At 42.2% G+C, this 70,338-nt stretch overlaps 4 protein-coding genes across 6 annotated transcripts; 3 read left to right on the top strand and 1 right to left on the bottom strand.

The window, feature by feature from the left end:
• The first annotated feature begins 8,322 nt into the window (after positions 1-8,322).
• On the top strand, positions 8,323-20,093 carry LOC110988447 (uncharacterized). Of its 3 annotated transcripts, none has more exons than XM_087146831.1 (8): positions 8,323-8,542; positions 12,887-13,037; positions 13,453-13,733; positions 13,930-14,055; positions 14,263-14,437; positions 14,796-14,952; positions 15,755-16,208; positions 17,632-20,093. In XM_087146831.1, the coding sequence occupies exons 2-8, from the start codon at positions 12,892-12,894 to the stop codon at positions 17,865-17,867; spliced, it is 1,575 nt and encodes a 524-aa protein (XP_087002957.1). In that variant the 5' UTR covers positions 8,323-8,542; positions 12,887-12,891; the 3' UTR covers positions 17,868-20,093. The 3 variants fall into 3 exon arrangements, with proteins under 3 accessions (XP_087002957.1, XP_022107634.2, XP_087002958.1); XM_022251942.2 differs by lacking the exon at positions 8,323-8,542 and adding an exon at positions 10,089-11,049; XM_087146832.1 differs by lacking the exon at positions 8,323-8,542 and adding an exon at positions 11,411-12,123.
• Positions 20,094-32,656: 12,563 nt separating this feature from the next.
• On the top strand, positions 32,657-41,697 carry LOC110988450 (uncharacterized). The gene is made up of 5 exons (XM_022251946.2): positions 32,657-35,923; positions 36,482-37,166; positions 37,550-37,666; positions 38,626-38,816; positions 39,768-41,697. Exons 1-5 carry the CDS (start codon positions 35,501-35,503, stop codon positions 39,933-39,935), a joined length of 1,584 nt encoding a protein of 527 aa, XP_022107638.2. The 5' UTR covers positions 32,657-35,500; the 3' UTR covers positions 39,936-41,697.
• Positions 41,698-44,148: 2,451 nt separating this feature from the next.
• LOC110988452 (uncharacterized) lies at positions 44,149-46,903 on the top strand. The gene is made up of 2 exons (XM_022251949.2): positions 44,149-45,789; positions 46,318-46,903. Exons 1-2 carry the CDS (start codon positions 44,514-44,516, stop codon positions 46,506-46,508), a joined length of 1,467 nt encoding a protein of 488 aa, XP_022107641.2. The 5' UTR covers positions 44,149-44,513; the 3' UTR covers positions 46,509-46,903.
• Positions 46,904-60,482: 13,579 nt separating this feature from the next.
• On the bottom strand, positions 60,483-62,360 carry LOC110988213 (uncharacterized). Its single transcript, XM_022251533.2, has 2 exons — positions 61,838-62,360; positions 60,483-61,314 (listed from the first exon to the last, which is right to left on the bottom strand). The coding sequence occupies exons 1-2, from the start codon at positions 62,316-62,318 to the stop codon at positions 61,046-61,048; spliced, it is 750 nt and encodes a 249-aa protein (XP_022107225.2). The 5' UTR covers positions 62,319-62,360; the 3' UTR covers positions 60,483-61,045.
• Positions 62,361-70,338: the final 7,978 nt, after the last annotated feature.

Here is a 70,338-nt window from a genome sequence, read left to right as displayed (position 1 = left end):
AACGTTTTGAAATGCACCTATGTGTTTCAGATGACCTCATTTCTAAATTAAGGTTTTCTATTTTAACAAATTGCGCTTTGATTTGTGATACTGACGAAATATAGACAGTGGGTTCTCTTAATTTACCTCATTGCCGACAGATTCAGTTCTGAATGAACGCAGAAAATTCACGTCCATTCCACCTTGATGCAGCATTTTTTGGTCATAATTCTGATCACAGTGCTACGGAGCCCTTTCACATTTCTTGGATTTGTGATATTTTGCTGTCACAGAATACATTTTCTTTGATGACTAATCGCTTAGCGGTTAATCAACGAGTAAGCCTTGCCTAGAATTGTTTTCAGAGAGACACTTTTAGGTTCACCATTGAAAAGAAAATTATTGAAGCAGAAGGCCTTCCGCAATTGACGTCCTGTTGTTCGGAAAGGTGTGAGCACTTTTAATGTTCAAACAAGTACACATTGCTGTATACTTAACCTAAAAGGATATCTCTTAGTTCGTAAGTATTTAAAAAGTGGAAAATTTGTTCATCTAAGAAAAACGCATCGCATGGCCCCATTTTTCTTTGCGACAGCTGCTTTCTCGTCAATGCACGCGATTGTCGTCTCGTGACTTTCGCCTAAAGCAGATATATGGCAATCGGTTTGCCGCTCAACGTGTTTGTTCGCGTCGTCGCCCGCCGACTACTATCAAAACTTTTATGCAGTGTTGCTCGTCGAATTTTTGTCTGAGGCTTCCAGATACGTTTACTGCAGTGCATCCTTCAATTGAGTTTGTCTGTATGTGCAACCCATATACGTTTACTGCAGTGCATCCTTCAATTGAGTTTGTGTGTATTTGTAAGCCACAGCCAGTAATTCGTATGGCTGACACCACAGCTGTTGTTGGACGTGTCACACTCGATATCACTAAACGGTGGCATTAGCACCCATGTGCAGACGTGTAGACAAAACGATATTAAAAATACCATCTGGTACAAATAATGCCATATAACTGCCTGCCCGATTGAGGTGGTGTGATTTAGTCATTTTGGGTCTGTGTTGCATTGTGAGATTGTGTGCTATTTCCGCTGCTCTCCCTAATGCAGCCCAATTTCCTCGAGACGCAACCAGCACTTCCTATAGTTTTTTTATCTCCCCCTTTTTTTAAGGGGGGGGGGGTGCAGCCAGTGGCCGGCAGTGGGGAGGGGGCAGTGGCATAATGGGCAGAGAGGCTTCATGGATCGGTCTATTAATGTAGCTGATGCTTGATACACTTTCAAAAAATATGTTGCGCCAAGGTGGGTTTTCTGATGTGTCAGTAAATACCGAGAATCTTTGGAACAGACGCACTCTGTGACTGTACAGTGACTTTTAGAATTGTAACAAACCCTAAACAAGTTTTGTAAATATATAATGTTCCCCTGTAACATGAATTAACATATTACATGTATTTACATATTGTCTTTGGTGCACAAAACCACTTTCATAAAAGCTGGTTTCGCCATTTTTCTCGTGTTTCCGTCTATTGCGAGTAATAGGTTACTGATTTTGGGGAGATAGAGTAAGTCATCTTGCGTGCCATAAATAATTACTGCTAAAACAAATATGTTTTTAACCTTCCATCCTGCCACCTGAGACTAAATTTGAAAGAAAAAACCATGCACGTCATTTGCAAGCTGCGTGCCATCATTATATTAGTCCAGTGGCAACTGGGATCATACTGCGTCTATTTGGTAGGGAAATGTCATCACCAACAAAAAAAGCATAGGTAGTCTCCATGGACCTTGTCAACAGGCTTCCTCAACCTCGTCAAAAAGTCTTCATGTGAAGACAGCTGCACAGCGTCGGCAACCTTTTTAAGCCAAGTGAAACAGGGACGGTACGGCCGCAGGGCCTCCTCCAGATGGCAGGACGTTGACCAAGATGGAATTGGATAGTCGCGTCGAGGGCAAGACAAGCAGGAGCCGGGGCTTGGAGGCGCGGGACATGACTGAACAAAGCGTGTCGCCTCCCTGCAACGTCCGAAACGATGTTACCGAGCCCCGTGCGCTGAGATATGGTGGCATTTAAAATGAAGTCAAACCACTGGACGCCAAGTATTCGACGCCTGGCACTGCATATGGAAGGCCTGGACATGCTGTTGATCTCTTTTTCTCAGTGTCCAGGTTTCGGACCCATAGAGGAGGGCAGAAAGCACACATGTTCAATAACACTTTAACTTGACGGGGAGGCTGGCTTAGCTTTTCCAAAGACCTAATTTCTTCTCTAATTGGCCCATTATTTGCTTGCAATGTCAATTCTGCGTAGGACATCGGTAGTGCACAGACCTGAGGTGGTGGTAGTGCTTCCCAGGTAGCAGAAGGACTCAACAGGATCTATGACATCGTGGTGGCCAAGGGAAACTGGGACAGGTGAAGGTCCACCTGGGGACTAAACCTTGGTCTTTGCCCAAGAGGGTTTAAGTCCGATGTAACTAGCTTCTCGTTCAAAGGTTGCAAGATGTCCCCCCCCCATCTGTCTGGGGACTGCTGTGATCTCTGCAGGGAAACAAGTAGTGGACGAATTCTAGCCAGCAGAATAAGCGCAAACACCTTGCCAGGAATCGAAAGCAAGGTGATGGGGCGGTAACTACTGCAGGCCGTCCCTGAACCTTTCCCTTTATGGAAGGATAGAATTATACCATCCTTTCAGTCTGCCGGAGCCATACCTGTTGACCACACGTTGGAAAAGATCGTGTGAAGAGCTCTGCTTCTGGGCACCTCAGCAGATTTCAAATTCTCATAGAAAATGCCATCTCCTGCTGCAGGGCCCGACTTCAACTTTTGGATAGCAGCCCGCACTTCACTCAACGATGGAAGGTCGCAGTCCAGGTCAGAGAATACACCTTCAGAGGATGTGGTTGAAAGTGGTCTGGGAGAAGCAGCTGGGAAGTTTAGCGACTGGCAGAAATGGTCTTTGCAGCAGGACAGCATTTCTTCCGACGAGTTGCAAGGAGAGCCAGCTGCTCTGGAAACTGAGGAAGGAGCTGAATGCTGGCCAACTCCGCGCAGGCACTTCACTACTTTGAGGCGGGGCGGAGATTATTTTGTCTAATGCCACCTTCGGCCTCAGAGACAGTGGAGTCATACCATCCGTTCAGGTCTTGTTTTGCCTTGGCTTTGTATATCTCCGCCAGACAAAGACTCTGGGCTTGGTTGGAGCTTAGACTGGCAGCTCGTTTCTGCTCAATGATTTCAAGGGTGCTGTCAGTAAGCCAGGGGCGACGCCGGGAACGACGGGCAGGCACAACCTTCTCAGCGGCACCAAGAATAGTACCACGGAAAGCAGCCCAGGAGTCTTCAGCAGAGTCGGGCAGGTCGCCAAGAGCATCAAAGCGGTTACAAACCTCAACAGAGTAGTTGGTTGTCACCAAGGAGTCTGTTTAAAGAAGATGGTGGTCTGAGCTGCGATCGGTGTTGGCAGAGGCCTCAGCACCGCGATAAACCCGGTAAGACTTCAGGCAGCTCCGATCGTTGACCCGTATATGTGGTCAAGCTCTTTGGCTGTGTGACTATCATTGGATATTCAGATGAGTCTGTAGATGTTCTTCCGCTTGAAACGTGAGCCTGAGATGGCTAGGTGGTGAGTAAGACAGAAGGAAATCATGCGAATGGAGTTATCATTTACTGTACCGTGGCCGTAGTTTCCAACACCATCTTCAAAGCCAGACCTGTTGGAACCTGAAACCGCATTAAAGTCACCGAGTACAAACAACTTGTCAGGGGGAGGAACAGAGGAGACGCATTGGGAAAGCTAACCATAAAAGGAAACCTTGTCTGAGTCGCAGGCAACCTCAGTGGGAGCATACACAACGATGAAGGTGCTAGCCCCAAGCTGGCGCTTGAGTCTGACAGACAGCAAACGTTCGGAAATGGCCTGCCAAGACAATATGCTGCAACTGGTTCTCTTACTGAGAAAAAGGCTACACCATCGGTGTGACCGGATCCACCGGAAAAATTAATGTAGTTGTGACCTACACTCATGATGCCTTTACCCGAAATACAGGTCTGGGTGAGCCCGGCAATCGAAATGCCGAGTCTACACAGTTCCTTTAAAAAGAATCTCAGGGAATTCAATCCAGCATGAGTCAGAACGAGAACATTCCAGGTGGCATGTCGAAAATTGAGGCAGGCTCCGGCACGAGTCCTAGTCGATGAACGACCTTCCTGAGGGCTTTGAGTCGTCCACGTCATAGATGCTGAAGCAGCAGGGACAGGTGAACGGCTACCGGTAGAAGCAGGGGCTTGAACCCTGGTGCTAGTATTCACTCGATCCATAGGGAGAAGAGGTATACCCACCAAATACTACATATCTTTCGGAAGGGACATGGTAGCACTGTAGGGCAGCCACACAATCTGTGACAGGCATGGTACCTCCTCCTCATCTGGCACACACCGCAGCTCATCCGCTGGTGCAAGTTGAGGTACTGCTGCTACCCACTACCAAGGAGGATTGCCAAGCAGGCTAACTGGCTCCACCTGGCCGGGTTTGAAATCAGAGTTTTCCTTGTCCTAGGCAGACTACTAATCAAGGTTAACGAGCTCTGCCTACCCGGAGCACCTGGTTATAGCGCCAGGAACTCGCTGACACCCTCTGCCATTCTGTGGAAACGGGAGATGGCACTAGATGCCAGGCGTTCGGATTTGATTAGTAGAAGCTATTCTAGAGACGCTGTGCTATGATATGGGACATTTCAATGGAAATGGAGCTGCTCGATTTTCCATCCCACCCCAGCACATCCTAATCCTTTCATATCCCTAATCCTTCCATCTTCGGTGCGCAGAAATAGGAGGATCGAGGATACATTTACGTTATGTGCATGCCTTTTGAATGCAGAAAGTGGAAATGGGACTCTAGGCCAAAGCAAAAGGAATAAGAAAATGAAAAAGTAGTGCTCACCAATGTGAAGAGCCACATTTTCAATCCTGTTGGGTCTTCGTCAGGGCTTGGAATGTTGGTTTAAACGCAAAGACGTCGTCAAGTGTGTGTGTTGGTATGTTGAAATGCCGTGCCACCGGATATCCCGGTATTAAGTAACTGCAGATATTACGAATCTGTCGGCCAGTCGACGTTTAGTTTTCCTGATGTAGTGGACGTTGCACCGTGAGCAGGAGAGGCACTATATCGTATTGGTTGAAATACAAGAGTAGCTACCTCTGTGGTGTGATACTTCCCCTGGGCCGACGATAAGAGGGGGGGGTGTAGGTAGCTGTAGGTGGTACAGTGAGGACGATTGCAGGGGTGGTTCCAGGATTGGAGGTACGTGCGACTGAGTGGAGGGTGCAGCTAACAAGCATATTCCCGAGGGAGCGGCCACTGCGGAATGCCAAAAGTGGCTCAGATCGGAAGGTGTGGGAGGTCATGGGCCAGCTGGGAGTTTGTTGGCGAGCCTATGGACAATACTGCTAACCTGTTTGTTAAAGGGGTGGTAAGTCAGTACCAACGGCACTCGGCATCGGTTCCACTTAGGTGACAGTGTATTGCTTCGTCACGGGTCTTCCTGGCCACCCTCCACCCTGGCCTACTTCTTCGGGGTAGCCCCTTCTGAAGAAAAATAGGGTCATCTCCATGGATCAGCGGTGGAATTCCACCGGGAAGATTAAAGCGCGTGAAACAACGCGCACTCACGTTATTCCTACGGCACTTTCAGGTTGTAGATGGCGTCACACCTCGGTACTCAGTAGCATCGATCTCCATTATGATGGGGATCAATGCTCAGTAGTCACAACTACGCCTCATATATATTGTAGTGCGTCAGTGGCCGGTTTCGCCTCGCATCCGGGAAGTGGAACCGATACTAGTCTGGTTCCCTTACCAAATATTCTCTGAGGGTATTTTTTACCAAATCATTGGATTTCTGCGCGCGAGTTCATTAATATTTCGTGATCCCACAGGGTTTTTACAATAATACACACCACAATCAAAAGGGATCACAGAGATCTTTCTGTAAATCACGAATTTGGGACTGGTAGTTTCCACTTCGGGGTATTTCTTTCACAAAAAGCCACATGTGGGCGTATTTTGGCTACATTCAGAGCTGAGCGCATAGATTTTCTATTTGGGGGTATCTTCAGGGATAGGCGAATAAAAAAAATCACGTGGCTAACCCCAATAAAATTGCAATGAAAAGTGAACTTCTGGCCAAAATCTAGAAATTTCTAGTGCGTAACTGGAGGCCAACCTCTTCCCGAGAGTCTACAGGCGGCGCTATTTCGGTCTGATTTTGCACTGTCTTCTATGGGCGTGCATTTGTTGTAGTGCAAATCTGACGAACTTTGATATATCTGAGTTCAGGTATCACCCACGAATATAAATAGATCATGACACAACAAGTCAAGGGTCACATGGAAAGTCCTGCGTGGATCCTATGTTTAGATGAACGGGCAGACCATGAATGTTGGCGGTTACTTTAATATGAAAGAAACTCCAAACGTGGGTAGGAAGGGAGCAACATTGTTTTGCACGTGGGTAACAAAATAAAAAAAATCTCATTGTGTGTACGGACACGGCCAAAAATAACCGAATGTCAGCGTTACGCCTATCCAAATGTGGACGGGATGAGTTCGGAATATTTGGCTATTTTCAGAAACGAGAGGAATAGTCGGAATCATGGGGTCTTGCACCCAGACTAAACCCATACGCACCCGGGTGACGTCATCCCGGTGAGGTTTTCTTTTTTGGTAGCAACAAAATCCCTCTTGAAACCGCCTCGTAGACATTGTGTATGTGGCATACAGTATACAGAACTGATCTATCTCATCTACCGTAGTTCTTGTCAAACACCCGAAACTTTGCTGCTCAGAAACAAATTGTGATGCCTGTGATGCCCTTAAATTGTTATTTTGTCAATTTGCTCATGGGTAATTTTATGAGATATAGTAAAACAAACACGGAATGGTTTATATACAGAAGTAGTTGGAATTAAGTCTTGTCCCTCGGTGTAGGTCAGCTAGACACACGTGTATGTTTACGTGAATGCATTGCACTACGTACAAGTGTACTTGTTAAACCACGGTCATAGATAATGAATTTTGATTGGTCGCGAATTGATCACGTGATATGCATCAGGCACACACGTATCTTTTTCCATCAACGGCAAGGGCGATGTTTCGGGCAACAAAAAAAATCTTGGATAACGCTGATCTTTCACACAGTTGATGTATCGTGTCCGCTGCGTTGTGATTGTGTAACCTTGAGTACGAGAATGGATAGCCGCGCTGGTAATATGCGTTAATTATTGTTGGAGATGTGTGGTCTGGATACCAGATCCGATGATTCCGACTATTCCTGTCCAATGAAGGGTCCAGTATCACTCAGGGTTAACGTGACTAAAACCGAAAGAATTCCTCCAGTTTACGAAAATGGGCGAAATAGTCGGAACTGGTCTCGTCTATATTCGTAGAGCACCGTTGATGGTCGGGTATTTCCGGCCATGTCTTCACGCATGAGATACATTTTTCTGTTGCTTGTTGCATACATGTTACTCCCTTTCTATGCATTTTTTTGAGTTGCTCGCATACTTTCAAAGTAACTTCTAACTCGAACAACCTGTATGTACATCTAAACACACGATTTACCCAGGGCATTCCTTGTGACCCTCGACATGTTGCACCATGATCTATTTATATCTGTAGACCTTGGACCGGTCCCTGTCCCTATTATAGGGACCGGTAGGGCTGCATAATTAACTTAAGCGATTATCCCTGAATGCATAATTATTAAAAAAAAATTTCTGACTGAGGCCAATAGCGATGCTTTTAACATGAATTACGTTCCCGCAGTAAGGCGAATAACACACAAAAACCTAATCCTTAATTGCTCATCTTCTGTTGATTACAGTGACTCGGTGGCATTTTTTTTTTCAATGCATATGATCGATTTATTATTTTATGGTTATCAGAGGTTATTTTGTATAACAAATTATGGTCAAGTCATTTTCGATAACGAAGAAGAAAAGGCAAAATATTCTATCAACTCCTGCTTGATTTGTGCATCGAGTGGGCTTCGTTTCCTCATTTACTTAAAACCGGCTGGAATCTGCGGGTTTCATCACCCGCTACCGGTCCCTAATTTCGGAGGACGTCCGTAAGACGAGTGGAACAGGAACGGGACGGGAACCAGTCTAACCGAACCTAAGATTTTATCAGGGTGCATTCCACCAAATGGTCAACATGGCTTTCTGCTCCGCCTCGGGTACCCTTTGTCCCTCGGCTTCACCGCGGGTGCCCTTTGACCGTTAGTGTAGCCAAAGCCATCACGGAGCCCTAGCGTTTTATATCAGGAAGCAATAATTGTTAACAAGTACGTTATCTCTTGGTTATTACACGGTAACTGTCCTTGAGGTCAGATAATCTCCCTCGATAAAAAAGCGCCGACGCTGCCTTTGACCGTATACCATACTTGGACAAGGCTAGGAATCTGCCACAGCAGAGAATCTCATGTTTAGGCACCGTTTACTACTTGGCTTCCCCTCACTATAGTACGTAGTTGTTCTGAGAGTGTCTATGCGGTACAGTATTGTGGTGAGTTCATTTCATTCGTTTATTTGTCGCTTTTGCATCGACATTTTCTACAATAATTCATCGTAAATCAACAATTTTTCGAACTACATAATTATTAACATCAGAGTGCATATCCATCAAGTCAAGTGATGTATTGTATGTATTAACAAAAGTAAGGATGTTTCATTTCTATTCCACATATAGGCTGTACACAATACGTTTTCCCGGCTATTTTGGATAACATTTGTCATTGAAATTCACAGATTTGTGGTTTTGGATCAAGGAATTTGTCCGGGGGCCAGGTGCACCTACTTTAGATATTTGTCATTAGTTTCCCGATTTCTTTACCTTTTTTGTCTCGGTGACCCCCCCCCTGCACCTACACACCGTCAACAATTACTCCGTCGAAATCAAACCATAACCACGCGTTATTTTACAGTGAGGAGCGTTCGACGACTTCGGCTCGTCTACGCCGAACCGTGTCATTCAGAAAAAAACGTTTTGCTTTTGCTTGTCTGATCATCTGATGACAAGTTTGTTCGATTTCGTAAGACTTCGTTGTGACATCCCAACAACTGGAACGATTTTTAGTCCTATATAAAGATAATTTCCCACCGTTATCCTTTTCTTCACTTGCCTGCCTTGAGTGCTTTCTTTGATTCTTTCCAATTAATATTCTGGAAAAGACGCCAGTCTCTTTCTGGGTGCACTAGCAGAAAACAAAATTAATAAGGATAATCGATTTTATTATACACATTGCCTATTTTTGTACTCTTGTCATTTGCTTCATTTTGACTTTAAGGGGGCTTAATGTTTTGGTGGAGTGCACAAAGAAAGGCTTTAGGTACACACCTTACAGAAGTGTTAAAGATTGATACAAGACAAAATTGATCTTTAAACTGTCCCGTTCAGCAACGCCTTTGCCGAAGCTAAGTTGTAATAACGAATTTTCCCGACGGTGTATTGACAATTTGTACAGTGTTGACCCCGACCTTGCACGACGTAGCCAGTGAATGATGTCGTGTGTGAATTGTAGTTAGAAGAGACAGCACACTAAACACCAGTTCTTAAATGTTAACCCCTTCGCTACTGAGGACTGCTACCACCGCACCGTTGTGCTTAACGAGCAGCAACACATTGAAATGAAGAACACAAATACTGTACAAAGGAGTGGGAGTAATGAACACACACATAAAACTTGCCACAATGCAAATTGACTGAAAGACAAGGTTTGGTGAGGAAGAGATAATCTCTCCTCGGCACGTATGTGTGTTCGTCGGTTGGATTATTTCTAATAACAAGTTGACTTCCATGATGGGAAATTAAATGTTGCACGTGCATCAAGTCACGAAAGACCTGTGGTGCCATCAAATATACATGTGCAAAAAGTGGAGGGTACACTGTAAAAACAACGCTTAGAGTTTAACACTTTTTGTACCCATTTTTCCACACGTTTAACCCATGACATGTTTATTAAAATGTGTTTAGGAATGTGTTTAAACGCTACACGCTTTTCTGTTGTACATGTTTAGCTGTTAGAATCCGCTTAGCATTTCAACACATTCTTCAACGCATAACACTAAACATGCCGAACTTTATAAACGTGCCAAAACAGTGGGTTCAAAAATGTGTTGAGAAATGTGTTAAAACTCTTAAGGGTTGTTTTTACAGGGTAGGTTTTAGAGGTTCGTTAGCTTTCAAAGTGCGGTTTTTACAAGCTTTATTTTCTCGGAAGTTCGTGTTACGAGATATGAAAACGAACCTGAGAAAATACATTTCTCATAACAACAAACTCTACTGTTAGAAACATTGTATATTAACACTCGACTCCGGAGAGAGGGTTTGTGACATTGAATCCCGACTTTTAAAAAATGGAATAATTTTTTTAACGAATCTTTAAATCTTCAAACACTGTTTTTTGAAATTAAATATTTTATGTGATTTCTTTTATCAAATTAGTTGATTTGAAATACATAGGCCTATTTTCAAGTTGGTTTTATATTTAATGAAAAAATACATCTTGAAAATAATGAAAAGGAAATGGTCAAAACGGCAACAAACACAGGACTGGGGCACGAGAAAAAATTCTGTCAATCCCCCCTCCGTGCCGCCTGCCAAAATCCTGTTTCTGCCCCTGTATCCTGTAATAATAAACTTTGAAACAATATAGTTCACTCTTTTTTGCAAATGTATACATTATGGCACTAGTGGGCTTTCGTACCAAGCCAATTCTGCAGGGCAACTAAATTTGGAAAGGCAATTCTTGACGTTTTTTCAACGCCGGGTTCCTATGTTGAACAAACTGTTACCGAATAGGCCTATCAGCTGTGGAACAAGAGAACTGCCCTGCATGATGGCTACCACGCAAAGCCTCCATTACTGCAATGTCGCCCCCGCGCGGCTGCCAATCAATACATTCTGTTGGCACGCCTACCACCTGTGCTTTTCAAATATCTGTGGAGTAGTTACGTTGCACGTCAACTGGATCAAGGATTTGGCCGAAGGGGTTGAGCTCTCCGTAGGGAAGGGTAATGCGCATTTTTGTTCTATTATATCTTTCGAATATCCGCAAGCGAGTCTTTATATATAGTTCTAATCGACCTAATTCTCCAACAAGAGTGTGTTTTATGAGAAGGGCGCTTCACTGAACAACGATTTACCTAAAGAGCCAGGCTAGCTAAGCACTGTACATACAAATAGTACACCTTTGAAATTGACGGGAAATTTGTTTTCACAGCCGTGTGACATTGTATGGGTATAGTTTCGAGTAAACTGCTTTACATCGATTGGAGAAATGGTGACGTCACCTCCAGCCTGAGCCCATTGTGAGTTTACGAGGAAGTGGAATGAATCTGGTACACCGAGTTATGTGCAATGCACATTAATATAACAAATTTGGAATGCCATAGATTGAAGACATTGTTGCTATATACCTCATGATTTTGGGCAAGCTTTTGCATAGCGGCCGCCATCTCTGGAATGGACTGGTTCCTTTGTGCCCTTTTTATCCATTGAAAAACAGTGTATTGGTGCAAGGCATCTCTATGTAAATAAGCAAAAGCTTGCCCCCAAATCACAAGGTGTAGCAACAGTGTCTCTAGTATGGAGAATTCAAACTGAAGTAGCGAAATTCATTTGCCACAGATATAGACCCCTGGTGGAAATGCTCTCTCCTTTTTCCTGAAATAGGATGTACAGGTCTGTGGTCACTTTCAACAGCTTTGTTTCTGCCAAGTTTGGGTTTAGATAATGTTTAATTCAGAAAAATGTCGATGATGCATATTGCAAGGTTTTCTGCTAAATGTGTTATGAAAATGGCTTTATCCGCCGGCTGAAAAAATCACCTACCGCAGACGCGTGACCCACATGCAGCATGGCAACGGCACCCCAGGTTTACATACGGAGGACTGATAAACAAACTGTTATGAAGGTCACAATCAACGCTGTGAGAAAATTCTTATGCTTAAGGCCTTATTCAATCCCAACGGATGCGCTCGAGTGGAAATGAGCCCACTTTTATTGTGAGTGTTGGAGAATGTTGCGCGCAGGTGCATCTGCATTCCGATTAACCAACGTTTGAACATAATTGGCATGGGCATAGTGTAAGTATTTTGTTTGATATGACGAAATCCGTCATACTGTTTTGTGGTGCAGTGTTGAACATTGTTGGTAAAGACAGACAGTAAGTTCCTTCCCCATAATTCCACCAAATTTTCGTCATGGCAAAATACGCGTGGATGAGCTTCAGAAGCTTTAGAGAAACAAAATTTCCATCTTAAGAAAAAATCCGAAAATGGTTACCCCCTGCTATCTTGAAATGGTCATGTGATGAATGAGCATAATTCCAGTCTTAGCGTAGGTCATATAACGTGATAATCGTGCACATAAGTGAATGGAGCGTACTCTTTTTGTGGGGGATATAGGTGCATGCAAAGATATGCCTATAAGTGCCATTTTTTCCCCCTAAAATTAGCTACAATATCCAGGTTAACGTGAACTGTAAGACAACTTAAAAAGACGATATGAACTTTGCCTCCTCGGTCCGTACCAGTGCAAAAAAATGTTAAGTCCTGGGCCTATACGCCCAGAGCAGGAGCACCCCCTCCTAGACTGAAAAGGTCGGAAGTGTTCATTTTGTTGGTAGCAATGCGACTGCAACGCTTGCGTTTAATAGTCGTGTATATGAACCAGCAATGCGCAGTTACTACTAAAGGAGCCCCCGTTGCTAATAAAATTGCACCCTCTCTTGGTCCAGCTCGGAGGCTATTGACTACTTCGAATGTAACGCTTTAGTGAGAAAAAATCGGGTCTTTTCCCCTTTCCAATCATACCTTCAGTCTTTCTCTCTCTCTGTCTACCTCCAAGGAACAATGCGTTGGGCACATCCGTCGACATTCGTGGTGCTTGCCATGGGATTTTGCATGGGCCTTGTGCCGTCCACTTTGCTTTGGGGTTCGGTCAACTTTCTCTACGGCCGGGGGACAAGGAGTGGTACAGTGTCACAACACTCTCTTCAGTGAGTACTGTTCAACTTGTCTCTCTGTGTGTCTGGCAGAAAGTTTAAGTGGAGTGATGCTTCCATGGCGTTACGAAAAAATGGAGGGTAGGTGGGTGGCTCGCTGGGTGGTTTGGTGGGTGTCTTGGCAGCTTGCTGGGTGGATATCGGGGGGGGGGAGTAGAACCCACTATGCTCCCCATGCGGACACTACCATGGGCGCACGCTATGAAAAAAATACAACCTAGCCACGTTTTATACCGAAATGACACGCATTGGTCATCTGATGCTGCCTTTTCAAGCATGCAAGTGACCACGCGAGTATCTCCCTGAACCCTTTTACTAGAATGCTTTTGAAGTCAGAGGCGCCCAGGCCCTCAGAGATCAAGACCGAGCCACGTTTGACTGATGGTACACCTGATTCGATTTACCGTAGACATGCAGTCGAGCAAGCTTTACCGCTGAGAGGCTCTCAGTCTTCGGGCAGGGCTAAGGACGACCCGGAGTCGGGCCAATCCTCGTCACGGTTACCTAAAAAAGTCCTGCTTGACTGCGGGGCTAACGTGGCATCCACCGTGCTGTTGTTCAGGGAGACCTACCCCGGGGGACGGGATTTCACCATTCACTCGTTCGAAATTGACGACCGACTGTCGCCGTACTTCAGCCCATACGACAAACACCATCTACACTGTCCTGTCGGTGTAGCGGGCAAAGATGGTATGTAAAATTTATAATGAAAGCTCGAGTATTCTTTTTTTTTTTCTTTTTGCTTCAGTGTAGGGTAAAACCGTGTGATGGCGACATAATTCTTTCGCCTATCATTTGAGCCATGTTCAACTGGTTTGTTTTTCTCAGTCTTTGGGGCTGTGGGCCTCCGTGCCAGTTCACTTCCACCCATTTGTTCCTCGCATAGGTAACATGACGGCCTTCTCGGAGACGGTTTGGGGACCGCACAAAGGTTTGAACCACGGACGAGACATGCAGTGGGGAGGAGGATCCCTCTTCGTATCCGAAAAGGAGCTAAAAGATGAAGCAAAAGGTGTGCCTAACACGGAAAACTGTTTGAAATTTACATCGATTGTTTGCCTTCATGTTTTGTGACGGGCAGGCCTTTAGCCTTTTTCTTTCTTTTATTCTGTTCTATTTATACATTGGAACAAAAATCTACATTAATTTCTCTGTCGTTTCTCATATTTTTGTTGTATAAAAAGTTATTTAATCATCACAACTCTGCCCCCCTTGCTAGGTGGTGTTCGGAAGCTGTCCTACCGACAAACAATTCCCGTGGTAGACCTGTCAAAATGGATCACGAACACCTTTTCGGTAAATGATTACATTATCCTGAAACTGGACGTTGAGGGCGCTGAGTTCGACATCCTACGGAAGATGATAGACGACAACGCATTCGCCTACATCGACAAGTATGAAATGAATCCAATATCCCAGACCACCCACTGGACTTATGAGCCTGCAAAGGGATTGACTTCGGTGCTGAAATTTATTTCAAGGAGCTGTCGCTGCTGTTAAGAAAATACAGGCTGCAACTATATATTCTGTGTTGTACTATCCTTAAGATGACCCGAGACTGAATTATTCGACATCTGAACTGTAACTTTCGTACATTCACATTTAAATTGAGGAATGCACCAATGTTCTAAAGTTGAAAAAATTGTTTACTAACGACTGAATTTATCCCTGTGTATTTGCTTTCGTTTGTTTTGTTTTTGTTTATTATTTATTTATTTATTTATTTATTTATTTATTTATTGGTTTTGGTAGATATTACGGTGAATACCATGATGGCCAACCAACGGGCTGGTCAAAGGAAGGCAAAAATAAGATTCGCTCTGACATCAGGAAGGCAGGCTTCACCATGATCAAATGGGTTGGGGAGACTAGAACATACGATGACATAGAAAAAGTGAACCCCGTCAAGGTATGGACCATCCCAGCCAAGGTTTTCAAGGGTTCGTGACAAGTACTGGGCAGTCTATTCTTTATGTAATTATTTTTACCTTTCCTATTATTTATAAAAGCTGTTCGGTATCCCTGGATTGGGGCATGGCGAATTTCCAGCTCCTGTCCATTAGTTCAACCACACGAACATGTCTTGAGACTAGGTGTGGTATGATAGGGCTAACGTTCCCTGGTAGCTGACATCTCCCAATATGCATGGTTACTTACTTGACCAACGGCCATATCTGAACGCTGCAGTCGGCTAACGTACAAGATGGTGGTGTGATTCGATACCCCTTTGATTACATGTTGAAAAGTGCATTTCTGTAAGACATCCCAATCTTTTCCTGCCAAATAAAGACAACAAATGGTGTGACGTCATTTCAGGAAGATATTTTCCATTTCAATTTTTCCAGTCTAAATATTAAGCAAAGCAACTGATGTGCCCTCTGGCCAATTTATATGAATGCCACACACTGTACTAAAACAATAGTCCATCACCAAATAAAATGAAACAGTAAAATATCACGAATTCTTTCAAAACTGTAACTTTTATAGCTTCAACCTTGAGATATCTGCAGAAAACGACGTCACACTTTTGCCCCTAAGCACAGTTCTTGCTGATATGAAAACCCCAGTAAGTTATTACAATTGGTGCAATTAAGAGTTTACATTGCCTGAGAAAGCCCCCTAGTAAGCTGACAAGGTCCTCCGACTCTTCTCCTTATTTAAAGTGCCAACATCCAGTGCAATATATTTTGGGGTAATCATTCTTTTTTTAGGCTCCACCAGACACCCCTGGAAGACCGGGCGAGATCTACTCAAATTGTCAGAGCGGTTCAGTAGCCGTCACTGTTGCCGTTGGCATGAACTTCAAGCGAGCGCACCGGGTAGTCGCCACTCTATTGGCCCACAAACCCTTAGTTCCCACCACGCTGTTTGTCTACGGGGACTTCGTGCAGGTCTTCCCTGAGACGGTCAAGTCCTGGGCCAAGCACTTCAACATCGGCATACGGGAGGACGGCCACAATCCCCCGGGACACTTGGAGCTGATGCCCGGTCATTGGGTCCGTATGGGTCTGATCAGCAGCATCTTGCGTCTGGAGGAGATTGGGATCACTGCTTCTTACTATCTGCCGACGGTAGAGAAAGACATTGGTGTCACAATCAAAACGATGGCAGAAGCTAGGGGCCTGAGGATAATTAGACCTGCTGTAGAATTTCCTGCCCCAATCGGTAAGTTAAAGAACGACAAACAACGTCTGGGTAGCAGAAAGCAAACCAACATTGACTTGCATTATGCACAGCTATGTGCATTTCAAACATGCAATTAGATGAGGCACCATGGGACACTGTCTTCTCCTGGGGGACATGCCCCCTATGGTCAGTCCCTTTGTAACGATTTGATCATTTGTTAACTTTGTGCAACGAAGTTTTAAAAACAAGAAGGTTTAACAGGATTGGCAAGTTGCTACGGGCATTTCCGTATGAACAGTGTCATATACACCTCGGTCTTCACAGTCTATAATTGCTATCTCGGTCTCACAGGGCAAGGTTTTGTGTTTCCCTCGTTCCTTTTACGATCTGCCGTGACCTAAGCACCTACACGTCCAGTTCTGAGGACCTGTTTTACAACGACAGATTGACCAAGACTGAGGACTAGCGAACTCCTCTGTTCCCCTTTTGTGATAATTGTATTCCAAGAGAGGCACCTGTTGTTGTTGTTTTAAAAATTGGCTCTTTTCGCCAATAACTGTACGTTTATTCATACACTTTATTAATCAGCATCACATTACGGAGTGAAGAAGAAGGTTCAGTTTAAGAGGCAGGAGGAAACCAGACTACCGGGTGAAAACCTGCGAGAGCGAGTATGGACTGGAAACCAAATGCACTTAAAGCTTGGGCCAAGCCTGGACTCGAACCCGGGCCTCATTGGTGCAAAGCGAGGAAAGAACCACTACGCTAACCCGCTCCCCCCTTGGGAGGCACCTTGCTATCCTTGAACATTTTATACAGTTAGTGGTAATTACATCATCGAAGAAAACACGTGTTCTCTTTTATGCCGCAAATTCTTTTCCAAGCCCGACTGACTCGACTGAGGTGTTCATCCTCTGGATCCCGGTGGTATGAGCCACGGACGTGTATAATAAAATCTGGACTTGCAATGCCCTTAATCAGCTTATAGAGTCATTGAATCCACTAGCGGCCATTTTACCGAGCCGAATACAAAGCTTTCCTGGCAATGCCACCCTTGTTCTTCCTGACGTCAACAGAAGGGAGCCCACCCACGCATTTGTATTCGGCTCGGTAAAATGGTCGCAGGTTGGCTTCTTTTTCATACAACGGCTTTGCAAATCCAGGTGTTTTATATACGTCCGTGGTATGAGCCTCGAGATGGACCGAGAGAGGGCGCAATTTCTTAGAAACTGAGGCTTCTTTGGTCGGAACAGAACCTCGCTTCTTCACGAACGACTATGATATGCACGCGTTACGGTCGCAACACTACCAACAAAATGGACACTCTCGACCATAATGGCTCTTTTTCAACTGATGAGGGGGTGCTTCTGGTAGAGTTGGATGGCCACATACACAAGCCCACATTTCTAGCCCTTAACTACAATTACTCCTTCGTTCAGCACCTTCTCTATTTTTTTTCCAGGCTCAGCTGCAGAACTCACATGGGATAACTACTACAAATACCGCGACGTGGAACGCGTTCCCAAGGCGCTACGGCGGATCCACGACGCGCTCGTCAAAAACAGCGGTGGTGTCTTGACCCTGGACACGGACCTGCCGGACACTTACATGAATTCTGTGTTCATGATGGACTATCTGGTGGAAACGTCGGGCTTCAAGTTGGTGGATTTGAACGAATGCATCGTCAACTCACGATAGTCCGCGTTAAGGTCTTTATTTATTTATTTTTTTTTTCATTCCTGTGAGAGGCCTTTGGTCGTAGCATAATTATTTCCACAAATTATTTCTACTCAAGTGACAGGTTTTTGGATTTCGTAGTTAACCTCTCACCGGAGAATTATGTCATAAAAGGCCTCTGCTACTTCCAGTGGCAAAAAACAACGCGACGTCACGCCAAGCCAAGTTCCGGTGCAGAGCAATTAGTATTCTCTTAATTAAAATGTGCCTCAGAGGAAGAATGGGTTATTTTTTGTTGTTTTTAATTTTAAAATTGACAAAAATCGTTAACAACCGAGTTGTGATGTCCGTAGCTCTGTCGAGAACTTATACCACATTATGGGTCTTGAACCTGCTTGCCAACTTGTTAAGTGAAGATTTGAAGTGCGCCCTCTCGTGGCACAATCCTTAATTCGCCATTGGACGCGTGAAACTGGTTCTTAGCTAAGAGACGTCTAGATCATGTGATCATCAATAGGGTATTATAATATTGAAAATTCTGCCCAATAACGAGTTAGGACTCCTTAGCGGCAGTCTAGGCTTTTCCAAAAAAAGTCACATCTTTAAAATAATCCTCTTTTATCGTTTTCTTCACTAAAAAGAGTACTATAGCTGCTTTCTTTAAAGAAAATATGATTTTAAATGAAATTTTGTTCGGTTTAATTTAGGTGTGTGGATTTCAGCCAAATTGTCTGCAATATTGTGTTTATTTTTTGTACGTTTTAACCCAAAACGATCCGGGTTATTGTGGACCATCTCATGGGATGGGATGGATTTCACCTGCTTAGAACTTGGTTGTCCCAAGCCCGATTTTTTTAAAAAACCTACGCGTGCAGACCCTTCTAATATTAGTACAAATTTCGAGTTTAAACTTCATCTGACTAATAATTTTGTTGTAACGGTCATTTTTTAAGTTCAAGATGGCACGCATGCCTGCCCGCTTGCATTGAGCAAGGCATAACCGACAGTGGAAAAGTATACATCTGGGGGGAGGGCTGCGCGAGAACCGCAAGTCAGATTTTCATAAATTAGTGTCAAAATGACTGCAAAGAGTTACTGAAAAACTTCTAAAATCTCACCTTGTGAAAAAGGGTGCACCACGGAGACAGAGCTACAGTGAGTGCAGCCCAGCTTTAGCGGATCCTGGAACCAAAATGGCTGTCCATTATTTGTGTGAGATAGCATGCAGCTGTTGGGTGCTAAATGTCCATGTGCACTGCCGAACAATCCACCATTTTAGTTCCAACAGTTGAGACACTCATGTAACAAATCTCTCCATTTAGAGCTCTGTGTCGACATATTGGAAAAATGTCAAGAGTAAACGGAATCCACCCAGCTCTTTTAGGTTTTAAGTTTGAACTTTGAAGTACTAAGTGTGAATTGAAATTTTTCTTATTTTCAAAACTCTAGTTGGTTTAACAGCTTAAAAATGTACTCAAAGTCATGTTTTTTGTGGGTTTGTTCACTGTGATAGATTTTATTTATTTACGTTTTTGAATGTGGAGGTTCCACCGGCATCGATTTGAGGCCATTTATTACCATCGCCTAAATCGTTCAAAAGAACTAAAAATCCAGCTTATTGTTTCTACTTTCTCATTAAAGGGATGTTTATCTAATGTGTAATGTTCGTTACATATTTCCACTGAAACAGTGCCTCTATATGTAAATTTTTGCAAAGTCACATGACTCTAAAATAAGTTCCGCTGCAGCACGCTAACTGCTTTCAGTGAAATCACCGCAGCACATACCTCCCGCAAAGCACCCAGAGGTGTGATTCCCGTTTATCTTCTTTTGCTTCTGTGTGTAAGTTCTTCAATTTGTTTCTTTAACATTTAGGTCAATCCATTCCAGCCATTGATTCTGCTTTTAATTTCCATGTTCCTGTGCATGTGGCCATTTCCATTTCTGGAAGTCGTCTGAATTTGAAAATCGATCCACATGTACATAAAATTGTCCAAGATGTTTTTGAGTTTAACGCCTTGGACCCTTTCCAGGAGAAAGGCCATCTGTGAGAGACCTCCAGAGAGCTAGCTCTGTCCAGGACAAGATGTGCAGGAACTTCAAGGTCGCATATAGCCTTGTTACATTAATGTTTAACCATTACCAAGATCCAAATTGCTATACTATTTTTAATTTTCTTTTAATATTCAGTTTGATCTCTGAAATAAATAATGAACCCGCCAAAATTGTTTTGCAGTGAGCCAAGTCGGCCAGTTGTTTCACATTAAGTTGCTAAGTTGAGTGGTTGATATTCCTTCGAACGCAACATAAGCTGCACGTTGATTGTTTAACTGATATCACGTAGATCATCGCTCGTCCCCTACCGCCCTCAGCCCCTATGAGCCACCGAGAAGAGCAACATAAATGCATGATTTAAGTTTTGTCGAGCACTCACTGGACAAAGTTTATTCGAAACTTGGCGTGTGTGCATGACATGTTTGGACCCCAACGTGCGTGTGTTGTTTATGGGAGCAAGTAACACAGTGCTTTGCTCGTTGGTAGCTGTGACGTATTTTCCTGCACAAAATTTTATGAGACATTTGCAACTAGCAGTTCATTGGATATTTCATTTATGACCACTAAAAAAAGTTTCTTTTTCATTTTGCAAGTTTTACCTATTTTTCCTCCCCGAGTCCCCTCCCAAAATCCCCCAAAAGTTTGCGATCTCGTACCTTTGCACAAGTTTAAAATGGCGCGCATGAAATTCCCTCTTACCTGAAATCGTTGCACAAGTTTACTAAAACTTGCCCAAGGTATCAAATTTGCAGAAGTGTAGTAACTCCTTCCCTGCACTGCGTGGTTTGTCGACGAGAGCTGTTTCTTACGTTCAGACAGGATGCAGATGGTCTTACGGCCTTCTGCGTTTGTGTTCGTTGCAGCGGGTTTCTTCACGGGCCGGGGCTTGCGCCGTTCATTTTACTTGCGGGCTCGGTCGACTTTCTTAGTCTTGTATGTCTGGAGCATTTGCTTGAAAAACTACGCCGTCAACAAAGCAGCCTGTTTGGTGAGTATGGTCATGGGCATTTGGGATACCTTTTTTGGCCTTAGCTGGAATTGCTATCTCTGCACCACTATTTTATACAAGTATTGCCGTAGTTCTACGGTTTGTTTTCATGGCAACGTGCCGCATACCCTCCGGTGCACCGAACTCGTATTTAGTTAATCATGTTATTCAGCATCGGCAGAGGTAGGATGTAATATAAGGTCTTCGCATTTTGGCCGTAAAAAAGCTTTTATTAAGAAATTACGAAAATGGCCGTCCATAGCTGACGGAGAGTGCTCTGCCCAGGGTTTTAATTAATCAAATTAAAGATCACTGATAATAACCCGTGTATTTTGTGTCAATGCTTATTATTTGTCGAGGTTGGCGCAATTCAAATGTGAGAACAGCTACCGAAACAGCGACGGACATGCAGCGCATGCCCAGGATTCTGCGGCTGATCCATGATCAGGGCATCTTGACCCTGGACACAGACCTGCCGGACATACATGAACTCTGTGTTTATGATGGTGGATTTGAACGAATGTATTGCCAAGTTGGGATAATCGATTCTTTACCCCACAGGAAGAAGTTGAATGATTTTGAATTACATTTTGCGAAGAGAAAAACCGTGTCCACGACACTCTTATTTTTCCGCCAGCAGTTTAGTAAAATTGTGGCTGGCTGTCAGTACAATAGTAAAAACGCAAATTTTCAAAAAAAATCTCACAAAGTCAGTAAAACACTACATAGTTAATTTGCATTAAATATCTTCAATAAAAATACAGCCGTCCTCAGACGTGAGGGGCAAATGTAAATATTAGGGTAAATTTGACACCTACCAGGGTGTTATTTCTGCAAACTTCGACCACCTATGAATAAATATATGTCCATATTAGGCCATGTGAAAGCGGTGTGTACATGTACAATGCATATGCAAAACCCCTCAACCCGCATTGACATTAGGCCTATGGCTGTACCATGCTGAATGAAGTCCACATTTTGCGAGGTCATCATAGCACCGTTATTTTGAGTGAATTGGTAATGAGTCGAATGGGTGACGTACTTAAAATGGAGGGGGCCGCAGGGGCGTGTTTTAGGCTTTACCCCGCTCAGAAATTAGAGATAAAAAATGTCTGGTGATAGTCCTTTTCGGTATTGTTTTAACTTTCACCGAACCCAAATAAATGAGCCCCCAGCTTCTCTTCACTGCAAAAACTCTGGTGTTAAAACAACATTATTGGTAGTATCAAATGATTACATCAAAATGCGTTAAAACACCGGTTGTGTTACTGTACACATCTACAAGTGTTTGTGCACTGGATAGTGATAAAAATAACACCAACATTTTTGAAATAAGACCAAAATATTTAACACCGGTGAAAAGTGTAGTTCTCACTTAACACCAGGGGTGTTAGATGTAATACCCGATTTTTACAGTCTTCAAAATTTAATCCAGTTACGCTGGTATTGCGTATATGCAGCAATTTTAAAACCACTACAATCTGTGGGCATGGCGCTCAGGTTTATGAGCAACAAAACCTTGCATGATGCTTGGTATATGAAAGGCTGAGGGCGGGGATGCCGACTGAGAATAGATCCCCGTGCACAGCGCAACCTTCAAGCTCTGAAAGCCAGAGATTTCTTTGTACCAGTAAACGCTTGTTTACGTACTCCATTCTGCGAGAGTACTTTTTGGCGAGCAGGGTAAAAGACGTGTGTGTGTGACAATCAGCCTTGTTAAAATGATTTCAGGATAAACATGACACTTTGCCATCAAGAATTCACTAAATGGAAGTGGGAGGAAAAGAAAATAAACAGGTGTGATAACCAAGCGACGTTTTCTTTTCTCTTGTCCAAATGTTATTATTGGACATGACGTGTTTGCCGGTCCATAGCCATGAATGGAGAGCGCGAGTAATAAGCCTTGTTCTGCACTGTTACAATACAACTTGTTGCCGAAGGGAATTCAACTGTGCCCATTGCGTTCTGTGCTTGAGATAGCCTGTATGAGGCGCTGTTTATGACTTTATTACAAAAATACAGTATATTTACACAGACTGTGACAAAACGTGAATCAAACTCATGTTTACAACGGAACTTTTAACGTGAGTTCCGTTAACATTCTGGATATGAACAGAACGTAAGCGACTATAATTCAATCGGACGAAAGGTTCATGAACCAAACAGAAACAAATAGAACGGCACAAGTCAAGTAAAAAATTATAAATAGAAGAAAAAGGAGGGAAAAAATACAAAGCGCCACCTACGACGCTATTTCTAGGCCGCCCATGGTGGTGGGGTGGTAGGTCCATCCTCCAGTATTGGATGATGAGGCACCAAGAATACTCCCCAAAGGATGAGTCGGACACCGGATATGCTATGAACTATTTATTCTAAATATATTGCTCCGCCATTCATAAAAACGCTCAGTTAATTACACTCAACCATTGCACACAGTGGAATCAGCATTATCAACAAAACAGTGTTCAAAAATTAGTAATTTACACTCAAGAATTAATAAAGAGGTATCAACCAACTAAAGTAATAAAATGTGGACTCAGAGAGACTATTTGTTGCAGTGGATGTCGAGGCTCTGTCCGCACAAGGCACAATGTGGCCTACGGGCTGCATAATTAATCAGCTCAAACCCCATTGGGGCGCTGACGTAACCACAGGCCACTACAGAACGAAGTGAGTTCCATGTAATTATGGAAACAAACAAATTATATAGGACGAAACGAGTTTGCAGCGCATAAGACGAAGTGACATTTGCTAGAAAATGCGCCATTGGCTGGCATTCACTCCAGGAAGAAGCCTAGAAAATATGGATAAACTTGGATGACAGCACGTTACGCTGTACCGAATGTGATGGCAACCATCTTTGGACACCCCAAATTCTCACCACTAATGGCCTCATTTGTTCGTGTGCGCCATCTAGTCAGTGCCTTGCGCGAAATTAGACCTCACCGGTGAATATAACAATAGGGCATTGTTTTCCATAAGTCCCTTGGTGTTCCCATGGTGCCACATGGTGTCCAAGTGATGCTCTTGGTGTTGTGTTCGTTTATTGTACCGTGGGTGTCCATAGTGTTCCCATGGTGAAAATGAGTTCCCCAATGGTGATCATCTTTAACATATATGGTGAATATGAACTTCCCATGGGTATTCGATAGGATCCCATGGGATTCCCATATTGGGATCCCATGGTACATTTCTACATAAGGATATAAGTTGTCTCGTTTACTTTAAAGCACAGAGGTAGGCTATGAGGATATAGGTTAACTGAAATAGATTCAGGAATATTTATGTAAAGCGGCGTTTCATGAGGGATCTGTATTTTTACCACCTGATTTCGCTTTTGTAATCCATTCGCCGTCCTGTTTTGGATTCCATCAACTTGTCAACTTTAACTTTTAACTTCTGTATCACGTTTGACTTTGTCACTCTTCATGCATTGACTACGCTACACCGAGGTTTTACATCGTATTGAAATGTCGGTGAGTTCCACAGTTTTTGATCTGCGCTGTTGTGTTTAGCGTAAGAAACATTTCAATAGGGACCTTTTCAATGAAAAATGTTAGATTTTTGTCTCTTTGCACAAAGATTTGTTATTTATTTATTCTGGTTTATTCAATTAAAATATACAGGGTAGGCAGCCACATCAGGTCGCTGATAAAAACCCCATTTACAATAATCTAAAGGCATCACAACAGAAAAAGAGAATATAAAATGATAAGAGTTCGGAAAATAATTCATAATTTAAAAAAGTGAATTATAAAAATTATAAAAAATTAACTTATAAATCTGTGTTCACCAAACGAGGGAAAAGACAAAAACAATCTCTGCTATCTCTGTGCACGAAATCTATTTCCCCATTCACAAACGGTTCGTTCGGACCACCAGCAGCCACGGAAATGGGTGCGTACGTGTATTCGAAGCCATATATCTCAGGACACACCTAGATTTTTTCATATGCTTTGTGTCAGACGGTGTACAGTTTAACAATAGTCGCAGACTGTATAACACCATGGTCTGAAGGACATTTCCAATACAAATAGTCATTCTGAGAAATGAAAAGAAAGTTGATAAAATTAGCCACCAATTGTATTCCTGCGCAGAATGCAAACCTGTGTGACCTTCAGTAGACGTTAATAAACAACAATGTAGGAACCTCCGAACTAAAAAAACATACATAGCGCCATATGCAGATGCGCTCATTGTTGGCGAGACTTGTGTACTCTCAAAATCTTCAGGGAATCCACAAAACCTATTTTGGTAGTGAACATTGGCATGGTTAGTGTGCCACTCTGGTCAACGCAGCTAAATTGTTAAATTGTAACATATCAGGGAACGAACAGGTCGATCTTTTTTGTACCTGAAAGTTAGTTTTGCAGTAATTTTAAGCAGGACCTAGAGTCACTGGGCGATGAAAATGGCATTGGCCGGTTTATTTTTGACCTTTTTGTTGATTTTCCCAAACGTCAGCATGGCTGGTACAATTGAAACATCGACTGTACATCAATTCCCAGGAGGTAATTATCCAACGTGCATAAGGTCGTCACACTGGAATGACCACAGAGAAAGAGCTCTGATTTGCATGGCTGAAAAAACTGAACCACTTGTGTCACTGGAATGGACAACCTTAATCAACAGTTCAACCAGGGTGTCACTCTCCAACAACACAGAGGTCATCGGGGATGAAGTGCAGAACTATCTCCGTCTCAACACGCTGCAGTTTTGCTATGATCATTCGGTATTCACTTGCAGTATGACTAGTGAGGCTTTCCCAGGAATCAGCAGAAACTGCAGTGCTACGCCAAGTGCCAAAATATCAAGCTGTAACCAATCAACAAGCACTTTCCCCTCAGCAGAAGTAACTGTCCCTTCTACATATGATTCGATAAATCGATTCAATATGTCACAAAGTCTGATTCCTGCCTCACATCATTCGACCAAAAATCCAGGCACAGCCTCCTCGTCGCCAATGAAAACAGTAAGACCCATTACTTTTCCGAACAATATTATAACAACTTCTGCAATAGCAGGTACGAGCACTTTCGCCATCTTGATTCTCCTGATCACGGCCACTATTTGTCTCCTTTCGAAGAGGAAAGCAAAAAGGAGAGAAGATCGAGCAGCTTCCAGAGACATGCATTTCGGCATGTGCGCCATTGTTCCCGTGCCCGCAACCGAGACCAGGTGTGAGGCGAAGGTCTACCCGGAAATAAGCCGTTGCGGGGACGGCAGAAGCGGCACCGTGCCTGCGACGCGAACGGCAGACATTGGGCGGAGTGGACCGCTACAGCCACCAGTCCTGTATGAAGTGGCTTCTGTGCTCGGCCTGCAGCAAACGTCGGTGACAGAGTACGCCGTGCCCGATACGGCGTCATCGCGAGAGACAGGGTGTGACTTCCCTGCCTAGAAGTGAGGATAGAACCACGAATCAAGCGCAGCAAAGTTGGGTCGAGTGGGGCCGTGTTCGGCACACTGCCGTCACAATCTGGAACTTCAGGCCTGCCAAACTTTTCGATTGACACAATTTTGGGTGTGTTCAAAACTTCCTTCCCGGATGACTCTCAAACAGCAATTGCCGGTATCTGATTCAACCATCCAACATAAGCAAATGGAGGGCAGTTGGACGAAAATTGAAGGTGATTACTGCCGTGTTAAAGCACTGAATGACAAGAAGGGAGGTTATTAATATTACAATAATTACATAATTGTCGAATTTCTGTGTAAACTATGAAAATTGGCAAATGCCAAATGTAGACCAACAATTTTTTATGGTATCATTTACCGGCCTGCACTAGGGAGCTGAATACGTGACTTTAATTTCATCCACAAAAAAACCAACGTTATTTTGCAGTATGTGCCTGTCTGCTATGTCCATATTCTTGACATGTTTCATATACTCCTTGTAAATGAGAAGTTAACATGCTTTTCGTAAACCCTGTTCGCGTGTTGAAGCTCAACATTTGGTACCCCGTTAGACCAACATAGTTTTTAATGACGTTGTAAGTGTACATACAGTCGCGTGGGACATTTTGCATGCCATGAACTGACTGGCAGATGTCTGTTGAAACAAATATTCTGACACCCGATAAGATTTCAATTGTTCAATGACGTTTTTTCTCACTTATTTTCCCAAGATGTTTCAGTATAGCTGCTTAGTAATCCATTTCACTGCTGACGAGATTTAACCGACAAGGATGAATATCAATGCATCAATTTCAAAGTCTGGACTGCAAGGGTTTGCTTAGACGAAGTAATATCTAGGAAATACATGTAAAATTAACATACAGATGAAGCGTGTTTCGATAGCTGGAAAGTTTGTCATAATTGTTCAATAAATCAGAAGTTGTAGACCCGCTAGATATTGACACAAGTGCGGTACAACTTATGAAAGTATTTCCACCAAAAAAAGCAAAATACAAAACAGGAAGACAACATACACTCATTATTAGTGGCTCATGGTATAGAAAGCCGTGGGCCAACTCACATTTCTGATGTCAAATCCTGTCAAGCGAACAATTGGAATTTTACCGCGCAGGACAACAACTTTGATTTAGTGAGCAGGAAATTGAAGTAATCGAGGTCTGTTGTTGCCAACTTAATGGTAGCCATGGTTTCGAGAGCACGCATTTTTAACTCTCTCTCTTTTTTTAAAATAATCACCCACATTAATCATTGGCTGTTTAAGCTGGAATAGCGCCTCACAATGGCCTTCATGCTGAAAATTTGCTTTGCTGATTTGTTTACTCACGTCTGGATAATTAGAGGTCGCAAGCAAAACCGGCGAGTTGTAATCATTTCCCAACCTCCAAAGGGACATTATTTCAGCTTATTTGACACTCATCCTTTCAAAGTGAAATTTCTCCCAGTAACTATAGTAACGGTCGTGCAAACATCCTATTGAGTAAATAGTGGGTAATAAGCCTTTCATTTGGCGTTAACTCAATATATTTTCTTCTCATTAACATTTGTAAAAGGACTGCACTTGTCAACGTTGCTTCGCAACTCTCCAGCAACGAGTTTAATAGATCACTCCCTCCCAGCGCCTACCACATACCTTGTTCCTATATAGAATCTAGGCTATTGCTTCTAACGCAGCTCAGCAGCTTTCAAACGATTTAAACACCATTCATGGTATCAGTCGGAGTGTTAGTCCTGAAATACACGTCGCTTGACTGTTATAGAGAAAAAGCAGCATTTGAAGGAAACATGTTTTGGCAGTCAGTTGTTGCTTTCTTCGCGTGTGCGCTGTGCACTTGGCAGACATCTGCCGGTGATGCTTGTCTTAGGTCGGCGACCTTCAGGTTTACCGAGGACCACGCCCTGCTGGGTCACACGGTGGAGGAGATAGCAGGCGTCTCTGCCGTCATGTGCCTGGCTCTTTGCCGAAACTGTGTGACATGTATTAGTTTGTTGTGAACTGCCGAAACTGTGTGACATGTATTAGTTTTGGTATGTAATATCTAATGAAATTGGGTTGTATTAAATCACCATTCTACGATAACATTTTGCACGCTTTTCTGCAAAAATCATGAAGATTAAGATAAATTTATGATTGACAGCCGATTTGTTTAATTTTGAGACTTTGAAAGTATTAGAGTACACCAGTTCACGGACACCCTCGACCAGCACATGGACACAGGATTTCGAGTTTAAACTTCATCTGACAAATCATTTTGTTGTAACAGTCATTTTTTAAGTTCAAGATGGCATGCGTGCCTGCCCGCTTGCATTGAGCAAGGCATAACCGACAGTGGAAAAGTATACATCTGGGAGGAGGGCTGCGCGAGAACCGCAAGTCAGATTTTCATAAATTAGTGTCAAAATGACTGCAAAGAGTTACTGAAAAACTTCTAAAATCTCACCTTGTGAAAAAGGGTGCACTACGGAGACAGAGCCATAGTGAGTGCAGCCCAGCTTTAGCGGATCTTGGAACCAAAATGGCTGTCCATTATTTGTGTGAGACAGCATGCAGCTGTTGGGTGCTAAATGTCCATGTGCACTGCCGCACAATCCACCATTTTAGTTCCAACAGTTGAGACACTCATGTAACAAATCTCTCCATTTAGAGCTCTGTGTCGACATATTGGAAAAATGTCGAGAGTGAACGGAATCTGCCCAGCTCTTTTAGGTTTTAAGTTTGAACTTTGAAGTCTAAGTGTGAATTGGATTTTTTCTTATTTTCAAACTCTAGTGGGTTTAACTGCTTAAAAAGTAATCAAAGTTATGTTTTTGTAGGTTTGTTCACTGTGATAGATTTTATCTATTTATGTTTTTGAATGTGGAGGTTCCACCGGCATCCATTTGAGGCTATTTATTACCATCCCCTAAATCGTTCAAAAGAACTAAAAATCCAGCTTATTGTTTCTACTTTCTCATTTGGATGTTTATCTGGTGTATAATGTTCGTTACATATTTCCACTGAAACAGTGCCTTTATATGTAAATTTTTGCAAAGTCACATGACTCTAAAATAAGTTCCGCTGCAGCACGCTAACTGCCTTCAGTGAAATCACCGCAGCACATACCTCCCGCAAAGCACCCAGAGGTGTGATTCCCGTCTATCTTCTTTTGCTTCTGTGTGTAAGTTCTTCAGTTTGTTTCTTTAACATTTAGGTCAATCCATTCAAGCCATTGATTTTACTTTTGCTTTCTATGCATGTGGCCATTTCCATTTCTGAAAGTCGTCCGAATTTGAAAATCGATCCATATGTACATAAAATTGGCCCAGGCCTAGATGTTTTTAAGTTTAATGCCTTGGACCCTCTCCAGGGGAAAGGCCATCTGTGAGAGACCTCCAGAGAGCTAGCTCTGTCCAGGACAAGATATGCCGGAACTTCAAGGTCGCATATAGCTTTGTTACATTAATGTTTAACCGGCTAGCTGATTTACTTATAACATCCAAATTGCTATACTATTTTTAATTTTACTTTAATATTCAGTTTGATCTCTGAAATAAATAATAAACTCGCCCAAATTGTTTTGCAGTGAGCCAAGTCGGCCAGTTGTTTCACGTTAAGTTGCTAAGTTGAGTGGTTGATATTCCTTCGAACGTAACATAAGCTGCACGTTGATTGTTTAACTGATATCACGTAGATTATCGCTCGTCCCTTACCGCCCTCAGCCCCTATGAGCCACCGAGAAGAGCAACATAAATGCATGATTTAAGTTTTGTCGAGCACTCACTGGACAAAGTTTATTCGAAACTTTGGCGTGTGTGCATGACACGTGTGCACCCGAACGGGCGTGTGTTGTTTATGGGAGCAAGTAACACAGTGCTTTGCTCGTCGGTAGCTGTGACGTATTTTCCAAAATGTTATGAGACATTTGCAACGAGCAGTTCATTGGATATTTCAATTAAGACTACTAAAAAGTTTCTTTTCCATTTCGCAAGTTCTACCTATTTTTGTGTCCTACCCGAGTCCCCCCCCAAATCCCCCTAAAAGTTTGCGATCTCGTACTCTTGCACACATTTAAAATGGTGCGCATGAAATTTCCTCTTACCTGAAATCGTTGCGCAAGTTTACTAAAACTTGCCCAAGGTATCAAATTTGCACTCAACAAGACCACAATGCAGAAGTGTAGCAACTCCTTCCCTCCACTGCGTGGTTTGTCGACGAGAGCTGTTTCTCACATTCAGACAGGATGCAGATGGTCTTACGGCCTTCTGCGTTTGTGTTCGTTGCAGCGGGTTTCTTCAAGGGGCTTGCGCCGTTCATTTTACTCGCTGGCTCGGTCGACTTTCATCTTGTCTTGTATGTCTCGAGCTTTGCTGGATTGCTGGAATGAGTCGAATGGGTGACGTACTTACACGGAGAGGGACACAGGGGCGCGTTTTATAGAACTATGACCAAACGTGGATTTCTACGCTGCCCCTGGTAGATGGTGTGGCATCAAGAATACCCCCTCAAGGATGAGTCGGACTCCGGATATGTTATGAAGTATTTATTCTAAATGACTCATCAGTCTCATTTCAGCACTTGAGTTTGCACCTCAAAATAAACCCTGTATGTAAAATAATTATAAAATTGTTTAAACTAAAGAAATATTGCATACAAAGTACAATTTAGTCACACAATACTTATTAGTCTCAAAGTTACAAAAGTGGTCTTGCAAAACATGTAATTGAAATATAACGTGCACTTTGATAAATTACCCCGGTGTGGTAGCTCAGACAGTGATGAGTTCTAGAGCTAGGTTTGTTGGTGATGGCATGAGCATGCAGGCAATTAAGCCCCTAAAGTCTCGAGCTGCTGGGCGTTGCTTAGTTCGCAGTGGCGACAGAAGACCGCACGCTGGAAAGTTTGAGAACACCCAACGCCACAGCCATAAAGCCGTGACTAAATATATTGCTCCGCCATTCATAAAAACGCTCAGTGTAATTACACTCAACCATTGCATACACTGGAATCAGCATCGGTTATCAACAAAACAGTGTTTATAAATTAGTAATTTACACTCGAGAATTACTAAAGAGGTATCAACCAACTAAAGTAATAAAATGTGGACTCCAAGAAACTTTTTGTTGCAGTGGATGTCGAGGCTCTGTTCGCACAAGGCACAATGTGGCCTTCCTCGCTGCATAATTAATCAGTTCAAACCCCATTGTGGCGCTGACGTAACCACAGGCCACTACAGAACGAAGCGAGTTCCATGTAATTATTGAAACAAACAAATTATATAGGACGAAATGAGTTTGCAACGCAGAAGACGAAGTGACATTTGCTAGAAAATGCGCCATTGGCTGGCATTCACTCCAGGAAGAAGGCTAGAAAATATGGATAAACTTGAATGACAACACATTACTCTATACCGAATGTGATGGCAACCTCTTTGGATACCCAAAATTCCCGCCACTAATGGCCTCATTTGCTCGTGTGCGCCATCTAGTCAGTGCCTTGCGCGAAATTAGACCATACCAGTGAACATAACAATAGGGCGTTGTTTTCCATATGTCCCTTGGTGTATGTCCCTTAGTGTTCCCATGGTGCCAACGGTGTCACTCTTCATGCATTGACTACGCTACACCGAGGTTTTACATCGTATTGAAATGTCGGTGAGTTCCAAAGTTTTTGATCTGCTCTGTTGTGTTTAGCGTGAGAAACATTTCAATAGGGACCTTTTCAATGAGGGCAGGCAGGGTAGGCAGCCACATCAGGTCGCTGATAATCCCCATTTACAATAATCTAAAGGCATCACATCAGAAAAAGAGAATATGAAATGATAAGAGTATGGAAAATGATTCATAATTAAAAGAATTAAAAAATAAAAATTATGAAAAATTAACTTATAAATTTGTGTTCACCAAACGAGGGAAAAGACAAAAACAATCTCTGCTATCTCTGTGCACGAAATCTATTTCCCCATTCACAAACGGTTCGTTCGGACCACCAGCAGCCACGGAAATGGGTGCGTACGTGTATTCGAAGCCATATATCTCAGGACACACCTAGATTTTTTCATATGCTATGTGTCAGACGGTGTACAGTTTAACAATAGTCGCAGACTATATAACATCATGGTCTGAAGGACATTTCCAATACAAATAGTCATTCTGAGAAATGAAAAGAAAGTTGATAAAATTAGCCACCAATTGTATTCCTGCGCAGAATGCAAACCTGTGTGACCTTCGGTAGACGTTAATAAACAACAATGTAGGAACCTCCGAACTAAAAAAAAACACACATAGCGCCATATGCAGATGCGCTCATTGTTGGCGAGACTTGTGTACACTCAAATTCTTCAGGGAATCCACAAAACCTATTTTGGCAGTGAACATTGGCATGGTTAGTGTGCTACTCTGGTCAACGCAGCTAAATTGTCAAATTGTAACATATCAGGGAAAGAACAGGTCGATCTTTTTTGTACCTGAAAGTTAGTTTTGCAGTAATTTTAAGCAGGACTTAGAGTCACTGGGTGATGAAAATGGCATTGGCCGGTTTATTTTTGACCTTTTTGTTGATTTTCCCAAACGTCAGCATGGCTGGTACAATTGAAACATCGACTGTACATCAATTCCCAGGAGGTAATTATCCAACGTGCATAAGTTCGTCACACTGGAATGACCACAGAGAAAGAGCTCTGATTTGCATGGCTGAAAAAACGGAACCACTTGTGTCACTGGAATGGACAACCTTAATCAACAGTTCAACCATGGTGTCACTCTCCAACAACACAGAGGTCATCGAGGGTAAAGTGCAGAACTATCTCCGTCTCAACACGCTGCAGTTTTACTATGATAATTTGGTATTCACTTGCAGTATGACTAGTGAGGCTTACCCGGGAATCAGCAGAAACTGCAGTGCTACGCCAAATATCAAAACATCAAGCTGTAACCAGTCAACAAGCACTTTCCCCTCAGCAGAAGTAACTGTCCCTTCTACATATGATTCGATAAATCGATTCAATATGTCACAAAGTCGGATTCCTGCCTCACATCATTCGACCAAAAATCCAGGCACAGCTTCCTCGTCGCCAGTGAAAACAGTAAGACCCATTACTTTTCCGAACAATATTGTAACAACTTCTGCAATAGCAGGCACGAGCACTTTCGCCATCTTGATTCTCCTGATCACAGCCACTATTTGTCTCCTTTCAAGGAGGAAAGCAAAAAGGAGAGAAGATCGAGCAGCTTCCAGAGATATTCATTTCGGCATGTGCGCCATTGTTCCCGCGCCCGCAACCGAGGCCAGGTGTGAGGCGAATGTCTACACGGAAATAAGCCGTCGCGGGGACGGCAGAAGTGGCACCGTGCCTGCGACGCGAACGGCAGACATTGGGCGGAGTGGACCGCTACAGCCACCGGTCCCGTATGCAGTGGCTTCTGTGCTCAGCCTGCAGCAAACATCGGTGACAGAGTACGCCGTGCCCGATACGGCGTCATCGCGAGAGACAGGGTGTGACTCCCCCGCCTAGAAGTGAGGATAGAACCACGAATCAAGCGCAGCAAAGTTGGGTCGAGTGGGGCCGTGTTCGGCACGCTGCCGTCACAATCTGGAACTTCAGGCCTGCCAAACTTTTCGATTGACACAATTTTGGGTGTGTTCAAAACTTCCTTCCCGGATGACTCCCAAACAGCAATTGCCGGTTTCTGATTGAAGGTGATAGCTGCCGTGTTAAAACACTAAATGACAAGAAGGGAGGTTATTAATATTATAATAATTACATAATTGTCGAATTTTTACGTATACTGTGAAAATTGGCAAATGCCAAATGTGGACCAACGATTTTTATGGTATCATTTACCGGCCTGCACTAGTGAGCTGAATACGTGATTTCAATTTCAATTTCATCCACAAAAAAACCAACGTTATTTTGCAGTATGTGTCTGTGTGCTATGTCTATATTCTTGACATGTTTCATATACTCCTTGTAAATGAGAAGTTAATATGCTTTTTGCAAACCCTGTTCACGTGTTGCAGCTCAACATTTGGTAACCCGTTAAACCAACATACCAATAGGTTTTAATGACGTTGTAAGTGTACATACAGTCGCGTGGGACATTTTGCATGCCATGAACTGACTGGCAGATGTCTGTTGAAACAAATATTCTGACACCCGATAAGATTTCAATTGTTCAATCACGTTTTTTCTCACTTATTTTCCCAAGATGTTTCAGTATAGCTGCTCAGTAATCAATTTCACTGCTGACGAGATTTAACCGACAAGGATGACTATCAATGCATCAATTTCAAAGTTTGGCCTGCAAGGGTTTGCTTAGACGAAGTAATATCTAGGAAATACATGTAAAATTAGCATACAGATGAAGCGTGTTTCGATAGCTGGAAAGTTTGTCATAATTGTTCAATAAATCAGAAGTTTGTAGACCCGCTAGATATTGACACAAGTGCGGTACATAACGATTTTTTTAACTTATGAAAGTATTTCCACCGAAAAAAGCAAAACACAAAGCAGAAAGCCAACATACACTCATTATTAGCGGCTCATGGTATAGAGAGCCGCATGCCAACTCGCGTTTCTGATGTCAAATCCTTTCAAGCGAACAATTGGAAATTTACCGCGCAGGACAACAACTTTGATTGAGTGAGCAGGGAATTGAAGTAATCGAGGTCTGTGGTTGCCAACTTAATGGTAGCCATGGTTTCAAGAGCACGCATTTTTATCTCTCTCTCTCTCTCTTTTAAAATAATCACTCACATTAATCATTGGCTGTTTAAGCTGGAATAGAACCTCACAATGGCCTTCATGCCGAAAATTTGCTTTGCTGATTTGTTTACTCACGTCTGGATAATTAGAGGTCGCAAGCAAAACCGGCGAGTTGTAGTCATTTCCCAACCTTCAAAGGGACATTATTTCAGCTTATTTGACACTCATCTTTTCAAAGTGAAATTTCTCCCTGTAACTATGGTAACGGTCGTGCAAACATCCTGTCGAGTAAATAGTGGGTAATAAGCCTTTCATTTGGCGTTAACTCAATATATTTTCTTCTCATTAACATTTGTAAAAGGACTGCACTTGTCAACGTTGCTTCGCAACTCTCCAGCAACGAGTTTAATAGATTACTCCCTCCCAGCGCCTACCACATACCTTGTTCCTATATAGAATCTAGGCTATTGCCTCTAACGCAGCTCAGCAGCTTTCAAACGATTTAAACACCATTCATGGTATCAGTCGGAGTGTTAGTCCTGAAATACACGTCGCTTCACTGTTATAGAGAAAAAGCAGCATTTGAAGGAAACATGTTTTGGCAGTCAGTTGTTGCTTTCTTCGCGTGTGCGCTGTGCACTTGGCAGACATCTGCCGGTGATGCTTGTCTTAGGTCGGCGACCTTCAGGTTTACCGAGGACCACGCCCTGCTGGGTCACACGGTGGAGGAGATAGCGGGCGTCTCTGCCGTCATGTGCCTGGCTCTTTGCCTGAGCTGGGGCGGCCTTTGTCGCTCCATGAACTACAACCACACTGGTACGATCTGCCAGATGAACGGCGCGACGAAGGAAGTATGTACGGGCGGTTTTCAGTTGAAGCCCGGCGTCGCTTACCTCGATGTCAGCTCTGCGTTTGACATGAACTTACGGTGCCCTAAGGTATTGGTTGCTTGAGACGTTTACTCTTTTTTTAAAGATGTACTTCATATCTTTTTTTCACCCGACCCTCATGTTTACATCTCACTGAATTATTACTACTACAGAATTGCAGTTTAATAATTTAGAGACGATATTTCAATTTTCGTATATATTCACTATTTATGTTGCCAAGTTTCCTGTCACTCAAAAGTTCATGAAATCTTTTCCCAATATTTTTCCTGCTATCTCACAGTGTCCCTGTTGAAACAAGCAAGATAATTTCTTCTCTAGAGAATGTTTTATTGATACCAAGAATTGAGGATTGATGCCAAGGACAGTCTGCAGACTTGTGTGAACTTTGTAATGTCCATTGAGCTTATACACTTACTGAATTTAGAGGCTATAATTTGTTGTGAACTGCCGAAACTGTGTGACATGTATTAGTTTTGGTATTTAATATCTAATGAAATTGGGTTGTGTTAAATCACTATTCAACGATAACATTTTGCACGCTTTTCTGCAAAAATCATGAAGATGAAGAAACATTTATGATTGACAGCCGATTTGTTTAATTTTGAGACTTTCAAAGTATTAGAGTACACCAGTTCACGGACACCCTCGACCAGCACATGGACACAGCAACTCGACTCGCAGGGGTCTGAGGTCACCACTATGGAGCTAGCAACAGTTAAACAGGAGCCAAACGTTGAGCCGGGACCTACTACCCAAGATCAAGACTCTAACCGAGGACCTACTACCCAATATCAAGAGTCTAAACAGGGAACTCCTACCCAAGAACAAAACTCTCAACCGGAGCCTTCTACCCAAGGTCAAGACTCTAATCGAGGACCTACTACCCAAAGCCAACACTCCAAACAAGAAACTCCTACTCAAGAACAAGGCTCTCTACTGGGACCTACCACCCAAGATCAAGACTCTAATCGAGGACCTACTACCCAAGGCCAAGACTCTAAACAGGGAACTCCTACCCAAGAACAAGACTCTCAACCGGAGCCTACTGCCCAAGGTCAAGACTCTAATCGAGGACCTACTACCCAAAGCCAAGACTCCAAACAAGAAACTCCTACTCAAGAACAAGGCTCTCTACTGGGACCTACCACCCAAGATCAAGACTCTAACCGAGGACCTACTACCCAAGACCAAGACTCTAAACAGGAAACTTCTACCCAAGAACAAGACGTTGAATTGGAGGTCACTACTCAGCAGGAACCAGACATAGAAATGACAACATCGGTGCCTGCGGGTAAGAACTTTCCTTCTCTTTAATTTGAAAACTTATTCCTAAACCGTTCTCTTCTTGTGCAGTGTCTCACAACCTCGTCCCCGCCTCACCACCAGCACGACCTCTACCCAACCATCTGTCCAATTGTGCAATTGTGTATGGGCAAGTCTCTTGCTCCGAAGTGTGTGTGTTTGTTTGGGAAGGGGAATCAAACACTCAGTGGTATGAAAACCACCCAAAGTGGGGGGGACATTCCGAGGCCACCCATACCTCCAATCATCCTGGTGGTCCTCATTGTAGCATTGTATCTGTCTTATTCTTCGTCTGGTGTTATCGCAACCTATAACAAAAGATTCTACTAGACCCTATTGAGCACCCTTTTACTGTAAATTTTTAATGTCCAGGCTGTAACGTGAACACCGAGGCACCGATGGGGATGGCAAGTGGTCTGATAGCAGATAACAAGATCACCGCATCCAGTGATGATATACCACCAAGGTTGAGCCGAATCAACCAATCCGGTAAGTGAACTGGCATTAACAAATTAATTAAGCAACATAGTCAGCAAAGGAATTTTGGAGCGAATGGATCTTCCTGGGAAGGAAAAGCAAAGCGAGTGGTCGTGAAAAATTTGTTAAATGGGACGCCATCTCGAATGCAATGAACAAACTCCTGAACACTGTTCCCAACAAGGTAAGATGTGATTTTTTTCCACTCGATATTGCTGCTGTTTATGATTTGCACAAACATTTGGGAAACCTCAGGAACGAGGAATACCCCCCATCTTTTGCCCGATCGTGGACGTTTGACTATTGCATACGACGCAGAAATGCTGATTACCTCTACACTGTCTGTGCCATTTCTTTCCCTGTATAGTGAACGTAACTACCTGTTGGCAAAGTAGTGCGTGTTTTCACCCTCGAGCCCACCCACTTGCAGACTCAAATGCACGCCTTTGATTTATGACTGATAGCAAACCTCCGTCAATAGACCCTGCTCACATGATTGCCATTTATAATCTTATTCCCCAAATCTGTTATATATATTGCAAGCTGTTGATAAGAAAGGTACCAGACTGTTTTCAATTTCAAACTTTCCTTTCAATAATTTTCAGAGTCTGGCAAGGTATATTTCTGTTTGTTCAATCATGAATTTAAATTATTTTCAGAGTGTATATATGCAAATTTGTCATGAAATTTCATTTTATCCCTTTCATTTCTAGTCAGAACATTCCAAGTGCAGGGTTACCCTCGCTTTTAAATTCAATATGGCGGCGCCGTGAATAAGGTCTTTGTCCGGCCGTAATACCCAATTCCAAATAGACCTGAGTAGGGTCTTCTTCAAACTCCTCAAACTATCGCGAAAATTTCTAGTAGAGAGTTAATTCATACAGGCTTCCAAATGAAAACGAAAATGGAATTTAATGCTCCTCGCTTCACAACTCAATCCCTCGACTTGTTTGATACCTTTTTTTCCTCAGGCTGGTGTGCTTCGTTTGGCGACCGAGACAGATGGGTTCAGGTTGACTTCGGAAGCAGTGTTTCCCTGACAGGAGTAAAGTCTTGGGGCGTAGAGTATTCAGAGGTCCAAACCTACCAGGTATTATTTGGCAACGATAACATCGCCTGGACTGAAGTGCGAAACGGGGCCGGCCCTGACTCTAAAACAACCGTAAGTGAACACGATGCGCCTGTTGTCATGTGGTATACCGTCACGCAGTATTGTGTTAGGTGCATGTTAATGACTTGGCCACGCAAACGAACCATCACAATGTGCCCTCTGCCTGCAAGACGGGTTGCACTATTGCATAGAATCCAACGATGAACAATCTAGCATTTAAACCAAGACAGAGGTATACTTGAACTCGAGCTATCAATACAGAGCTTAAGCACCTTGTCAATTCAAGAGAAGATCATTTGGGCTGTACATCGTTCAAACCAAATTTACGAGTATCCCCTTGCAGATACCAAGTGGCTTTCATTGAGCCAACCATGGGCGTAAGTCCCAGGGTGTGTGTATATATATTCCCCTCTTTTTGAGGGGAGAGGGCTATCGTATCCCCTTTTTGGGTTGAACCAAAAATAAAAGCAGATTGTGAAGAATCTTTCGGACATCTAGAAAACTACTAAAATGTACTCAATATCACTCGACCAAAGTGAAGCAATTTCAAAAGCCATAAATATGCAATTCTGGATATATATACCACAGCGTCACCCCCCCACCCTTTTCTCAACTTTCATGGCCGGGTGAGTCATATCCCCCACCTTTCCCCGTCCTCATCCCTCCTCAATTTCCGCCATACGCCACTGGAGCCAACAACCTACAAAGTGATTGGAATCTAATGGGTTGAACCATAATGGATATTTCTGTTTTAAGACATATTTATTTGCTGATGCTAATCTCTCTATTTTGAATAATATCCCAAAGCCGGACGAGCTAGAATTGGCACTGGAGGTTTAGAGAGTATAGTGCTTGGCATTTCCCCACATTTTTATTTTTACTTATTTTTCTGAAGTCCCTTTGGCGCAAAGCACTGTTTTCCACAAGGGGAGGGAAGGAACTCTTTCAAATCGTCGCTCACTTGCCACAGTAAAAGAAGTCACGTGTCTTTCCTTTTGGCAGTTCCCCGGTCAACCATATGAAGAGGGAATAACGACCTCCCACTTTCCGACGGCTGTTCACACAAGGTACATCCGCATTCGTCTGGTGGAGTTGGCCGGCAGCATGGCTTGCTTCCGATTTGAACTGCTCGGATGTCGCTCAGATTCCCCTTCAAATAAATCAAAATAAAAATCTCTTTCGTTTTTTTTCTGTTAATTGCTAATTGCACCATGAATGTTGAGTGCGAATTGTAAGTGGAATTGTAGAATTGTCATGTAGTACATGAAAATTTGATTGTAATTTGCAACTTACAAGATGATAAACACGTTTTCGTGTGAAAACTGCATATCGTCGTCCCAACGTTTTGTTCATATCGAAAGGAATCTGTTAAAGAGTAAAAAGTAAAAACAAAAGTTGTGATGAAACTGCAGTTTTGAAATCAGCAAATCCAGTTCAATTGTGTGTAAGATCATGGGAACACTTTTCAGTGTTTAAACTATTACAAGAGTGCCGGACTTTCATTCCAGACCTTTGTCGACCACTCTCAGTTTGCATAAAGCTTGTATGGGCAACCAAAGTTTGCGGAAAAAATCGACCTTTGGCTCATATTCATTCAAATGTACATTTGTCTCATTAATTTTAAAGTGTTTTTTTCATGATTCAAGGGTGTGTAAGGCTGATGTCATGTAATTATAGAAGTAATTAAGTCTTTCATTTATAAATACTATGTTTTAGCTTAAAGAATGTTCGAAGACAGCCTGCGTGCCATGTCTGGCTTGTTCTGGAATGAAAAAAGCGGTCTAAAACATTTCAAATCAACGTAACATAGCCAGAAGCACTGGTGGCGGACGTGAGCCAGGGGCCGGTGGCCAGGGGCCAGAGAGGGGGAGGGTAATAGTAGCCCCCTACTTTTTGACTGGGAGCCTGCTCCCCCCCCACCCCACTTTTTTCAGGCCCTATAATTGGGTGGGGCTTAATGGATCAGCCTATAAATGGCTAACGCCTAATAGCCCCCCTTTGAAAATCGTTGCGCCGCCAGTGACTAAACGATTTACAGTATACTGTCAGCCCGTGTACGAAAGGACTGCCCTGCAGGGTTGACATTTTTGCATGAACCAACGCCCGACTTAAGAGTAGCATTATGAGTGCGAACTTGATGTCGAAACGCAGAGCCGAATTCGGTGTGGAACACTGCCCTCAACGTCCACATTGGTGTCACCAAAAGATTTGGATTTCTCGCCGCGCCCTGTGAAAGCCATCGATGATGTGTGCACTGCATAACCAAAGGTTTCATATACCAAATTGTCACACACACAGATTCATATGCTTGTTGAATGTCTGCTTTGCAATGTTGTATTATAATATTACCACAGTAGTTCACCACGGGGAAAATAGAATCATATCGTGACAGATTCAATTAGTAAATGCATTTTTGAAACATACCGGGTAGATTTCTTATTTTAAATAAAGAATGTCTGGATAGAAGGATTCCTTGTCTTCGTGGAGCTGTGGTTGTAATACAGGCTGTAAAATGCCATCACAGTATCACTGCTAAACAAAGGAAAATCATTTCAAGTCTGTTAATATTATTTTATACCGCGTTTGAAATCTGAATCGGGACCATTTATTCTGACTTATCGGTGAAATTCAGTGAGTAAAACAGAACCGAAACGAACTGAACAGGAACGAACCGACCGAAACGAACAAAACGTTGCTAGGGAATAAAAGTACTTGTAAAATATCTGAAAGATTCGGACCGTGTAAAGGGTCACTCTATGGGAATTTCATAGAATTATACACACAATCACACTGTAAGTAAAAACAGGTGTATTTAGTGTCCCCATTAAAATTCGTCGTTTGCTTGTAGAACATGGAGACACATTGATATAGCTTTCAGTTTTGAAGATAAATATACTTGGAGAATAAATGGTATTGGACAGTCATTAATTTACTCTGAGACTTCTTGATACTGAAATTTTTTTAAAGCAATCGCGACTAACTATCGCAACTGTTTCAACTGTTTTTAAATATTCCAACTGTTCTTCACGGCTGGCCTGGTTTCTCAACGCCCTGGACCAATTTCATGTATTTCTGTTGGCTGTGGCTGATCGTTGTACATACGATTTACCACTTAATCGACCAAGCTTTAGATCAAGTCCCTTACAAGTTGGAAAAAAATGGATACGAAAAGTCATGAGGCAAACATAAATGTTCTGTATACCCGCAAGTGTTGGGTCATGCAAAGGTCCTTCCCACGCTTGATGCAATTCCCCGTGCATTTGGCATGGAGGCTCGACATGCTTAACAAGAAGCACAAACGATGTAAGAGGACATTTCAATGGCCGTCCTGTGCTTTGGGCGTGCGATCAAGATCCACTAAACCCCACTTCTATTGTGAAAACTACTGAACTGTGTTTTACATTGTAAAATCCCCTGGGCTGTAACTGCTGGCAGGACAGCATAGATGACCGAAACAGCACAACCATACGTCGTCTGATCGGGTCCAAGATTCACCCTTGTAATGACAAAGAGCGTCTTTACAACCGTGCCGTGTTTTAAAAAAAATCAGTGTGGCACCGCAAAGTTATTTGGGGGTGGTTGAAATCCGCCCTCCCCCTGCTGTGAGATGGGCCAAAATAAGCTGGCTCCTTGAGGGTTTAACCACCTCCATGGTTAAAAGTTTCTCACCATTTTGTCGACCAAGGTTTAGACATACCGACATCTACCTTGGGGAAAATAAATTAAGTCCCTAAAGTTATAAAAAAATAGCCCTGAACTATGACGTTCAAAGTTAAAATTTATTCCCGGTGTACAGATATCTCTATTCCTAATAGAGATATCTCTATCAGGAATAGAGATATCTCTATTAAAAATAAACGTATCTCTATACGCGGATTAAATTCTAATTTTGCACGCCATACTGAATAGCACAATAGACGACTCTGCAACTTAATGGAATTGAGCACCAGTAGTGTCGCCCTACTGAAGCACCACTTCTTTTCCTTTATGGGGCAACATTTTGAAAAGGTCCACACTTATGCGTAGCTCTATTAAACTCTGTTGTCCCAACCCACAAAAATGACATAAATTCTGCCCCTCGACCTAAAATGAAGGGTAACAACAAGGGAAACACTCAGCTCATTTAAGGAGAAACCACAAAAAAGTAGAAATCTTTCCCTTTTGAGTCGTTTTCCAGACGCAATCGCGTCCTCCCCTCTACTATTGCCCATTGTACAAGAGAACGAAACATTTTTACTAATGCTTTTAGCCACATGAAGCAAACTATGGGACAGAGAGAATCCCCCCTGCCTTTGTGTTGGTCATTGTTATACTGGTATCTCAGGAATTCTTCTCAGACATCAAGGGGAAGTGACAATAGGCTGGAGTGTGTATAGGGATTGGACTTGTTGGGGGAGGTACCCCTCTGTCCCATTTCGTGCCTGGTATGCTTCTAGCCGTCATAAATTCAATCCATTGTCCACCATTGGCTAGCTGTATAGTGTAGTGTAGTGTACACTAGCTACACACGTCAAAGCTTTCTTCTGATCCAAGCCGTTAATTGTACAACCGTCTTCGGCTCGGTGCACAACTTTTTTTTCCACGTAAACGGTCATGCATTTCAACTTGCACACAGAGACGTTTAGTCTGCACCATTAATGAATCACGGGTGCTCACACCGTCTTTCTTACTTCACAAGTCCGGAGGGATTTAATCAAATGGAAGTTGGTTGCGGAAATATGTTCGATTCAGCAAGTTATCAAATGCTGTCGATGTGACTACACGGAGTTCGGGACATTTTACATCACCGACAAGAAATTTGGTAAGAGGCTAATTTGGGAACCACACTTCACTCGCTCTTCGAGTAACAGTAAAATCACGTTTACAACGTTGGAATTACATACTCATCGAAAACCCTCGGCCACTATAGGAATTCATTTCGTTTGGAAAATACATGCATTTAGAATATCATCTAGGAACTATTAATAGGTAAGTTGCTAAAACTATCAATATGTTCGGTAAAGTTAGCAATAAGTTATTTTAAAAACACAAGACAAGTGATGAATTAAGTTATACGTTGTAATAATTCTTTGTAAATAACCGCGATTCCCATCAAGTCAATTTAGTCTGTCCCTTTTTTTATAGAATGTACAATTTACTGTATGATTCTTTAGAATTATCGACATTTTCCGGATAGGGTGACGTTTTGCGAGTAATAGTAAGCATGCCAACACGTGTAGGGTCAGGCAAAGGGCGCCCACGTCGAAGCCTCCCCTGTACAAACGTTCCACATGAGTCATTTCGATATTTTAACAGGGCAAGGTCATCTGAGAACAGAACTCGCGTTCACAGTCGCGCTGATTGGGCAAATTTCACAGGCGTTAATGCTCAGTGTTCCCGATTGACCTCGGACTTGCTTCATTTTGCGCATGCGCTACGGAAAAATGAGTCAACTTGGTTCATGGCTGGCCTACTTTCAGAAGTAAGGATTATACCTTCTTTCTGTTTCAGCCTCCCATATGCATGAAGGCAATTTTAACAGGAAAAAAATGCATATAGGGGAAATCCCCGTAGCCGTACCGAACCTTCGGCTTACGTTTACAGGGCAAGTTGAGCTGCACTTTCACGTGCAATAATCTTAAGGGTTATGTTTCCGTATGCAAGAAGTGTGTTACCTACGTTGTCGTGACAGTTGAAAGACACGGACTACGTAATGAAGGAAGTGGAATCGACAAGTTAGCGTTTTCCCTGGAACTGTGGGGAAGGATAATGGCCAGAACAAATTTGGTGTATCTTTTGCTCGTCACAACAGCGCTCTTCACAGCAGAGGCTGCGAGAAACTCAGCGAGAATCACAGCTCCAGGCAGTGTGACCGTTCGGAGAGGAGAGCCACTGCTGTTGTCATGTAATGTAACATTTCAGACTGTTGATGTGAGGACGGTTAGGTGGGAACGAATGCAAAAAGACGCAAGTAGGACTCCAGCGGTCTACGGTGAGATTGATGTTTCGGGAGGCTGCGTGTTGCTTACTGCAAACCTGTCATGTATGGCTGTGAACACGACTGACAACCGTGGCATCGTGCGATATGAAAGAGGCACAAGTAACAACGCTTGGTTGACACTCACAATTAGTGAAAGTCAACTCGAAGACAGCACGGATTTCCAGTGTGTATTTCATGTAAATGGAAGCAGAAATGAGGCAAACATACAGGTGACTGTCAACTACTTCCCAAATACATCTTATCCTGTCTGTTTCGTGTCATCGTATCTAACATATCCAACCCCGTCAATTCTTACGTGCTTGTCTGAGACAGCTCGACCGAATATTTCCCTTCAGTGGACGACGTCGGTTGATGCACCAGACATTCCCCTCGAAGGGAGGGTGGAAACTGCTGGTGGGCAAGTTGTAAGTAAGTTGCATCTTAACTCGTCGTGGACCTACAAGAGCTTCACTTGTCACTTGACGAGCGGGGCGTTTCCCAATATGGAAAGGCAGTGCTCCGTGGATATTGGACCGGTATTAGCATCGACCATCGATTCTTCATCGGCAACAATCCAGGACCGCCAGCCTATCAGCACGGATGCACTTAGGCCGACTGTTTATCCCACGAGCTCAAACAAACCAGACACAAAGTCTCGTTTATCCTCTACTCTGATAATTGTAGTGTCGGCAGGTGTCGTCAGTGTTATCATCATTCTTCTTGCCATCATTGTATGCCTGGTGTCGAAGAGGAGGAAATCAAGGAGTTCGGAACAGGGAAAGACGACCCTTCAGTTGTCCATTCCTGCCTTGGCAGGCGACGATGCTGGAGGCCACATCTACCACACGATCGACGGCCCGTCTACGAATGGTGGAGGGGAAGACAGAGACGCCAGCCAAATTCGGGACTTCAGACCGACAGGTCTACCGCTATCTGCCACATCCAGTTCTGCCACCGCGTCCAAACTGTTACCATCGTATGCAGTCCTTGATCCTGACAAGCCAGTGTATGCTGCTGTCCAGAAGAAGGCTGCCTCATCACATGATGCCAGAAGAAACCCAAACGGTGAATATATCTGTCGGGAAATGTCGGTTTGACGAGTTAACTCTTTAGGTCCTGACAGCTGTAGCTCTGGACTCTGGACTGTTTTATAACTTACATGACAGAACTCCAATGTTGGCGACCAAGAGCCTGCATGCTGGTGTCTGCATCCAAGAATGAAAGATTTGAGAGACTTATCAAAATCGAATGGTTTGGCACATATCAAGATGCACCTGGAATAACTGTTGTGTTGCTCCATCTTTTTGACTTGCCACACAAGTTATAGGTTTTAATCCTGAACCCAAAGCAATGATTCCGTAGTTAACGAATAGCCGCATCACTAGGGTGCCATTTTGGGGTTAGACAGTGACCCGGTATTGTGAAGGGCGCACTGAAAAGCTTTGACCATGACTTTATGTAGCACAAAGCTATATTTTTAATATAGAATTTTAAGCCAAGGGAACAAGGGGCAAAGGCATCCAGGGGCGTGTAAAGCATCCTCTCCCGACAGTTAACTCACTATTGACATACATTCCTCCTTCCCTTTTACAGATATGAACAGATCGTGCCAGGAAAACCCGCATGCCGTAGGAGAGGCCTCTTCCGAAGCAGTAAACTTTCATACGGTGGACGGGTTGGAGCACCGGCTTGACGGTAGTAGCGAAAACGGAGAGTGCACCACAGACTTCGTGGACAACATCTTGGACGTTTCTTCGCCGGATGATGCACTAGGACATGAGTAAGGGTCTGATATAGCAAGGTCAAAGGTCAAATTCTATTTTCGGCCATTTGACTTAGCTGCTGGAAGTTGGGTGAGATTTTTTCGTACCCTTTTCCCATTCATAAAACTACGAAAGTATCTAGGATTACAAAGAAATACATTTTATTAGTTACAATATACTCGTTGTAAATAATTGCTGTGGTTCTTTACTGAGAACATTTTCCTCAAATGTTTCCTTGAAAACTTTGGCTTTAATTCTAAGCTATAGAGCATAAATTTTAGACATCTCTGTTCATCAAACATATAGCAACAACATTATTTAGATGTATTCAGAATAGACACTGAAACTATTTTTTCAAGGTTTATGATATTACAGTTGGAACTAAGGAAATTTTGAACAAAACCTCCAGTGTTGAATATCGTTTGTGAATAGTTTGGTGATACTCGTGTTGAAAGTGCTGTAGTGAGACGTTGGAAACATTATCGGGCAAGGTTGCTCTTTGGAGTGCACATTGCACAAATGACATTGAGAAAAGAACAGTCTCATTTCTCGCCAACACATTTAAGGGAAATAGTAAGAATGAGAGTTGCTCTGTCATGTCGAACCCATCTCCGTGGAAGGACAGTCGGAATTTGATATCCTGTCGGTCATTTCGGAGTTTGTTCTTTCACTCGTGATACGACACTTCTTCTCGGGCGTCTTGACCACCTTAAATGTGCTTCATGGAGAAAGAATATAAAAAAAGGAAAAAAGTTAAGGCGTGAATTTTCAGTGGTGCATGTACTACTTCCCTGACGCATTCCCGCATCGGGTTGGCAGTGTCGTTTCCCCAGCCCAATAGTTTCCGGATCTGTCACATTTTCCACTCCGTCCGTATTTTTCCCCGTTATTGTTTTCCAAGTCTTAAAGTCTTGAATTTCCTGTTCATCAGGTTACTGGGCAAACGAATGTTAACTGATAGGTGAAACCAAAAAACCTGGCTAAATGTCAAAGTTTATTGGATCTATTGATAAATATACAACGGGCCGAATTCAAACATAAATCAGGAAACAAAACTCGCAAACTTTGACGACAACTTCACGGAGATGCGTAAAATCATTTTCCTTGAATATGCTTGTGTGCTAAACATCAGCTGGCAGGTTTGACTTGATATGAAAGAACAACAAACTGGAACAAATTGCCACTCTCTGGGCAAGTACCTCGTGCGGTACCAGATCCAACTATCACCGCCATTAATATACGAGACTTTTTCAGCACGGTGCTAACATTTGAAACCTGGACTTGTCGTATGGTGTGACCATGATACATGTGCCAAGCTACCAAGCCAGGCTCATCGTCGGTAATGCATCACTCTATACCCAGCAAGAAATGAGACCGAGGGGTACCCCCCCCACATGTCCAATCCCTATACACATTCCAGACTATTGTTACTTAACACACCCCCCCAAGATGTCCGAAAGGAATTCCCCAGATTCCTGCGAGACAACGACCAACACAAAGCAGGGGGGTTCTCTCCGTCTCATAGTTGCTGCATATGCATCACTCAGTGCAAACCAGCTCAACCTACTTTCCCTTTTGTGCCTGCGATCGCACCTCTTGCCTCTAATGCTGTTGCGTAGTTCAAATGCTATTCTAAGATATTACCAGCAAGCTTCGTAAGGTGCCATTTTGCTGTATAAGTTTCTTTTCCTTTTTGGTTGGTGGATGGGGAAAGTACACTGAATTTTTTTTAATAAAAAATCTTAAGTATGAAGTGCCCATTGTTTGTTTACTCCAAGAATGTCACACGGACATACATCACATTGTCATGGATTACATGCACATTGGAGCATGCCATGCACTGCACAGAGACATCACATGGAATGCGGCGTCCTATTGAACGCTGGTGATAATTTACATAATAATCTTTTGTACCAGACATCTTTCTAAACAGATGTACCCAATTTTTTCTCACTACCGTTGAAGGTTTATTGAGGGCTAGGGGGTCTTTTGTCGCTTCTCTTCTGTATTCTAGATGTATTTTGCTCCAAAAGGCATAGCCATGCCTGTGGTTTCTAAATTCCAGAAATGGCAAGCAGATCACAATAAACTTTCAACACCGTGAAAATGCAGTTTTACCATTAAATCACCGTGAAAAATCAGCTTGGGAGCGGATTAGCTCACAGCAGTTTCACGGCCTTTTCACGCCAACATCTTGGTAGCTGGTGGTCCTATTGTTATTCATAACGTACACCGATCCAGCTTCCCACTGTGGAAGGTGTGAAAGCAGCGGATTAACTGTCGAAGCGTAATAAAAGATTAGTGTGATAGACAGCCAGGAATTAGCGCAGCAGTTACCAACAAAAAGAGCGATTTTCAAGATGTATTTTTTTGCGTTGGGGAGATGTTAATTATATATAACAAGAGCGATTGAATACCCCTGTTTAGGTCTGGAGTGTAAACTCCTCGCTTATCACGAACTCAACGGACCGTACTGTAGCAAGATCCACTGTCGCGTCAGCCCTTGACACTCATGCCTCATGCGCGCTCAATCTTAACGATGCTCTGCTGGCACGGGGCCACTAAAAAATTCATTGAGCCACTGCATTCTCCAAAATCAATGGCCCAAGCGGCAGTGGTCATTTGAGGAACACTGCCACATTTTCAGAAATTTCCTCACATTTAATGACTCGTGTTTTAAATCACCGGTGCAGCACTTTCAAGTTCACGGTATAATTCCACAGCCTGAACAGTTGTGATTGCCTGCTTCATGTACGAGGCTCATGTGCTACATGTAAACACGTAGCTAGCGCGCAGCGCGACTGTTCATTGCACGGTCGACAGTCCCTCTCTAACGCCACAGTCGTCGACTGTGGCGTTAGAGAGGGACACCCTGGTTGAACTGATCATGGCTGTCCACTCCAGAGTGACCACTGGCTGACCTTTTGTCCGAGATGCACGTCAATGCAGAGTGTTGCCTTGTGGCTTCAGAAAGCTTTGCGTTACAAGTTGGGTAGGTTTTGTGAGGGAGATAGTTGACTGTCACGGATACGGTGTCACTACGGTGAAACTCGATTCCACGCACTCTTAGCAATATTGCGCAAACAAATTCTGTATTATCTACTAAAGTGCTGTCGGTAATTTTCAGTGTCATTTTAGCCTCGTTACGCAGTCTCTGAAATCGTACGGTCCCTCTATTGTCCACGGTATTCTTGACAGAACAAGGCGAATTCACTGTGTCATAGCATCTTGAAACATCAATTTCACCATAAATCTTGTCCAGATTCGGCTTTCTGTACCATTGGGCCGCTTGTGCGCGTTCCTCTGACTCAAATCTGACATTGCATGCCAACTCCAACTTCTCACCTTTTCTCAGAATCACCGCGTTGGAGGTGGGCCAAATCGTTAGGGAATTTGCCAAACTTATCAAAGCATTAAGCAGACAGAAGACAGAGGTGACTTGAAAAGCCATATTCTCAATCTATGTTCTCACTAAAAATGAATGGAAAAATAATCTGAAATCTTGGATCAATTAGTTAATCAAACTTGCTTCAGGAAAGCGCTTTGCCCAAATATATACCAAACAAACACATATATACATTACGGGGGGCATATATAGGTGTTCATATTTAGTAACACTTGTAACGAAGGTCTTATGTAAACAGTTAAGGTTTTCGTTTTATTTATTTTTTCTTTTGATTCGCTTGCGAGTGTTTTCTTTAAAGAACCACTCTGGTTGTCACTCATCTTTGGAGTCAGTACAAAGTATTTTGCTTTCGTTTTAAATCGGCAAATCATACATGAAAACTTCCCTTTTGAAATTAAGACCCGCCCTTAAAAAAATCAATATTATATGAGGTCGGCCCTGCTGTTGTTTCCGGGGGAGGTTTGCCAGTAAAAAAAGGAAGATATAAAAGGCCCATTTAAGATGGTAATCAAGGCAAGCAACTAGAGGCACTTGCCTCATTCTGCTCTGAATTAGTTGATTTGTTCAAACAATATAACAAGCAAAGATTAAAAAACCTAAAATGAACAGACACATAAACACATAAGATGCTTTTTCAAAGTTGGTGTATCGTATTGACCCAGCAAAGAGCACAACACAAAGAGTCTCACAAAGATGACAAACATGCTCTGCGAAAAGTGAGGAAGATGGGAGACTGAAGATGTAACCTTTGACACTTTGATGAGCTTGTAATATTTTTCGTAAGGTTCAGTGCAATGGCAAGAAGGACGTTGTCAAACCTTTCTGACCTCCCCGGCAACCCGGCGCCCTTCCCACATTGTAAAAACGCCTTTGCCCAACCTGGGTTACCAGGTTGAACCGTACAAATAACAACTTCAACAAACGCTGGGTAAAATTATGAGACAAGTTTGCCAACATATCAGGAGAGAATCAACGCAATCTGTTTGCCCAACAGTAAGGCGATTCAGCTGGTATCCCGCGCTAGGAAGAAAGTTTGTACAATTGCTTGCCATTATATATAAATATATATAGGTTATTAATTTTAGCTGCAACACCAAATTGCGTACCACCGCCATACATTTAACTTAATTTTCTTTTCCAAAAAGAGATTTGAACTTTATACACGAAAATGTAGCCTGGTTTAAAGGCAGTTTATATACACTGTAAAAATTGCACGCACTTCGTGCACTTGCATGTTCATGTGACTTAGTACTTATTGCACTTGAGGCGATTAAGTGAGAACATGCGGACAGCTGACTCATGTGAGGTGAAAGTAAACATTTCAACCAAAACACTTCAAATGCTTGAAGCATACTTTTAGTGCCTGAAGTGCATTTGATCTCATCTCATGCACCTGTTTTTGCGCACCAATATAAACTAAGTGCACGTGAATCGTTCAAGTGGCAATCTATTGACACCTGAGGTTCATTCAATGGCACCTAACATGCTTGAATCACACTTTTAGGTACCTGAAGTGCATTTGACCTCACCTCATGCACCTGCATTAGGCCACCAACATAAACTCATTGCACCTCAATCGTTCAAGTGGCAATATATTGACACCTGAGGTTCATTCAATGGCACCTAACGTGCTTGAAGCACATTTTTGGTTACCTGAAGTGCATTTGATCTAATCTCATGCACCTGTATTTGCGCACCAATATAAACTTGCTGCACCTGAATCGTTCAAGTGGCAATATGTTGACACCTGAGGTTTATTCAATGGCACCTAACGTGCTTGAAGCACTCTTGTAGGTACCAGAAGTGCATTTGATCTCATCTCATGCACCTGTATTTGCGCACCAATATAAACTAAGTGCACGTGAATCGTTCAAGTGGCAATCTATTGACACCTGAGGTTCATTCAATGGCACCTAACATGCTTGAATCACACTTTTAGGTACCTGAAGTGCATTTGACCTCACCTCATGCACCTGCATTTGGGCACCAACATAAACTCACTGCACCTCAATCGTTCAAGTGGCAATATATTGACACCTGAGGTTCATTCAATGGCACCTAACGTGCTTGAAGCACATTTTTAGTTACCTGAAGTGCATTTGATCTAATCTCATGCACCTGTATTTGCGCACCAATATAAACTTGCTGCACCTGAATCGTTCAAGTGGCAATATGTTGACACCTGAGGTTTATTCAATGGCACCTAACGTGCTTGAAGCACATTTTTGGTTACCTGAAGTGCATTTGATCTAATCTCATGCACCTGTATTTGCGCACCAATATAAACTTGCTGCACCTGAATCGTTCAAGTGGCAATATGTTGACACCTGAGGTTCATTCAATGGCACATAACATGCTTGAAGCACTCTTGTAGGTACCAGAAGTGCACCAGTATAAACTCGCTGCACCTGAAAAGTAGCAATTGACACATGATGGGATTCATATGCTTGAAGCACTGCAGCACCAACGTACTTGAAGCATATTAGTTACCTGTAGTGAATTTGATCTAACATGAGGCACCAGTATATGTTCATACATGTACGTAATGCGTAGGCCTACCTGGTAAACAGAATATGTTTTATAACTCGACGTGCCGACGTCCCTGCCTGTGGCTTTGGCTTTGCATGTGTTGGAAACAATAGGATTTAGAACCTTAAGTGAATATGCCACCCATACATCCACGATGCTCTTAAATTGTCTAAGTAATAAGACAAGGTACGTGATACTTAACAGCTACAAGACTTGGTTTACTGCACATGAAGCAGTGGTTCGATGCCTGTAGCTATAGTGAGTCTGCTCTTACCTAATGGGGCACGTATTTCCAGCTCTTGAATGGTTAATTATGCACCGGAATTGATAAAGAATAATATTGTGCAAGTAACACTACATATTTCTCCACTGCGGCGATCGCGGCCTGTGAACCCTAATTTATTAGCCCACCGAAGAAAAGCTGAGCTGTATTTTGGCAAGCCATCTTCATTATGAGCAGCGATTAGCCCAAGCCTAACCTCGGCAGCAGGGCACATCATCAAAGGCTAAAGTGGGGGAATTTCATCACCTGAGACGCCTGATGTATCACTTGCCGCCCTTTTGATCACGTGACAGGAAACACTTCGCGTATTAATTTATACTTTTTTCCCCTTTTATTAGTACTTTCTAGTCCAGTATTTTTGTAAAAATCCATCTTGCATTGGTCATGTGAAGGAGGCTCTAGACTGTTCGTTTCTTTTGCCAAGTAACAAAATGCCGTTTTGTATTTCAAGAGTATAGCCTTTAACCGGATTATTTTTCCTGCCGTGTATGAAAAACAGTCCTGGCATAAAATATGACACAGGTACGCGGGCGCGTATGTACACGTACGTACATGTACGTTATAGCATACTACATGCACCGGCGGCCGTTTGTATGTTGTTGACACGATTGCATCATGGCGTCGTTGATCGGAGAACTGAAGACGAAGACAACAGAAGAATTGTGTGCTTTCCGTCGGGAACAGGACATGTCCGATGATGTCATCGAGAAATTTGAGAGTAAGTATTCAAGCAGTTTGCATTAGTTTCAACTGTTTCTTACTGTGGGAGAAACAGATTTTACTTGCTGGGATTCACTGTGACCCTAACGTTAGGTCTTATGACCGATCCCAAGGCTGTTTACCCGTGCACGGCCGCACGTATGCAAAGGCCATGCAGGAAAAGAATGGAACTTTTCCCATGTATAGGCCTAGCCTAGATCAGATGTCGGTAGGTATGAGCCCAAACGTTAGTCAAACACCTTCTGTCGAAGTATAAACGACATGGGACGTTTATAAACAAGTATATGTAGGCTAGGTTGCCCAGGGTGAGGCCCCCTCCATTGTATGTGGCCACCGCTGTAGAAAGTGGGTTTTTTTTGGGGGGGGGCTTATAATTGTTTCCTGTAACAACTTATTCATTATAGATCCCGCGCTGAATTTCTCAGGAAGCTGTTCAAATACAGAGTGGCACAGAATGAAATAGGACAGCTATTATTACAAGATTACATTTGTAATTTTGTGAGCCATCCCCCTTTATTTTAGTGTTCCATTTCCTTTTAAGTTCCTCAAAATTCTCTGCATATGTTCATTGTCATTACGCACGCATTTTCCTTGACAAGCAGGGGGATTTCAAACAGAAGGAACTGGAAAAGTCTAGATTTTTTCTTGCAATCTAAATTTTCCTCCGATTTCATGATTTAAAGCCACTTGATATTTGTTACATGAAATACAGATCTTTACAGATCTTTAGATTAAATCTAAATCAAGTGCGACAGTTTCTCTTTTGAGTAAACTGTTTTATACCTATGATTAACAACACAATTTGCATAGGATGGAAAAAATCCCACACCTTCTTGTTCCATAGTTGAGGAAGCAATATGGGTGTCTATACAGGTGTTTGTTTGCTGAAACCAAAGTGGCTGTGCTGACAACAGTGGACAGTAAAAAAGTTCCCTGTAAACTGCCTGACAATCCAAATGCACATTTCATAAATTAATTTTCTTGGTAATAACGCAGGTTGGTGAGAAAATTGACAACACACAAAATTCCCCGACCCTCGTGATCAGCATGGACGACAAGGTACCAACTGGAGCACACGTTGTCAGCTTTCAAAGAACCATGGTTGAAGTGTATGGACAAAAACCAGTCAAGCGGAGGATACTCACTTTACTGAGTGGATACTACATCCTTGACTTCGAATATCCACATGGATACTCCGTCATGCTCAAATTCCTGCAGCATTTTCTGCTGGGCAGAATGGTGAAAGACATGCCAAAGTCTGGAGTAACCTATACTGTTAATTAGGATTGACCATACAGGTAGCAGGGTCGGATCTTTATCATTAGATAAACGACTTTCCAAAGTTGCATGTCAATCAGGAGAGACTCAGTGCATGACTTTTACTATTTTTTCGTGTTGGCAAATTGTGATTACAACATTTGTTTCTTTATTAAGTATGAGGATTTCATGCAATATGAAACTGAATTGGACACAGAAAAATCAACATTGAAATGCAGAGATTTTTTTCAGGGGAATGGATGTTAGGTGTATTTCTCATCTGTGACAAATGCATTTCCATGAACACGAAACAAGATACTTAAAACCTGTTTTGGATTTCTGTGCAGTGGTTTGCTTTATGGTTAACGTGACATTTAAACAGCCACAACTTGTCAGTTGAATGTTTGGTGGGGATGGTGGACACTATTATGAGACATATCCCTACCCTTTTGTGACACTGACAAACCCTCAAATTATACTGACCCTCATTTTGGTTTCAATTCAGTTTTAATTTGCCAGAAAGACTCACTACCTTGATCTCTTCTAATTCATAATTCATGTCTGTCATAACGCATTTAGAATACAAGAACAAGTTAACTGGACAAATCAAAATTCTCTTATAAATAATGTAATGAAAGGGTGTATAACATTTAAAAATATTTTAGAGGGTCTTCCAAACAAAGAGGAAGGCATCTATATTCAGTAATGAGAAAATATTAACCAATGCCAACTATAGTTTTTTAATAAGTGTTTCATGAAAAGTTAAGTGTTGAAAAGTTTCAAGGTTTTTGAGAAGTTTTGTAATATTTTATATCGAATACGTCCGGTGAAACTGATAATTTCAACTGTTAATTTAACTGGGAGTGTTAAGGGAATGTACATGGGCAAGCAAAACTACAAACAAAACTACAGTCATTCACGTAGTACCTCATTGAAATGTTGTAAATTTACATTCAAAATTTGATCCTGTAAAATAATAGCACCAGAAAAGTATAGTATTTTTTGTCAGTTTCCAACACTGGTCGGCCGACTTTTGTTTGAAAAACCTGATTGTTTCAACTTTAACCTCTCAGTCACCCAATTTATTCAGTCAAATTTGCTTGTGTTTTAACCCATTTGTGACCGAATGCAATCCAGCTAAGTGCGTTTACCTACAGCCTTACATTTGATTCATGTCTTCTGGGATTGAAACACTACAGGAAAATAATCCATTATCTTGGATTCTTCAGGCATTTTGGAGCATTTTGTGCCAAGTTTGTTTTTTTAAGTCTGTAATTGAGATACAAAGTGGTAGTTATATCAATCAATCATGTTCTGTACCATTTCAAATACCACATTTTATCCATATCTTTTATAGCTACTACATGCATAAATAAGAAATAAATCATGTGATTGAATGTATATTAGAAATGTTCCTAACACTGCTTTTAATATACTCACATTCTATGCTTGCAACTGCCATCCAGTGATAATAATCATGTCAATGCATAAAATGTATAATCTTTATGTGAATGGAAGCCAACTAAGATTTACTTTATGTGGTCCGTGCGCATCGCATACATGTCAAACATTGCGGTGTTAGGCGTTAGTCTGCTGGTGCCTAAACTTTTCCTAAGAATGTCACCTCTGTCACTTGTTTCGTTGCTTGATGTACATGAAGTAATGGAAATACCGTGTCATCTCAGGTGCATGTATGTGAATGCATCAATGCTTGAAATACAGGAGGTAATGGACGTGCCTCAGGTAAATGCTGTGCTGCAAGTAGCGCGTTAACTAGCACCTGAGGCACAAAGTGTCTCAGGTGCAATTGGTGCTAGTAAGTGCTATTTGAGAAACTGGCACCTGAAGTGCAATGGTACCTCAGGTGTTCATGATTCTGGGACAAATACGTGCTAGTCGTTATGTGCTAGGAAAATAGCACCTGAAGTGCAATGGTGCCTCAGGTGTTCATGATTCTGGGACAAATACGTGCTAGTCGTTATGTGCTAGGAAAATAGCACCTGAAGTGCAATAGTGCCTCAGGTGTTCATGATTCTGGGACAAATACGTGCTAGTCAGTATGTGCTAGTAAACGTGCACTAGTTGGCCGTCTAACACCTAAGGTGCATAAAACTAAGTGCATGAGGTGTTCATGATTCTGGGACAAATAGCCGCTAGTCTACAAGTGCATCATGTGCAGCGCATTTTTACAGTGTAGGATTTGCAATATCTCCAGAACGCAACTGTCGAATTACCTTGAAATTTCTTAATGTAAAGTAAGTACATAACAGTGTCAGACAATCTATAAATCTTACCGCCTGGAATACTGTCATTTTCAAAAAAGAGATATTTTATGGTCATTTAAATGCCATAACTCTTAATAACGGGTGCAACGAAAATGTATGTGAAGCATTGAACTATTGGAAGAGTCTATCTGAAGGGTAATATACAAACTACCAATACGCCTTCGGTAAGCCTAAACTCATTATTAGGTAAATAAACATAGCCCTAAATAACCATAACTAACAGTCTGAACGAGACTTTAGACTGGTTGGAAATTGAAGTTTCTTTACGAAATTTTGGAAGTTAACCTCACGTGAATATATCATCTCGCTATCACCCCTTAAGCTGACGGGAATGGTCGAATAGCCGTTCTGTCGAAGCTCCTTACCGAAGCCTGGTTTTCTCGCACAAAATCTCCAATTTGAGACATTTAGCTTTCTGTTTTCCCACCAACAGTAACTCTCTTCTCTCGATTTTTCTAAAAAGCAGTGATCTCAAAAAACGGAACACAAGGTAAAACACAAACCCCCAAATCGGCCAGTTTTGACAAATTGCAGTAAATGCAAATCCTATACACTACCTTTAACGATTCTGTACATGCACAATACATCTAAACGCCCTTACTGCAAAATAGTCCTCATCTATGACACGGATACTTTCTTCTTGTTTAAATACAGATATATTTTTGAGCTGTTGATTTTTACTTTTTGATCTCTTAGAACTGCAAGAAATCTAATTTACTTCTACAAAACACAAAATACAGAGAAAGTCCTCTGATTGAGTCAACAGGATAGCACACAATGTGGACCGTCTTTAGATTCACTTTAAATTCATATGTAGAAGGCGAAAATGTCATTAAAAACATAAACTAATTTTGTCTCTATCACGTTTCACACGTTATGCAGTTTTATTTATTCACACTGCTGTCTTGCTAATTTGCAATTTTGAAAACTCCACTGACAATCTACAATCCACCGTATCAAAAAAAGCCATCAACATATCTTCGTATCGCACTTTCAATGTATCATATTTTTTTGAATGCATTTAATCTTGATTATACGAAATGGTGGTGCGAAATATATGGGATGGAAATTAAGTGCTTTGAAAAAGTTTTAGTAGTAATTGCCAATTCCATTCCAGCGAAGGGGCATTGAATTTTTAATTTTTGTTACAAATCGCCGAACCAGATAGCTGTAACTGTCCTCCACGTGTGACAGCTTGAAACACGGCGTGAACACTGTATTAGTTGAACAACAAGTGCCTGTATAATTTATGCATATGGTTTTACATTAAGAAAAATACATGTAGGGATGCCGCGAGCATAGTCTCAGTCGTAAACTCCTCCACTTTTCAATTTGTCCTTGATAAATTAAACAAGGGAAGATGCCACGCCCACAATTGCTGGCACGAATTCCAGCTACAGTCGTCGTCGCTTGTGTTACAGTCCTAGCTGACAGACGTTACGGAGGGGGTCTGTCACGGCGGTCCGCCTACCTTCCCCCTTGTCATCAGTAAAGTCCCCGTCTCCTAACCCCGGATGGTGGTTCGGAAAGAATGGGTTAACTTAATAAAAGTGTACTCAACCAGATGCTTCGCAGGCGAACATGTGCATGCCAGCGTTTATGTTTCTGGTGTCGTGCCGGTTCACTTTCCTCCTTGACAGAACGAGGCAGGGTACGATACCAAGAAGAGCGATAACAAACCCACCAGCCGCTGCTGGTACCGCAATGACTAAAATGCTGCGAGGTGGTGGAACGGGTTCGGTCAACAATAAGCAAGGGGAGGAAATCTTAACTGACACACTCTCGATTCTTCCTTCGTGCGGAGATGTGTTCGGAGAGGCCCGAGTGACTACAGCGACCGATGAAAAGGATGTGGCTCGATCAGACTGACGGGGACTGCTGGGATTGATCAGAGAAACGGATTCCGTGTGTGCGTCAGGTGGGTCCTGACGGGACATCGGTTGGGATCTGACGCATACGCAAATGTGGTTCTTGGAGCGTGGGTTCCTTCCATCTCTTCGGCCGTTGGATTTCCAGGGGCGAAGATTGGTCTCAAAGAGCACTTTCTGTCGACAGGAGGATAGGCTGGACTTCGTAGGCGACAGGTAAAGATTGAGTTGTGATACGAACTCTCCAGTGTGTTGAGATGCAGAGTGTTCTCAACTTGATCCCCGAAGACGACTGTGGCGTTGGAGAGTGACACCCTGGTTGAACTGACCATTGCTGTCCACTCCAGAGAGACTACTGGCTGACCTTTTGTCCGAGATGCACGTCAATGCAGAGTGTTGCCTTATAGCTTCGGAAAGCTTTGCGTTACACGTTGGGTTGGTTTTATCAGGGAGATAGTTGACTGTCACGGATACGGTCGCAGTACGGTGATAGTCCTTGCCACTCACACTTACCAACACTGTACAAGTGAAATCGGTGCTGTCCACCAACGCGCTTTCATTAATTATCAGAGTCATTGCCGAATGGGTACGGGTACGTCTTTCAAATCTTACGGTTCCACGGTTGTCCATGGTATTCACTATTTTTCTTGTCTATATCCCACCACAAAACGAGTCTCAATCAAACACTCGATAATTTAAAGCAACCTGCCAGGAACGTCAGTGCATTATGCATCTGATTTTGTGTCCGCAAAACTATGAATATTTATCTTGTTTATACAAATCCCTTATTCGGTCCACGAAAAAAATTCTTTTACTCCTGGTTTCACAAATAATTTACACTTTCATTTTACACATTAAACAATTCCTGCAAAACATGCTTGGAGCGTGTGGTAACGAGTGAACGTTACACTTTGTAAATATATGCCATTCCAAAACTGTGTTTTTAAACCAGGAAGAAGCATTTTCCATTCAACATCCTTGACGACTGAGGACACGGGACAGAGGGTTACTTTAGCAAACAGTAACCCCAAAGAGTCTGGTGTAAGGGTCGTGGTTACTTTCATCAGCAAAATTAAAGGGATATATTACAAAAATGTTCCAGTCCAAACGATCGGAGCAAAGAAAGAAGCAACAGCTTATTGAAGTCAGAGGTAGACTTCGTATTCGTTGCGTTGAATAAAATATAAGAATTTATAGGTAGGAAATTTTGTGGTTGCCCGAATGTTAAAACAACACAAACTCTGAGCTTAGGGGATAGACAACGGTTGGGGCACAAGCCTTGAGTGTTAGGTGTTTTGGTTCACTACTGCCATCCCATAATAGTTAAATTTAATCTGGAACAGCACTTGTCCTTTTGAACATCCGCTTATCGTCCCTTTGTACCACAATAAACACCTCTTAAAGTCATCTGCGTGCCATGCACATTGCAAAAACAAAAGTGCACTTCGCAGTAATTTAACCCAGTGGATATGATTTTGTTATGTTAGTATTTCTGACCTGTTGTCAAAGATGTCTTTTTGGTAAATGTTTCATTTCTTTTAATAACACAGCTCTTTTCACGGCAAAGCTGTGAAACTAAAGACTCTGCGGTCCAAGCCGAATCATTTGTAATTATCCTGATCGTGTTGTGTGGATATACAGTGCTTTATCAAAACGTAAAAGATCCACTGAGATGAAATTTCAGTCATTTGTGTTTAAAACCACATCTTGGTTAGATTATCAAAGCTGCTTTTTTTCGAGGAAGCCGGTTAAAATGTTGGTATCGTAGCAAAATTCATTTCGAATGAACCAGATTTCTAATGCATATTTAAAGGAAATGCACTTGACTTGGTAGCTGCTTATGTCTTTTTCTGATAATTAATCAACACCAATAGACATAACATCTCCAATTCCTATATACAATACTAAAAAAAGTTGAGGACCACTTTTTATTTTGTGTATACCTTTTTATGTGAAATATCTTACTGCTGAAAATACGCCAATACAACTGTCCTGATTTTTTGTATTTGTTATTCCAATGAAAAACCATCTAGACAAACTAAAAAACGAAAGAACTTGACCCCGCTCGTTGTTTTGAAAAAAATTTACAAGTTCGGAAGTGGTCCTTAATCATTTTTGAGTAGTACATTAAATACTGGGCTCATTACTCTGAAGATGCTTGTTAATGTAATTGGTTCTGAACTTCACAATGTCCAATAATGAAGAGGCCATTAGAATGGGTCAAGTCTCGGTTTGCCTTTGACTTTTTTCTTGAAGATGACATCCCCGCTGCCAATTTTTTGCTCGTTGATGATTGCATCGTTTGAGGACGCCACGTACAGGATGTTGTCGACGAACTTCGTGTCCCAGTCCTCGTCGTTGTCGCTGTCCCTGTCGCTATGTTTGGCCACTCCAAACGGACCGGCCCCACTGCTCGAGTCAACATCTTTGTAATACTGGTTTGTTTTTCCATGCCCCTGAGAAGTAAATGCTTTTTGACCTGTGGATCAGGGAATATGATAGTAAAATATTTGTCAAAAGTTTTAATGGCAGAACTGACCAGGCAACTTCACTGTTCAATATCTGTTTCTCTTTTGTTGACTTTGGTTACCGGTGGGGGGGCTGCTATGGTGTCACTAAGAAAGTGGAAAACCATAGCCTTCATTCGAGCCCTTTGAACCAATGTCACGGCCACTCGGTGCTGTTAAGGCTGCTTGTACGTGTTTGAACCACAATGTGCGGAATCAGCCTATATCAGGCTCGCAGCGTTGCTGGGGGGCGGGGGGTTGAGGGGCGTCACCCGGCGTGCAGCTCCACCCATCGGCAAAATTTAGATGCATTAAAAGTTATCTATTGTTATTGAGATGTGTCCCCTAACTGGTACTTTTGACCTCAATGCCTGTAGCTGGCGGCTGGGCTATGCAAACCTACTTTCTTCTCGTCCGTGAAGCCTTCTTCCTTGGTTCCCCCTTAGGACTCTAACCGAAATAAACCACAAATTACAACGGATTTTATTGACTCACCTTGCTCGACATTCTGACGGATGTTCCCTTCATCACGGAATACATCCTCACCGTGGTTAAGCCTTGCCATTCTCGGCACAGCTGCGTATGCATACGCATAATCATTACTCGCAGCTGAGTGTGTTGGGGTGATGTCTGGATCTAGTACAGCGTACTCCGGTGGTGGCTGCTCCGCGTGAACCACTGAAAAATCGGCGTCATCGTACAAGGACGATTCCAGTGGAGCTGACGGGCCGGTCGGTCTGATGTGCCCCACGGATGTGCCATCGCCGCTCGCTCCTGGATTAGCGAATCGGTCGTTGCGATCGTGTTCCTCATGCGCGTTGACTGCTTGATCTCTAATCTCTGAACTTGTTGAGTTGTACCTTTCCACGCGCCTCTTAATTTTTTTCTTCGAGACAAGGCAAACTATGACTACAAGGAGAATGATGATGATGGCACCGCTGGTAACCGTCATCACTACAATGAAAGTAGTTCCCATTGGGAAGGGAGTGGATTTGGGTACCAGCACGGTAGGGTCAGTCTCTTCTGATGGACTGGGGCTGCTTGAAGTAGTAAGCACAGACGTGACTTCAGTGGTAAGCACAGACATGACTTCAGTGGTTATAACAACAAGTTCTCGACTTTGAGTGGTAGGACTGCCTGTAGTAATAGTCTTTAGGTCAGACAGTCTGATGGAGCAGCTTCTTTTAATGCCAGGATAGGCATCACTAGACATGAAACAAGTGAATGTCATATTATGGTAAGACGTCTCCACTGTGTCGAGGTTCAGGATGCTTTCAACTTCATCCCCAGCAACGACTGTGGCATTAGAAATGGAAATCACTGATGAATTAAGGAGTATGGTCCATTCAAGCAAAACTACTGGTCTAGCCTTGTCAGACGAGCAAATCAGCAAAGGTAGTGCACTCTGGGGATTATTTAACGACGCATTACAAAATGGATACCTTTCATTGGGGAAGTAGTTGACGGTCACACTAATTGTTGTGGAAAGAGGATAGCCGTTCTTCCTGACAAATGAACATTCAAAGCGCGTGTTGTCATCTAATGTGCTATTCTGGATGGTTAATGTCAATGTTGAATCGTTTCTTTCACCCTTCGCATACTGGACTGAACCACGATTGTCACTGGTGAGATTAACAGGACATTCAAACTCGGGCTTACCACACCCGTTTGAAACATTTATTGCACCGTACGGATCTGCTTGTAGTCCTCGAATCCATCGAACTGCATAGAATTCATCACCAGCTTCCAATGTGATACCACATGCTAAGTGCAACTCTTTACCTCTTTGTACCGTGATCTTTGGTGTTGTTATGACCGTCGACGATGATACCATTTTCACAAGCGTGATGATTTGCACGAAAACAAACAGTGGGCTGCTCATCTTTACAGTATTTGCTGAATTCTGGGTATATCAGATAACCGATCTGGAGAGACGAACCTTTTTCAAGTCACACTGTACTCACCAAATGACGAACTTCAGCTCATATAATCGTACACTTCAATTTATCAAGGTTTTCAACCTTATCGACAAACAGAACAGAAACGCTCTTTGAAGATCCAACGTTCGGTTGCGAACACAACCGACCGATACGAGCATTGAATTGAAACCAATTTACAGACTTAAACATGTCAATGTGCACTAAGCATCACAACACGACTTCCGGGTGCTGTAATCACTTTGTAATTCCTCTACCACGAAGAGGTATTTTATTATGCAAATTAATGTCATAGCTAACCAACGCTGGACAAATGATGAAATTCATCTCACAGCTCTCAAAGCACCAGTAAAGCCTTTTTTGTTCATTTGTATAAAATGGACGATAATAGTAGGGAGGGACGTCGTTTGAGTTAACAGAGCATAAGCTACTTTCTCCACCATTGGTCAATCAATCTATATTAACTTTTTTTATCACTGTCAAACCCCATGTATTAGTGTCCACAATTGTGTGAATTTCTCTACCTTAATAATATTGGGGCAGTCCTAATTTTCTCAACTTGGTTTCAAATAAAAATAAATCAGTTCTAATATACAGTGAGAATAATAATCAATTGTGCTAATTTTTGACTTATATTTGGAGTACCTTGGTCCCCAGGAGATCAATCCCTAACTCAAAAATTAGGCGTGCCCCACCACCGTAGGGTATCACCACCCCACGTATGAACGTGACATTTGTACAACTGCAGACAATTTTTCGAATGGTTAAAAGAACCAAAAGTTGAAATAAGGCTCCCTCTTAAGGATAAACTCATTGCTGCTTATCTTCCTCACAAGAAAACCTCAGCCAAATCCGATAGTTTTATAACTACTGCCGCCGCTGTTATAAAATGGATTAATTCTTTAGTAAATGCAAATCCCAACCCGGTTGATTCGCCTATAGTTCAGCAGATTATTATTAGGATTAAACGTCAACTTTATAAACCCCCGTGCGAAAAGGACCCTTTTCTTTTGAGACCGTCAAAAGAGCTGTTTATGTGGATAAATTTGGCAGTCCAGAAAATAACTTGTTTGATCTCAGAAAAGCTTGATACGTGGCATTAAAGTTTTCCTTGCTTTTTTAGACACAAGGAAATGGTACAACTTTTTTGTCATCGATGTAGCCCTATGTCAGTTTATTAATATATTTATTGCATCTTTGAGGGTTGTAACGTAATTGGCTTGCATTTTATACTATGTTCATGCATCACTAATTTACACAGCATAATACTACATTTGTTACACAGAATCATATAGAATCACACTTATCTGTTTGTAACCTCTGATCAGCAGTTTATTTTATGTAAGTTGAAAGAGATTCTGGATGAAACCCGAAGGGCTTTTTACAGCCACAATTCAAATGAATCAGTGAGGAGACAATAAAGGTTTCGATTGATACGCGATTTAACCCCTTCTTTGTATAAATTTGTTTTCGCCAATTAATGTAATATGAGAAGGATTCCGGGTGAAACCCGAAGGGTATTTTACAGCCAAGATTCAGATAAATCATTGAGGATGGTATGGAAAATTATTAATTGATACTAACTTTTAATAATATACACCTGTAACATGTGTATTATGCCAATATACAATTGTACATGCACTCAGCAGTTCTGCAACGACTCACTCCGATGCTATAATAAATTCAGAAATATAATTCTGGTCTTCAAATACGTCCTTGTTATGTCTTCCAATATAGATTGAGACTGTTCTTCATGCGGATGAGCGCAGCAAAGGAGCATGAAAAGATTTATACACGCAGATGTACATTGCTGGCCAACCCAAGGACAATGGAACGAATTCATCTCGCGGTTCAAAGCATTAGTAAAACCTTTTGTACAAAGAGTCGAGGGTACGGTTTAAGTCTTCGCGTCCTCGCCAATTCGAATCACAGAATCTCCACTGTTTCGTCTGAGTATATTCCTGTCACTACCACTGTGTACAATATCATTAGCCAAAGATGGCCCTAAAAGTATGCAAGCAGTAATTTATAGTATTTCTGGCATATCTGTAATTTATATTTAATTTGCTTGGGTAGAGTTATACTCATGAATATTCTGGAAATTCATAATTCCCATGGCCATTTATGATTACTCATCGACAATTAAGCAACAGTCAGCACCGAGTGCACACTGTTATGCATGATGTTGGAGCAGAAAACACTAGTGCCAAAAAGAATGTTGAAATTTGGGGGAAGACGCAGATTAGTGAAAATTCTGCTTATGGACTAGTAACAAGCCATCACTGCTGGTCCGGCTGGCAAGTGAGAAAAACGTTACGGGCAAACCCTGTCCATGCACGATGTCATATGTACACTGCGCTTGCTGGATTGGACAATGATGTAGGCCTACACGCCGTTGCTATCCTCGCTCGCTCTGATGCTACATTGTCGGCTTTGTTATTCCACCACTTTGTATACAGTTTCAAAGTCTTTTGGCAATTCCATAATTCGGTGTGGTAGCTTCACCACTCCGTGTGCCTTTTACCCACAAAAGTTGGAAATATTCATATGTCTTCTGGTATGTGGTCAAGGGGGGGGGTTGTGATATCTAACACCAAGTTTCGTGGAATTTTATGAATCGTGTCACATTTTAGGGCTGAAAAAAACATGTGTCCTTCCTAAGCAAAATGTGCTTATCAACTTGTCAGCTACATCCAGCAAATTTGAGCCATCGTACGTGTATCCATCTCTTCTCACAGCTCAAAAAAGGAAAAAATCAATCCTGTCTTTCCTAGGAAAGACAGGATCCTGTCTTAACAAAACAGCTGCTTTACATTCACAACATGTGGAAAGAAAGTTTTGTGGTTTTCACAAGTTCCCTTCGCATTTCGCTATCACGGTTTCGAAAACACGCACGCAATATTGCTTCATGCAAGGTTTCCGCTGGTTCCCGCTGCGCCGTGCTACTGCCAAAAAGGTGTGATGGCAACGAGGCAACCGGTCGATGTATTAAAATTTGCCGGATGTAGCTGAAAAGTTGATAAGCACAATTTGGTTATGTAGAACCATGGAGGAAGGACACTTTTTTTTTCAGCCCTAAAATGTGACAAGATTCATAAAATTCCACGAAACTTGGTGTTAGATATCACAACCCCCCCCCTTGACCACATACCAGAAGACATATGAATATTTCCAACTTTTGTGGGTAAAAGGCACACGGAGTGGTGAAGCTACCACACCGAATTATGGAATTGCCAAAAGACTTTGAAACTGTACACAAAGTGGTGGAATAACAAAGCCGACAATGTAGCATCAGAGCGAGCGAGGATAGCAACGGCGTGTAGGCCTACATCATTGTCCAATCCAGCAAGCGCAGTGTACATATGACATCGTGCATGGACAGGGTTTGCCCGTAACGTTTTTCTCACTTGCCAGCCGGACCAGCAGTGATGGCTTGTTACTAGTCCATAAGCAGAATTTTCACTAATCCGCGTCTTCCCCCAAATTTCAACACTCTTTTTGGCACTAGTGTTTTCTGCTCCAACATCATGCATAACAGTGTGCACTCGGTGCTGACTGTTGTTTAATTGTCGATGAGTAATCATAAATGGCCATGGGAATTATGAATTTCCAGAATATTCATGAGTATAACTCTACCCAAGCAAATTAAATATAAATTACAGATATGCCAGAAATACTATAAATTACTGCTTGCATACTTTTAGGGCCATCTTTGGCTAATGATATTGTACACAGTGGTAGTGACAGGAATATACTCAGACGAAACAGTGGAGATTCTGTGATTCGAATTGGCGAGGACGCGAAGACTTAAACCGTACCCTCGACTCTTTGTACAAAAGGTTTTACTAATGCTTTGAACCGCGAGATGAATTCGTTCCATTGTCCTTGGGTTGGCCAGCAATGTACATCTGCGTGTATAAATCTTTTCATGCTCCTTTGCTGCGCTCATCCGCATGAAAAACAGTCTCAATCTATATTGGAAGACATAACAAGGACGTATTTGAAGACCAGAATTTTATTTCTGAATTTATTATAGCATTGGAGTGAGTCGTTGCAGAACCGCTGAGTGCATGTACAATGGTATATTGGCATAATACAGATGTTATAAGTATATATTATTAAAAGTTAGTATCAATTAATAATTTTCCATACCATCCTCAATGATTCATCTGAATCTTGGCTGTAAAAAGCCCTTCGGTTTTCATCCAGAATCTCTCTCAACTTACATAAAATAAACTGCTGATCAGAGGTTACAAACAGATAAGTGTGATTCTATATGATTCTGTATAAACAAATGTAATATTAAGCTGTGTAAATTAGTGATGCATGAACATAGTGTAAAATGCAAGCCAATTACGTTACAACCATCAAAGATGCAATAAATATATTAATAAACTGACATAGGCCTACATCGATGACAACAGGAGTCTAGTCAATAATTATTCCAATTAACTGATCTCTTTTCTTTTAAGCTACTTGGATTTCTGTATGGCATAGAATATCTCTACTTGTACACATATAAATAAAATCATCTTTAACCGTTGTCTAATTTTTCAAATTCCCAATTGTGTATCGATGGTTAACTCTTCCGTTGTAGCTGAAAATACAATATTTAATACAAGCAAGCAACATGTGGAAGAATAATTCTTTAGTCATTTAATTCAGAAGAGACTGCTAATCTTCTTTCGAAATCTCTTTAAACATATCTGTTTTGGCTGTGGTAGTTTTCCATCTCCCATGCTGCTTAATTAATTCCTCTGAAACCCCTTTATTAGCTAAATGCGATGCTCCACCAGACCTTAAACAGTGCATGCCATAATTCTTGGGATCGGACACCACAATCTGTTTCAGTGCATCAGGAAATAGCTCTCTGCCTTGTGTAACTTACTTAGTGGCTTATTCTTCAGAGGTACGCGCGTTTTCTGTTTGGAGTGGTAGGAGAGTGGTGTGAAGACGGATACATCATCTCCTATTTTAGTATCACATTTTACAAGTACAACCTTAAAATGGAAACCGGAGAGTATCATTGTTGGTGTGAGCGATTTAGCGCAGTTGAGCCTTTGCCAAAAATGTCAGTTTTAGATCTTAAAACTAACAACCCATTTCCTTCCAGCAATTGAGAAATGTGACTAGCTTTTAGTTGTACCATTTCCTTGTGTCGGAAAAGCAAGGGAAACTTTAATGCCACGTAACAAGCTTTTCTGAGGTCAAACAAGTCATTTTCTGGACTGCCAAATTTATCCACATAAACAGCTCTTTTGACGGTCTCAAGAGAAATGGGTCCTTTTCGCACGGGGGTTTGTGAAGTTGACGTTTAATTTAATTCTAATAATAATCTGCTGAACCATAGGCGAATCAACCGGGTTGGGATTTGCATTTAGTAAAGAATTAATCCATTTTATAACAGCGGCGGCAGTAGTTATAAAACTATCGGATTTGGCTGAGGTTTTCTTGTGAAGAAGGTAAGCAGCAATGAGTTTATCCTTAATAGGGAGCCTTATTTCAACTTTTGGTTCTTTTAACCATTCGAAAAATTGTCTACAGTTGTACAAATGTCACGTTCATACGTGGGGTGGTGATACCCTACGGTGGTGGGGTACGCCTAATTTTTGAGTTAGGGATTGATCTCTCCGGTGACCAAGGCACTCCAAATAAAAATAAAAAATTGGCACAATTGATTAGTATTCTCACCGTATGTTAGAACTGATTTATTTTTATTTGAAACCAAGTTGAGAAATTTGGGACTGCCCCAATATTATTAAGGTAGAGAAAATTCACACAATTGTGGACACTGATACATGGGGTTTGACAGTGATAAAATAGTTAATGTGGATTGATTGACCAATGGTGGAGAAAAAAGCTTCTGCTCTGTTAACTCAAACGACGTCCCTCCCCACCATTATCGTTCATTTTGTACAAAAAACAAAAAGGCTTTACTGGTGCTTTGAGAGCTGTGAGATGAATTCCATCATTTGTCCAGCGTTGGTTAGCTATGTACATTTGCATGTACTTAAAAGCTTCATTCCTGTCCCAAGCCGATGAGGAACTCCTCGGCTGGGTGCACAACTATTTTTCATTCACAAGCACAGTACAGGCTTTACACGTTACATGCAGACATGCAGTCGACACCATCAGTGTATCGCACGGCACACACACTGTCTTACGGTCCAACTGGATTTATATCTATGTGTTAGTTGCGGAATATGCTGAAACATTTAAGTTAGTAAAGGCTATCGAAAGCTGGGGGCCCTTCACACCACCAATGAGCAAGTTTCTCGAGTGACTGATTTGAGAACTACAGTTCACTGTCTCTTCAAATGAAGATTACGTTTGCAACCTTGGAAGTACACGCTTACTCTTTGAAATCCCTCAGTCACCAAAGGAAATTCTTTCGTTTGGAATATACATGCATTTGGAATATCATCTCTTTCGTCTGGGAAGTATCATGAGGTAAGTTTCTAAACAATTAATCTGTTTTGCAAAATTGTACATGAATTGTGATTGTTGAAGTTGTTTTTGAAAATTGTTTAATAACATAGAAAGAGTTAAAACCGGGGTTCAACCAAAAGCAAAATGGCTAAATGTGAATTTTAAAATAATTAAACAAAGAAAAAATGATAAAAGTGATACAAATCGTTAGAATATAAATCTAAATAAATTTTTTAAAAAATGAAGTAAAACTAAAATGGCAGGGATATGTAAAATGAACTAAAATGGAAGTTGTATGTAAAAATGAAGGAGACACGTTAAAAAATCGTATAGTGCAACGCAAGGAGCGGATCATTTTAATTGAAAATCTCAAATCTCAACAGAAAATGTTTAACTGTACATTCTTAACAATACTGGACACTTTCCTGAATAGGGTGATGTCACAAGAGTGATTTAATGTGCATGACGTTTGAATAATCTGATGTTTGACCACCGATTTCTGTGTCTATGAAATCCAGTTGGATCGTCAGTTTGTTTCGTCAAGAGTGTTCTACTTTCATAAATAGTTCATTGAAACACTTTACCAAAAATAAGAACATTCAGTTTACTTTGGCTCTCAAAGGGTATGAA

The sequence above is a fragment of the Acanthaster planci genome, linkage group LG15 (genome assembly GCF_054643075.1).
Source record: "Acanthaster planci isolate LZ-2023a linkage group LG15, COTS_SCS, whole genome shotgun sequence".
Lineage (NCBI taxonomy): Eukaryota > Metazoa > Echinodermata > Asteroidea > Valvatida > Acanthasteridae > Acanthaster > Acanthaster planci.
The sequence above is the reverse complement of the archived record's forward strand: the minus strand, read 5'-3'. Positions and strand labels throughout refer to the sequence as shown.

Bases quoted from the DNA above. Each gene is read 5' to 3' on its own strand.
- LOC110988450 (XM_022251946.2), top strand. From the start codon at position 35,501: ATGGTATCAGTCGGAGTGTTAGTCCTGAAATACACGTCGCTTCACTGT. The intron at 37,167-37,549 runs GTAAGAACTTTC...TTTAATGTCCAG, and splicing joins GACAACATCGGTGCCTGCGG to GCTGTAACGTGAACACCGAG. The intron at 38,817-39,767 runs GTAAGTGAACAC...TCCTTTTGGCAG, and splicing joins GCCCTGACTCTAAAACAACC to TTCCCCGGTCAACCATATGA.
- LOC110988447 (XM_022251942.2), top strand. From the start codon at position 10,812: ATGTTGAACAAACTGTTACCGAATAGGCCTATCAGCTGTGGAACAAGA. The intron at 11,050-12,886 runs GTAATGCGCATT...TCTACCTCCAAG, and splicing joins TGAGCTCTCCGTAGGGAAGG to GAACAATGCGTTGGGCACAT. The intron at 16,209-17,631 runs GTAAGTTAAAGA...TTTTTTTTCCAG, and splicing joins AGAATTTCCTGCCCCAATCG to GCTCAGCTGCAGAACTCACA.
- LOC110988213 (XM_022251533.2), bottom strand. From the start codon at position 62,318: ATGGGAACTACTTTCATTGTAGTGATGACGGTTACCAGCGGTGCCATC. The intron at 61,315-61,837 runs GTGAGTCAATAA...CCTGATCCACAG, and splicing joins CCGTCAGAATGTCGAGCAAG to GTCAAAAAGCATTTACTTCT.
- LOC110988452 (XM_022251949.2), top strand. From the start codon at position 44,514: ATGGCCAGAACAAATTTGGTGTATCTTTTGCTCGTCACAACAGCGCTC. The intron at 45,790-46,317 runs GTGAATATATCT...TCCCTTTTACAG, and splicing joins TGCCAGAAGAAACCCAAACG to ATATGAACAGATCGTGCCAG.